A 72089-nucleotide genomic window follows, 5' to 3' on the forward strand; every position below is an offset into this window, starting at 1 on the left:
ATCTCATCTTGGGTCCAGTCTCCTATATATTTGTTGTTCTGGAGGGACAAACAAGAGGAAGAAATAGCTATTTCCTCCCAATCATTAACAACTGGCTGCACAGTGTAAGGAGAGGGGCGTGGGCCTCCCAACTGGACAGAAGCAGTTGGGGATCCTCGGTCTCCTGCTCCCTGAGTGTGCAACTTGCACACGTGACTTCCCCCACCCCCCTGCTAAGTTCAGCTGCACCCTCTGTAGAGCAGATAATAATCCCTACCTCTGGGCTGTGTAGTGATGGAGTGAGGGCGTGTGTGGGGAGGCACTGGGGCAGGCTTGGATAGGTCCTGGACCAACTCCCTGCTTCCTTCCACAGCATCACAGCATTAAAGAGAATGCCCAAACCCTGGAAACAGCAGGGAATTGGACAAATAAAATAGATACCTGCAGGTAATGGCATGTGAAGTGAAAGTGAAAGTCATTCAGTCATGTACAACTCTTTGCGACCCCATAGATATACAGTCCATGGAATTCTCCAGGCAAGAACACTGGAGTGGGTAGTCGTTCCTTCTCCAAGGTGTCTTTCCAACCCATGGATTGAACCCAAGTCTCCTACATTGCAGTCGGATTCTTCATCAGCTGAGCCAACAGGGAAACCCGAGAATACTGGAGTGGGTAGCCTATCCCTTCTCCAGCGTATCTTTCCTACCCAAGAATAGAACCGGGTCTCCTGCATTGTAGGTGGATTCTTTACCAGCTGAGCTACAAGGGAAGCCCTTGCATGAATGGCATGTTATGCAACCATTAAAACAGCTTTACAGCACATATGCATACACATAGGTGTGCATGTATTTGTATATATATATGTTTATATTCAAAATAAATATATAAAGTAGACTTATTGAAGAACATTTACTAATAATAAATTGACCCTTTTTGTATATAGTTCTTGGACTGCTGACAAACTCGCATATCCATGTGACCATCAGCAGAACCCAGAGTATAGGAGAGTCACTCACCCCTAAATTTCCCCAATGCCCCATTGTTGTCAGCCAGCCCCTCACCCCCAGCTCCACACCTCAGCTCCTGTGATCTCTTTTCTCTCCCTATAGCTTTGCCTTTTCTAGAATGTCATAGAAATGGAATCATACAGTAGCTTGCTTTTTGTGTCTGGGTTCTTTAACTTAGCAGAATGCTGACTTAATGAATGTCTGACATTCATTTATGTTGTAGCATAAATAAACTTTGTTCCTTGTTACTGCTGAGTGGTATATTGTTTTATGCATGTCCCAGCATTTGCTTATTCACCATCTGAAGGACATTTTTGTGACTTTTGGTATTTGATTGCCAGGAGAATATCAATAACCTCAGATATGCAGATGACACCACCCTTATGACAAAAAGCGAAGAAGAACTGAAGAGCCTCTTGATGAAAGTGAAAGAGGAGTGAAAAAGTTGGCTTAAACTCAACATTCAGAAAACTAAGATCATGGCATCTGGTCCCATCACTTCATGGCAAATAGATGGGGAAACAGTGGAAACAGTGACAGACTTTATTTTGAGGGGCTCCAAAATCCCTGCAGATGGTGACTGCAGCCATGAAATTAAAAGACGCTTGCTCCTTGGAAGCAAAGCAATGACCAACCTAAAGAGCATATTAAAAAGCAGAGACATCATTTAGCCAACAAAACTCAAACCTGTGGTTTTTCCAGTGGTCATGTATGGATGTGAAAGTTGGACTGTGAAGAAAGCTGAGCACCAAAGAATTGATGCTTTTGAACTGTGGTGTTGGAGAAGACTCTTGAGAGTCCGTTGAACTGCAAGGAGATCAAACCAGTCAATCCTAAAGGAAATCAGTCCTGAATATTCATTGGAAGGACTGATGTTGAAGCTGAAACTCCAATACTTTGGTCACCTGATGCAAAAAAACTGACTGGAAAAGACCCTGATGCTGGGAAAGATTGAAGGCGAGAGGAGAAGGGGACGACAGAGGATGAGTTGGTTGGATGGCATCACAGACACGATGGACGTGAGTTTGAGTAGGCTCCAAGGAAGCCTGGGGTGCTGCAATCCATGGGGTCGCAAAGAGTCGGACACGACGGAGCGATTGAACTGAACTGAAGTGAACTGATGGACGTTACCATACAGGTTTGTTTGTATGCATGAAAGTATATTTTTATTTCTTTTGGGCAAACACAAGTAGGGCTGTGGAGTTACCGGTAAGTCAATGGTTAATCTTAAGAAACTGCCTACCCACCCCCTCAAAAAAACGAAACATAATGCTGTTGTTCAAGTTCCCCTCAGCAACATAGGAGAGGGCGCCCTCTACTGGGGAAAGGAAGAAGCCCATCGCGGAGATGCCCAGTCTGGGAGGCAGAAAAAGGAAAATGAACCCAGGAGAGACTCGAGGTTGGGGGATTCTCGGGGGTAGAGACAGAGGAGACAATGTGCTTTTCTCATGAAAAAGAATCAGTTCTTGGCGACGTATATCCGTGCCTATATTAACCTTGTTTCCTCCACCTTCCTCTTCTCGTTGGGATCGGCAACCCTGCCAAAACTTAAGCGCTGCCCATCCCGGTACTGACTCAGCAGAGCCTCTTTCTCTACTTCCATCCCTGCTCCTATAGCTGGAGCGAGCTGGGGCAGGGACTTTTTTAAATGGCGTTTTGAAACAAAATAAAACAGGTGAGCTAAAAACACACACGAGTGAATTTGGAAGCTGGTCATTCGATAACTCGGCTGTTCAGAGACAGACATTCCTCTGCAGTCTTCCGGTGAGCCCCGCTGCGTCCTTGCAGGTCCAGCGGCTCCTCCCTGATGGTTCCAGGCGCATCACTGGGAGATCATTCCGGCTTTCCAACAGGCATGTGCATATCCTGCCACCGCAGCTGAGCCTTTAATGCCAACAGGATATTCTCAAGAGGACTTCAGAAGTATATGTAAATGTCTGATTTTCATACTTGCTCTTCACATTGTGTGCAATCAGACAATAGTGACTTAAGAAACATGGGGAATGCAGAAATGACTGCAGGGCAGCAGTAAATACAGTGCGCTTTTTCGCAATTTAAGTTGGATACATCTTTTCATGCCTGAAACAATTTTTAAAGCTTTTTTGTACTAGAAAATGCAGCCATGTTTCACCAAAGTAGACATACTGTGATTCGAAATCCAATAAATGAAGGCAACGCATGGCTTTCCAATAGAGAAATATTTGAAGACTGAAAAAAAGTGGGTGAGGCCGGCAGCCAGCCTTTATAGGTGAATCAGAGAATTTAGAGCTGGGAGAATGTGCACAAGACCAGGCCCAGTGCTTTCCATTTACACATGATAAAAGCAGGTGAGGGCTTCCCTGGGGGCTCAGTGGTAAAGAATGTGCCTACCAGTGCAGGAGACATGGGTTCAATCCCTGGTCTGGGTAGATCCCACTTGCTGTGGGGCAAATAAGCCCAGGCACCACAACTACTGAGTCTGTGCTATAGAGCCCAGGAGCCGCAGCTACTGAGCCCAGGCGCCCTAGAGCCCGTGTTCTGCAACCAAACAAGCCACCACGATGAGAACCGAGTGCACCACAGCTAGAGGCCAATCCCCACTTTCCACAACGAGAGAAAGGGTTGTGCAGCAACAAAGACCCAGCACAGCCAAAACTAAATAAATACATTAAAAATAATAATAATAAAGGCAGTGAGAAGAGGAGGACTATCTGGAACCACACAGCAAATGAGCCAGGAACCTCAACTGACAGTGGCTGGCATGGAGAGAAAGGCATAAACAAGACAAAATAGCAGTCCGGAACAGAGTTCAATTGTCTTTTTTTTTTTTTTAACTGCATTGAGTCTTAGTTGCAACATACAAAATCTTTTAATGCGGTGCATGGACTCTCTTGTTGGGCTTCCCTTGTAGCTCGGCTGGTAAAGAATCTGTCTGCAATGTGGGAGACCTGGGTTCAATCACCGGGTTGGGAAGATCCCCTGGAGAAGAGAAAGGCTAACCACTCCAGATTTCTCGCCTGGAGAATTCCATGGAGCGTGCAGTCCATGGGATCACAAAAGTCGGACACAACTGAGCGACTTTGACTTTCACTATGGACTCTCCAGTTGCAGCATGCGGGCTCCAGAGAACATGGGCTCAGTAGTTGCCCCACTCAGATTTACTTGCCCCGAGGCATGTGGGATCTTAGTTCCCCACCTAGGGACTGAACCTGTGCCCCTGCTTTGGAAGGCAAATTCTTAACCACTGGACCACCAGGGAAGTCCTCAACCGTGTCTTTAATAGAATCATGCTAGTCTGCATTTCCCCAAATAAAATCTTCCTGTGCTTTTACTTAGTTCCATTAAAATAAGCCTAAATGATCACAAAACAGGGAAATCAATAAACTAAACTCCATGCCTGCTAGCTAAGCAAGATTTCTCTATAGTAACTGGCTGCCTTCATGACAACTCCTTGCACTTACTGCTTTTCCCTCTTGCTTCTGCAGGATGGCAGTGCGGCAGGGGCCGGGCCCACTTCTCCGATGACACCTGCTGTCACGCCTTGTGTCATGAGCACATCAGTGACCTGCAGCAAGAGAAGTGGGGTAACGCTCAATACCAGGGGTCTGACCACGGATACACAGAACACCAAGAACCTTCAGCTCAGGGAAGACCCATCTGGTCTGGTCCCCTTAAAAGCAACCCCAGCAGGAATAAATACAGCCATGAAAGGGGACATCCAGAGAAAGCCAGCCACCCAGGAAGGAGGCGAGAAACTGGCTGGCCAGAGGGGAAAGAGTAAGTGCGAGGAGGAGCCGCAGGTATGAAATGCAGAGAAGGGAGGGATCAAAGGAGGGAAACTCAACGGACCTGTGGGTGTAATACCACTGGAGGGCGTAGGTGCTTAGATGACGTAGATCATGGCTGACCAACTGGGAGCCTGGAAGCTGGTGTGAAGTGGAGGAAACCACCCTGTGGCCTCTCGCTGCCCACAGTTTGTGGGCAGGAAGCTCGCCTGGACGGCCCTGTGTCCCAGGTGCCTGGCCACCTCCAGGCACATAGCAGGCTTGTGATTGACCTGTTGAACAAATGTCTGAACTCTGGGTAGCACTGAGGTTCTGCTTTTATGAAATAATATTGTCTCAGTTGTGTACTGTTGGGGAGAGAAAATTTCCCCCTCTGTGCTTCTTGGGTTACTGTGGCTGAACTAATGATAAAACTAATGATAAAATGAAACAACAAATGGAAACAGTGACAGACTTCATTTGCTTCGGCTCCAAAATCACTGCAGATGGTGACTGCAGCCATGAAATTAAAAGACGCTTGCTTCTTGGAAGAAAAGCTATGACCAAGCTAGACAGCATATTACAAAGCAGACACACTACTGTGCCGACAAAGGTCCGTCTAGTCAAAGCTATGGTTTTTCCAGTAGTCATGTATGGATGTGAGAGTTGGACTACCTAAGAAAGCTGAGCACTGAAGAATTGTTGCTTTTGAACTGTGGTGCTGGAGAAGACTCCTGAGAGTTCCTTGGACTGCAACGAGATCAAATCAGTTCATCCTAAAGGAAATCAGTCCTGAATATTCATTGGAAGGACTGATGCTGAAGCTGAAACTCCAATACTTTGGCCACCTAATGTGAAGAACCAGCTCATTGGAAAAGACCCTGATGCTGAGAAAGACTGAAGGCGGGAGAGGAGAAGGGGATGACAGAGGATGAGATGGTTGGATGGCATCACTGACTCAATGGACATGAGTTTGAGTAGGGTCCGGGAGTTGGTGATGGACAGGGAAGCCTGGCATGCTGCAGTACATGGGGTTGTGACGCATCAGACATGATTGAGTGACTGAACTGAACTGAATGATAAAATCAACTCAAGATAGACTCATCGAGAAAAAGAAAACCATTTTAATGCATACACACAGAGCCTCGTGGAAATGGTCCCTAAGAAGTGCCAAAGCAGGCAGCTTTTAGACATTTTAGACAGAAAACAATGCATGTGTGAGAAATTGACAGGACAAAGAAACTAATGTGTTCTGAGTATGGGGTGGTTTGTTGTTGCTGTTATTGTGGCTGTTTGCCTGTTTGTTTGTTTGGCTGCCCTGGGTCTTCGTTGCAGCGCAAGGGCTCCTGGTTGTAGTGCACAGGTTTTCTCTGACTGAAGGCTTGCTCTGCTTGCAGGCTTTCTTCCATTGCACTGAGCAGGTTTTGTTGCCCTGAGGCATGTGGGATCTTAGTATTCTGACCAAGGATCAAACCCGAGTCCCCTGCATTGGAAGATGGATTCTTAACCACTGGACCACCAGGGAAGTCCCAAAACAGGTATTGAGTGTTCAGTTGTGAGGAATCTAAGCAGAGTTTGCGCTTGGGGTGGTAAACAAAAGAAGTAACGAGGTGTTTATCCAGGCTTCTTCCCCCGGATGCCCTGTCCCTGGCAATAAGGGTGTCCTTCTACCTCCAGGTGCAGCGAGGGCACCTTTCACATGAGGGGTGTATTTCCTGCTTTCAGGGGATCAGAAAGGAGAGTCAGAGCATCCCTCTTGCCTTGGCCATTTCTTAACTTTAATTCAAAATAAACAATGTTCCATTGTAATCTATTTGGGAGTAGTCCACCCCAAGTCCCAACAGTGCTGGTCAGAAAACGGTTCTAGATAAAGACGTGGATACTCGGGAAACACAGAAGGATGCAGTAGACATGTGAGGATGATCCCCGAAGAGCAGTGTACTCAGCCCAGCTCCACTGAGCTCACCGACATGGTAACATGGACAGGGGTGGGCCAGCTGGTAAGATTGGAAGCTGGGCTTCTATACCCAACAGAGACTTGGAGACAGTGGCCCCATCCTTCCTGGGGACCACATTCAAAGGGATGGCTTCAGGTCCTGGCAGCACTGAGCTTTTTCAGGCAGGCCTCTGAGGGGTCATCCTGCAGACACGGCCTCCTGTTGCCAGAAACCCTGCTGGAGTTTGACGGTCCCTTTGGTGCAAAAGTCTGGATGCGTTGTTCTGTGGCTTGAGTTCCACTGTTCTCACAGGCCCACGTTCTTACCTAGAGAGAAGGAGAGAGAGGAGAATCTTTCTAGAAAAACAGTGTGATGAGAAAGAAGGGGTGAGGGGAAGAAAGAAAGGCAAGTTAGTGATTAACCTTTAGTGGAAAGAGTACCATGCCAGGGCCAGGGAAAACAAACAGATGAAGGGACCACACACACCCCCGAGCACCTCCTGGAATCTCGAGGGCCTCTTCCTTCCCCAGTAGAGGGGCGTGCACTCCTATAGTGCTGTGAGGTACTTGGACAACAACTGGGTCATTTCTCATAATAAACATTCACTTACCATTGTTGCTGTTGTTCAGTATCTAAGTACCGTCCAACTCTTTGTGACCCCATGGACGGCAGCATGCCAGGCTTCCTTGTCCTTCATCACTCCTGGAGTTTGTCCAAATTCATGTCCACTGAGTCAGTGATGCTATCTAACCATCTCATTCTCTGCCACCCTCTTCTCCTTTTGCCCTCAATCTTCCCCAGCATCAGAGTCTTTTCCAATGAGTTGGCTCTTCGCATCAGGTGGCCAAAGTATTGGAGCTTCTGCTTCAGCATCAGTCCTTCCAATGAATAGTCATTGGAATGTTCATTGATTTCCTTTAGGATTGACTGGTTTGATCTCCTTTGCAGCCCAAGGGACTCTCAAGTGTCTTCTCTAGCACCACAGTTAAAAAGCATCAATTCTTCAGCACTCAGCCTTCTTTATGGTTTGACGCTCACATCCGTACATGACACTGGAAAAACCATAGCCTTGACTATATGGACCTTGGTCAGCAAAGTGATGTCTTTGCTTTGTAATATATATATTGTCTAGGTTGGTCATAGCTTTCCATCCAAGGAGCAAGCGACTTTTAATTTCATGGATGCAGTCACAGTCCACAGGGATTTTGGAGCCCAAGAAATTAAAATCTGCCACTGCTTCCACTTTTTCACCTTCTGTTTGCCATGAAGTGATGGGACTGGATGCCATAATCTTAGTTTATGATTCTGCAATCCTACACCTAGTGTTTACCCAAAAGAAATTAAAATCCATGTTCATGCACACAAACAAATGTGTACGGGAAGGTCTATAGTGGCTGTAATAATTACTGTCAAATATAAAAAAGTTCACAAATGTCCTTCAGCTGGTGAATAAAGAAAGGCTGGCACATGACACCACTCAGCAGTAACAAGGAACAAAGCACATCACGTGCTACAACATAAGTGAACATCAGACACATTCTGCTAGGTTAAAGAACCCAGACACAAAAAGCAAGCTTCTGTATGATTCCATTTCTATGACATTCTAGAAAAGGCAAAGCTATAGGGAGAGAAAAGAGATCACAGGAGCTGAGGTGTGGAGCTGAGGGGAGGGGCTGGCTGACAACAAAGAGGCATGGGGGAGCTTTAGAGGCGAGTGACTCTCCTGTGATCTGCGTTCTCCTGCTGGTCACATGGATATGTGAGTTTGTCAACAGTCAAAGAACTATATATTAAATAGGGTCAATTTACTATTAGTAATTGTTCTTCAATAAGTCTAACTTTTATACTTATTTTGAATATATATATATATATAAACACATAAGCCTGCATGTGTATACGCACATATGCTGTTCATCTGTTTTAAATCTTGAATAACACACCATTAAATGCAGACATCTATTTTATTTGGCCAGTACCTTGAGTGGTTTCAAGGGTTTGGACATTCTTTTTAATGCTTTGATGCTATGGAAGAAAGTAAGGAGTTGGTCCAGGACTTGGCCAAGCCTGCCCCAGTGCCTCCCCACGCATTCCTTCACTCCATCCCTACACAGCAGGAGGTAGGGATTATTATCTGCTCTGCAGGAAGTGCAGCTGAACTCAGCAGGGGGGTGGGGGAAGTCACGTGTGCAAGCTGCACACTCAGGGACAGGAGACCAAGGATCCCCAACTGCTTCGTCCAGTTGGGAGGCCAAAGCTCCTTTCCTTACACTATGCAGCCAGTTGTAAACTATTGAAAGGAAGCAACTGTGTCTTATTCCTGTTCGTCCCTCCAAAACAACTAATATATAGGCGACTGGAACCAAGATGAGATGCTTCCCAAGAACCGGGGGTTGGTTGAAACTGAACCCCACTCTCCAGTGGAATAAAGCCAACAGTCTGCCCATGAACTCACTTCTAATGAAGACGAGCCCTTGGTACACTGTGGGGTGGGGAGCATGATGAAGTCAGCAAATGGCTCTTGAGTGCCTGTTGTGCCAGGCACTGAAGGGAGAACCAGTGCATGTTGGTGCAACTGTTCCCCCTCTCCACCTCAACCCTGGGGCTTAAACAGAGAACCCATCCTTGCTTGAGGGAGCCAGATGGCTCACACAGCCCCTGCTCACGGAGAAGGCCCCGTGTTCACAGCCAGAGGCAGGAATCTCAGTCAGGTCTCCAAGTCTCAGTCTTGGCTTGGCCTGAGACACGAAAACCAGAGACAGGCAGAGGGCAGCCCTGGCAGGGAACAGTCTAGAACCTGACCCTCAAGGAGCCCCAGTCCAGCCTGCAGGCTCCCTCTGTTCATCACCTGCAGTCAACAGTTGGGAGCCCTTCTTGCACTGGGGAGAAGTCCCTCCCTTTACCGGGATGACTGGGCTGGAAAGGCGCTCTTTAGAGGACAAAGGCGAGACGGAGAGGGGGTCCAGAAGGCAGTGTGGGTGGACATGCAGCAGGGCAGTGAGTCAGAGTGATGTACACAAGTTGGGTGTGAGTGCAGTGTATGTGCAGAGTATGTGTGTGTCAGAGAGTGAGCCCTGACTCCCAGGAGGTCTGATATGCCTCCTAAAGGGCCACCCGCCTCCTACCCGGGCATGGGCAGTTTTTGTAAGCATTCCTTTGTGTGTGGTCAGAAAGAATCTGTATCTCACAGTCTATGTGCTCATTGAATCAGCTTGTCAGTACGTTGTCCGAAGTTTCTGTCTTAACTGATTTTTGTGTCCCCTGATTTATCAGATCCTGACAGAGGCGTAGGTCGATCGCCCACTGGGGTGAACTGGTCATTTTCTCCTTACAACAGACCAAAATTTTTAATATCTCTTTTAAGATTTTTATTAGATGCAAACAATTTTAGAATTATTAATATCATACCTTCCTAGTTGAAAGTTTTATCAGAATCTTTGTGGAGTGTTTCTCGACACCAGCAGTCAATTCTCTGAGTTTCCAGACATCAACTGGGTGCTCACTCAATTTGTTCGATTTTGACACTAAACAGACTTCACAGCCTATGTGCGCAGTCCCCTAAGACTGTCTTCCTTCACATCAGATGTCCTTCACCACTTACCTGTACTTTTGTCAAAACCCCTCCTATGTTTCAGTAGTTTTCCAGAAAGGCTCACAGAACTCAGAAAGGCACCTTAAATGTTTACCAGTTTATTGGGATGGATACAATTCAGAAGCAACCAAATGCAAGAGAGGTGGAGGGCAAGGCGTGGGGACAGAGGAGGCAAGGAGCTTCCCTGTCCTCTTCAGGCAGCCACTCTTCGGATACCTTGGTATGTTCACCACCCAGGAAGTTCATCAAGTCTCCTCGCTGAACAGTTTTTATAGAGCTTAATCTTCAGCACCCCCTCCCACATTCCCTTCTTAGAGATCAGTAGCCTGAAATTTCCAACCCTCTAATCACTGGGGCTTTCTGATGACCAGCCCCATCCTAAGACTATCTAAGGGTCTAAGTCACCCCATTAGTACAAACTCAGGTTGATCAAAGGGGTCTCCTTAGAAATAGAAAAACATAAAGCCTATCAACAAGGAAATTCTGAGGGTTTTAGGAGCTCTGCCCAAGAACCAAGGACAAAGACCAAGTGTATTTCTTATTATGCCACACTTTTCATCCTTTCTGTCTAGTAATCATTTTTGGTTTAAAGCTTATATTTTCTGACATCAATATAGTTATGCCAGCTTTCAGTTAATTCATATCAATGAATTCACCAGTTTTTACTTAGTAGTTGCCTAGTATATCTTTTTATTAAAAATATTACTATAAAATTTATTGAAATTATTTTGAAAGTTTATTTTGTTTAAATTTTCAAGTTTCAGCTATTTATAAGGTATTTACTACTGAAATGTTTTAATATACAAAAGTAGTAGTAAAATGGCCGCTCATATACCTAATGCATGGGTTAAAATCTGATTGTCATTTTGCTTTATCTGCATCTATTTTTTATGCCATGTGTTTTACATAAGCCTCATACCTTTATCACACTTAATAAGATTCATGATTCCTTAATAGTCTTCATTATCCAGTTCACATTCAAATTTCCCCAGTAAACCCAAATTGCTTCCATAGTCCTTTCTCACATTTAGTTACTTTGTCTCCAACATGCCTTTCAGTCTAGGACAGTTTATACATACCCTCAATGTTTTTCCTTGATAACATTAATGTTTTCAAGACGTCAAACGACTTGTCACATAAACTGTCCATCTTATTAACTTCAGTCTTTATGTCCTTATATTTCAATTGAATCTGCTGTAAACAGTATTCCCTGCATTCGTTTTCTAATCCAGTATAATGTTTGTCTTTTACTTGGCAAGTTTAGTGCATTTATATTTATGGTCACTATCAATATATTTGGAATTAGTTCTTCCATCTTATCTGATCATTTCCACAAATCTCACTTTTTATATGTAATGTTTCATTATTTTGTAATTGAACGGGGTGCTTTTGCTTTCTTATGTTTAGTCCACCTCATTCCGTTTTATTCCATGATTAATTTAGAGATCTGTACTCCATGGGTCCACATCACATTCTGCCCAATGTGAGAGAAGGGCCTTCAAAGACTCCCCTTTAATTTTGGCCTGTGCCCCTTGAGCTTGGCAAACTTGAAAACAGGCATGAGATGTTATATCAATAGAGCTAAGATAAAACTAAAAGGAACTAACTGGGAGAAAACTATATGTCAACACTGGGGAAAGAATGAGCATAAGCTTTTCCTAGACCAGGTATGGTCCAAGCAGGAGGGAACGAGAAAGGAGCCGTTTACAAGTCCTGTCCGGGATTCCACAGACAGAAGGTCCCCAGACAACCAGGCTGCCCAGAGAAACATTGGCAACCAGATGGAGGAGATGACTTGCCTTGTGGAGGGAAGGACAATTGGCCCCAGAAGGGAGCTTCCGAGGAGCCCACAAAAGCCCGTTTCAGGAAACTGGTCACTTTGAACATCTGCCAAGCCCAGCTAGTAACAGAGGCAGACCCCAAGGGACCAATCACGAATGGTCAGACCTCCTTCCCTAAGCCCTCCCCAGAGGCCTCAGCAGCAGGCAGGTCAGGTATAAGACCATCCACACCCACACTCCATAAGGTCTGAGGCAGCCTTTGTACCAGGTGACCTGGCTGCACTGGGCAGAGCTCATTGGTCTAGTGGGCCAATGCTATCAACCAACCAGTAGACAGCTCAGTGTGGTGACTGAGCCAATCAGATTCTCTCTCAGGACCTTGTGCTAGGAGCGCCTCGCAGGCCACGGGGAGGGATGAAGCTGAATGAATATGGGAAGAGAAGCCACAGAAGTGGGTGTGGGGTCAGAGACTTGGGGATCATAACAAGCCCCAAGAGGAGAGGACGCAGGATCACTGCAGGGTGGAAGGGATAAGGCAGAGAAAAGCTGTGGACAGCAGGGGAGGTTTTAAACAAGATTGGCCAGAGCATGTAATTTTCATTTTGGCTGCGATTCGGTTTGGTTTGAGCCCCACTGAACATCTACAGACTCCAGCTGCTGACTCCTGGAAGCCAGCCTGGGTCTAGTTCCAGGTCAAGGGTCCTGGTTTCCCTTGGTTCCTGTTCTTACATATCAGTCAGGTTTGTCTGTCTCTCTTGCTGCCCACCTGTACCTACACGCCTGGAAACACCCATTATGGAGATAACCAGAGCTGGACTTTGTTTCCTGCAGGTAAAGAACACAGCCCACAAATCAAAAGTGAGAGAAAATCACCTAAGAGCCAGAGCACAGGCTGGCATCAGCAGGAACAGAGCCTCGCTGCACCCTGAACAGACTTCATGCCAGGCACTTCTTGATGCATTAATCCCAATTAAATCTTTCCTTACTGGGCTTCATTTTATTCTTGTGAAAATAAACCTTATTGTAAAATAGAATGAAAACTACAATCCAAAGCAGAAACCCACTAGGCAAACAAGACCCGCTCAATGTATAAAGTCACTGCAGACAGGACTGTATAAAGTCACTGCTTTTGTTTCTTGTTTCTTGAGAACATGACTCCAATGAGGCCCATGGCTGCAAGGCCCACTCCCGCGATGCCAACTGCCATGATGGCATCTCTGACCTGCAAGAGAGAGCACAGTGAGTCAGACTCTGTGTCAGGAAGCTGAGAACAGACTGTACATTCAACAAGGACATCCAGCTCAGGGAGCTGGACATGCCCCTTAGCTTCCCTGACAAACTCAGGAGTCAACAAATATTGGCAGGGAAATGGGGAGAGAAGGGCAGGATGGGAAAGCAATTGGTGGATGGGGCCAGCTGCCAACAAAGTACACAGGCATAAAGAGGGAAACTGCTTTGACCCTGTGAGTTTTTAAAGCAGACAGAGCCCCAGAGGGTGGCTGCAGAAAGGACGAGGGAGACGAAGCCAGATGGTTGAAATCCTGGCTGGCCAACAGGGAGCTCTTGAAGTAAGTGTAAAGTTGAAGAGGAATTGCTATTGAATCCTCAATAAACTCTGACCTCTGTCCTTCAAATCCCTCACTTATCTTCACCCTTGCTGAATCCCCAGAGCGCAGTCCAGCCAACCATTGACCTTTGCATGTTCTTAAATATATGACTCAACTATGAAAAAGACTAGTGATGTTATAAACTATTAAGATATCTGATTTGTATTGCTTATAATAGAAAAAAAAAAAAAACACAGGCAAAAGTAAGAGTAAGTTCCATGGTAAAAATTGAGCATATGTCAAATTTCACTCTTTCCTGAACTCCAACTAAAAATAAACTAAGTCATTAGTTTTAGGCATAATTTCACTAGGACTTAGAGAACACTCACTGCAATGAAGGCACGATGCCCCAATCAGCAAAACTGTACTTCTCCCAACTAAAAGAGCATCATAAACATGGATCAAGATATCTCCCCTGAAACCAAACCAAGCATTTAAGCAGAATCAAGATTCCAAAAGGAAAAGATTTTCTTAATGGTTTGATGCCAAGAAATCCAATGAGACAACCTATCAGAAATCTCAATAATATAAAGGGTGAAAATGTGGACCTGGAACCCAAAATCCACATCCTTACATGACCTGCCAACTCTGCCCTTGGTACTCAAAGCACAAAGCTTGTCTAGGCTGTATATTTTGTGGCTGCAATACTCACACATGCCCAACATGAAGAACAATTTGGAAAGCTTCAGTGGTTAAAAAATATGTATCTTGGCCCTGTCCAGGCTTATCTGAGTGATAAATGTGTCCAGCAAAGCTATATGAAATTCCAGGAAATATACCAGTGTAACTAACATCACAAGGTACCCAGAACTGGCATACTTGGCAGCAGAACACATGAGGACAGAAGTTTGAATGAAGCAACTGACCTAACTTCCACTGTCCGTCCGGAGAAGGCAATGGCACCCCACTCCAGTACTCTTGCCTGGAGAATCCCATGGGCGGAGGAGCCTGGTGGGCTGCAGTCCATGGGGTTGTGAAGAGTCGTACACGACTGAGCAACTTCCCTTTCACTTTTCACTTTCATGCATTGGAGAAGGAAATGGCAACCCACTCCAATGTTCTTGCCTGGAGAATCCCAGGGACGGGGGAGCTGGTGGGCTGCCGTCTATGGGGTCGCACAGAGTCAGACACGACTGAAGTGACTTAGCAGCAGCAGTCCGTCAGTCTTTAGAGCTTCCTGTGAAAGGTAATTAGGCTGGCTTCATGGCACTCGTGGCTCTGTTTCGTTCTTGCTAGGGAACCTGCATATAACCACTTGTATCCAGTGTTTTCCTTGCTAAGCTAGGCATTAGGATGGGAGAAATGGTTTGCAGATAGTGGAGTAAGAACAATAAGCCCCCAGTTCTTTACAGAACCTCATAGTGTGAGAAGAAATGCTGATGGAGCCAGTTCATACAAAAGGTACTTGGTCAAAGAAAACAACAATAGCCTCATTGTTTGTGCTCATGCTTGTACAAAGTATGTCATTAAATACAAAAGTAGTAAATAGTTAGTTCTAAGGGTGCAAATTTTACAGAAAGAATAATCTTCCTGGGAGAAACAGTGCTCCCTTCAGATGCCATTGATGATTTTCTTGTTGCAAGGCTGCTGGGTCCAGCCCAGCCACTGCGCTGAAATTGCAGGAGTTCTGAACATGAAAATAGGCTACATGGTGTGCATCAGAGGTCTTCAATCAGAATAGTATGAAAGAGAAAAATTCTCCTTCATTATCTTTTTTGTCAAAGTGGGCAAACTGTAATTCTATCAGATTGCAGACAACTAGCTGCTTATGCTGAAACGTCCACTCTGAGTTAAGCCCTGGAATTGTTTCTAGGAAAAAGACAGTTTGAATGTGCTTTCTTTACTTTCAGCAATGTTGTAAGTAGATATAAGAAGGGTAATATTACTCAGAGAGCAATTGAATTTAGGCTATGAGTGGTTACAAACTAAGAATGTTTATAAAATATTTGACAGCAAGTTGGCTTTAATATTTACAGTAATTTTTAACTAATGCCCTGCAATTTATCCAGGTTTATGAAATATACATATTACCATTGGCCATATCTTCAGTTTCTACTTATCTTAAAATTTTATCTGACACAGAATAGACTTCAGCCTGAGTGTGTAGCTCCTAGCTGCCTCTTTTAAAATGTACTATTCAATGTGAAGGCTTATTTACAAAAGCTTACTAAGTATACATGTCTTGAAACCTGAGTATTTTTAGGTAGGCAGATGGAAAATAGGAGAATCTGTTTTAGAATACTCGGGCATGGAAAGCACAGACTACGTTTTAGGTTTAATCCATTGCTTCCCTTTCTAACTGGAAAGTTAGACGAGTCACATGTAGTCTGTTGAAGGAAAATCTAGTCTGCTTTAAAGAGCTGAACACAAATAAACATAATGACCAATCAGATTCTTTTAACACAAACACAAATGTCCTCATGAGTTCAATGAAAGAGAGTTGCTGCTTTGACAGCGATTACAAAGAAAACTACTGCTGGACATTGTCCAGCACCCACTACTTCCACCCTCTCTGGTGAGACGGCACAAGTGCGGAAGCTGCATTTTAATTTGGCCACACCATGTATTATGATCGTTGCTTGCCTTGGCCAGTGATTCTCAAGGACGGGACGGGCTTGGCCTCTGGGAGATATTTGTCAACATCTATAGCCATTCTGGCTCTTACACCTGGGGGTGGGAAGGCTACTGGCATCTAGAGGGTAGAAGCCACAGATGCTGCTAAACATCCTGCAATGCACAGAGCAAGTCAGGACAAGGAAGGCTTCACTTCATCGTGTCAATGGCCCAAAACGTTAACAGTGCTGAGGCTGAGAAACCCTCATCTAGGCCAAGAAGTGAAAGAGGAAAATCTTTGGGAACAGTTCACATGCCACCTCCTCTTGCTCTGGATCCTGCTTTCGTGTTCTCTGAAGGGGGTCCAGGAGAACTGCTGATGCTTTTTGCCTTTTTCAGGTGTGTAAGTGGTGCATCAGGCTAAAGGCTCGGGAAGAGAAATGGCGTGTGTCTAGTTAGTGTTGCTTCATTTTTCAGGAAGATGTTTGTAGAAAGAATGAACAATAAACAAATATTTCTTGGTTCTTTTACTATCTCAAGATTTGGAATTGTATTTAAATGCTCTAAATATTATTTTTGTGTACTGACAAATGTATTTTACTAGATTATGTAACAATACTGTGTTGAAATCAAATGTTCTACTTGTATGAACTTATGAATTTGTCCTTCAGTCTATTAATAACCACTAAAGGAAACTAAAAATGACATAATTAAGAGATATTTTATAAATCTACCAAATCTTCCTAATACAACACCCTTAATTTATTATTTCCCAAATGTGTACAGTAATCTCTTTTTTTATTTTATTGCTGCATAGGAGGGTGGACATTTATCTGAAGTTGAAGCCCAGGTCTAACTGGGACCTCAATTGTTATGTAGTACCACAAATTATGAAATCAGATTTATTTTGGCGTAAGTTTCTCTTTATTCTGACATCATCACTGCTACTTTTAAAATACTTCTATTATACTAAATATACCAGTAAATGTTAGTTTTCTCATTTAAAAAGATAAATAATTGGAAAACAGGAGAGAGAAGATTAGGAAATCAGAGGAGGACTTCCCTGTTGGCTCAATAACAAAGAATCTGCCTGCCAGTACAGGCGATCTGGGTCCCGTTCCTGACCTGGGAAGATCCCACCTGCCAAGAGCAACTAAGCCCGTGCACCACAGCTATTGAGCCTGTGCTGCGAGCCCGGGAGCCGCAGCTGCTGAGCCCCTCTGCAGCAGCTACTCAAGTCCACGTGCCCGAGAGCCATGCTCCACAACAAGAGAAGCCACCACAATCAGAAGCCCACACAGCAGTGAAGACCCAGCACAGTCAGAAATGAATAAATAAAAATTCTAAAAACGAAAAACAGAGGAGCATTCTAGGGATACAACCTCTGGAATTAAAAAAAAAGGGAAAATGGAAAACTTCCCAGAACTGAAGAATTGGGGTTTCCAGACTGAAAAGAGTCATCAAGTTCCCAATACAATTCATAAACACAGATCTATGCAAGGTTTATCATAGATAATTTTCAGAACACTGAAGATAAGGAGAAGAGTCTATAAGCTTCCAGAAAGATAAAACTGGTCACATACAAAGGCTCAAAAATCACAACGAATTCAGACTTCTCAACAAGAATAGCTTAAATGACATAACAATGGAGCAATACCTTCAAATTTGGGGCAACATTTTTTTCAGCCTAAAATTGCATCCCCAAACTATCAATCAAATGGATAAAATGAAGATATTTTCAGGCACACACAGTCTTTTTAAAATATGCTCTTTTTCAGAACCTATTCAAAGTGGTATTCCACCAAAACTAGAGAGTAATCTAAGAATGGGAAAGATGTGAGCTACAGAGGGTAAAAGCATTAATACAGGAGAAAACTGAAGGGTGTCTCTAAAGGCTGCTAGTAAAGACAGATACTAGGATGACAGTATGCATCAAATGTGGCTCAGGACAAAGGTTGCGAGGGTCATTTTCCCCAACAGACACCTGTGCTGATGCCATAATCCCCCAGATCCCTTCTGTTTGCATCACCTTTGTAACCTAATGAGGTTCCCCTCATGGACCTGCCCAGTGACTTTCCCAGAAGGAGGCTCTTATAAACTGTCAGAGAAGTTGACACCAGACTGTGACCCAGAGATTCTGGAACTCTTCACCAAACATTGGCAGTATTACCCTATCCATACCTAGGTAGGGGTGTACTTGATATTCCTCGATTTTTATATGAATCGCCTTTCCCATTCACATATACATACTTATATATTTATTGTATATATGTACATATATAGGGATGAACTAATCAGCATGCAGGTCAGTGTAGTAAACACCACTAGTTATCAGCAGTATGAGGAAGAAGGCTGAGCATGATCCTTGCTGGTGAATGCCTCCTAAGGATGTCACTGTGGCCCAGACAGGCCAGTGGACAAGACACTGGGTGAACCAAGAGAAAGAATGAAAATGAGGGCCATTATGACTACTTCAACTGCCACGATTTATTAAGAGAATTTTCTTAGTTGCCACTATGCTAAGCATAAGGATGCTCTTACCTAATTCACACAGTAGCCCTCCGAGATCAATATCATCACTTGTACTTTACCAAATGGTGACCCACTCGAGTATTCTTGCCTGGAAAATCCCATCAACAGAGGAGCCTAGTGGGCTACAGCCCATGCGGTCACAAGAGTCTGACACGACTGAGAGGCTAAACCGCCAAGAGTGGTATTTAACCTGAGAGAACTTCAATCAATCCCCAAGGTCATAAAGCTGACAAAAGGCAGAGCTCACATCCAGCCCGGGTCTGCCTGACTCCAGAAAGCCGCACTCTCGACCACCACACGCCCATGAAGAGACCAAATCTCAAAATGTTATAAAGTAATGAATATCAACAACCTGATGGATCTTAACCTCACCTTTCCTCAAAAGAACAAGAAAAATCATACTCTTTTCCATCAACTGATATCTGACCCAATGACAGTCAACCAATCGGTAGACAGCTCAGTGTAGTGAGTGAGCCAATCAGATTCTCTCTCAGGAGCTTGTGCTAGGAGCTCCTCTCAGACCAGGGGTAAGGCTGGAGCTGAGCAGATATGGGAAGAGACACTACAGGAGTGGGTGTGGGATCAGAGACTTGGGGGCCGTGACAAGTCCCAAGAAGAGAGGACGCAGGATCACTGCAGGGTGGAAGTGATAAGGCAGAGAAAAGCTGTGGAGAGCAGGGGAGGTTTTAAACAAGACTGGCCAGAGCATATAATTTTCATTTTGGCTGTGGTTTTGTTTGGTTTCAGCCCCACTGGACATCTACAGACTACGGCTGCTGACTCCTAGAAGCTGGCCTGGGTTTAGTTCCAGGTCCAAGGGTCCTGATTGCCCTTGGTTCCTGTTCTTGCATATCAGTCAGGTTTGTCTGTCTCTCTTGCTGCCCACCTGTACCGACACGACTGGAAACACCCATTACTTCAGATAACCAGAGCTGGACTTTGTTTCCTGCAGGCAAAGAACACTGCCCACAAACCGAAAGTGAGAGAAAATCACCAAAGACCCAGACAGCCTGACATCAGCAGGAACAGAGCTTCACTGCAATCTCAACAGACTCCAGCCAGGCAGTTCTTGATGCATGTCCCCCAGTAAAATCCTCCCTTATTGGGTTTTATTTTTATTATTATAAGAAAAAATGAAATCCACAAACCATACCAGAAACTGATAGCTTATGATGTTTGGTGTCGAATCTGTGGTCTTCAAAGGAGATTTAACTCCAGGACCAAAGATGCAGTCTCAGTCACTCAGAGCTTTGTGCAGCAAAGATTTTTATTTAACATAAAAGGACAGAGAAAGCTTCTGACATAGATGTCAGAAGGGGGTAGAAAGAGTACCCACCTCACTAGTTTAAGCAGGGCATTATATACTTTTCAACTGGCTGCTGAGAATAGATAAAAACAATGTCTCAAGACTGAGAAAGTTTTATCCAGACCCTCTCCCACAGCATACATCTTGAGATAACATTGGCCCAAGACTAGTCTGGTAAAATGGGTTTCAAGCACTCTGTCCCTGGGAGAGATGTGTTATGGTTGTGTAAGCAGTGAGGAAACAGGTTCCCAGGCACCATTTGGTACAGTTATAATGACTGACATGGAGACCTAGAGTCTGAGAAAAGCATACCCAGGAGTAAGATATGTTATGCTTAAAAGGCCAGTTTTCAAATGAAATAGACTGTTGCAAAATGAACACAGAGCTTTTAAAAATAGCCCATCCTTGGAAAGATATATCATAGCTCACAGGGCCTACGAGACTAAGGCAAAAGAATAAGAAAAAGAAGGAAAGTTTACTTCCTCCTTAAAGGGGCCTTGGACTGCCTATCAACCTGCCTGTTAACTCTCTCAAAACTGTCTAGCAAAACAAGACGCCCCTCAATGTCTAAAGCCACTGCTGACAAGACACTCCCTTCAGGTCATTGATTTTGCTTCTTGTTTCTTGAGAACATGGCTCCAGCAAATAGGGCTATCAGGCCCACTCCAGAGATGGTAGCTGCTGTGACAGCATCTCTGACCTGCAAGAGAGAGGAGAGTGAGTCAGATTCTGTGTCAGTAAGCTGAGTACAGACTGTACATTCAACAAGGATGTCCAGCTCATGGAGCTTCATGTGCCTCATAGCCTCCTTGACAAACTCAGGAGTCAACAAATATTGGCAGGGAAATGCAGAGAGGAGGGCAGCAGGAGGAAGGAATTTGTGAATGCGGCAGCTGGCCAATGACATACACAGGCCTGAAGAGGGAAATTCCCTTCAGCCTGCGGGTTTTTAAAGCAGACAGATCCCCAGAGGGTGACTGTGGACAGGACAGGGAGATGAGGCCAGATGGTTGAAATCCTGGCTGATCAACAGGGAGCTCTTGAGATACGTGTAAATTTGAACAGGAATTTCTATTGAATCCTCAGTGAACTCTGACCTGGGTCCTAACAGAACCCTCACTTGTCTTCATCTTTGCTGTATGTCCAGTGCCCAGACCTGCCAGGCGCCAAGTGCTCTCTGCACGTTCTTCAATAAATGACTCAACTATGAAAAAGAGTGGTGATGTTATACTTTAAATTATTAAGATATCTTACTTATATTGCTTGTTCTAGAAAAAAAGAAACCTGCAAAAGAAAGAGTAAGTTTCAGGGTAAAAACAGAACACGTATCAAATTTCACTCCGTCCTGAACTCCAAACAAAAATAAAGTAAGACATTAGTTTTAGGCATAATTCCACTAGGACTCAGAGAACACTAAAGGCTAAGGCAGCTGTGGAAAAAGCTGAATATTAATCCTAAATACAGTAAGTCCCCTACATACTAACCTGGTCAGTTCTGAGAGCACGTTCTTAAGTCCCATTTGTTTGTAAGTCCAACAAAGTTAGCTTAGGTCCCCAAGTAACACAATCAACTATACAGCACTGTACTGTAAAAGATTTATAGTACTTTTCATACAAAAAATACATAAAAAACAAAAAGAATAAAGAACACATTCTTTTTTTACTTCAACTTAAATTCTTTATTATCACACTCAAAGATACTTATTGAAAGTGAAAGCATTAAGTGATCAGTTGTGTCTGATTCTTTGCGACCTCATGGACTTCAGCCTGCCAGGCTTCTCTGTCCATGGAATTCTCCAGGCAAGAATACTGGAGTAGGTTGCCACTCCCTTCTCAAGGGAGACTTTCTAACCCAGGGATTGAACGTCAGTGTCTAGCATTGAATGCAGATTCTTTACCATCTGAGCCATCCTTTTAATAGGGTTCTCATATATTTTTTTTAAAAAAGATTTACTCATTGATTTTTGGCTCACTGGGTCTTCACTGCTGTGTTCAGCCTTTCTTGAGTTGCAGGAAGTGGGGGCTCCCTTTGTTGTGGAGCATAGGCTCTAGAACTTGGACTCAGTAGTTTTGGGCTCAGCAGTTGTGGCACAAGGGCTTAGTTACCTCACCTCAAGTGGGATCCTCTTGGACCAGGTTTTGAACCTGTGTCCCTTGCATTGGCAGGTGTATTCTTTACTGCTGGAACCACCAGGGATGTCCCTCTCATATATTTTTAATCTCACAGTATAGTACTTTGAAAAGTACAGTGGTGAAGAACAACAGCTGGCATCCAGGGGCTGGTGTCACGTGAACAGGCAAGAAGAGTTACTGACTGGAGGAGGGAGAGGAGGTGGGAGATGGTGGAACGGAAGGATCATCAGCAATAGGAGATGGAGGGCAAGCTTCAATGTCACTCCTTCCTGACTTTGCTGGAACACAAGTTCGCATTTTGAAAGTTCCAAACTCAAATGTTTATATGTCAGGGGCTAACAGTGTACATCACTTCATGGGAAATAGATGGGAAAACAGTAGAAACAGTGTCAGACTTTATTTTTTGGGCCCCAAAATCACTGCAGATGGTGACTGCAGCCATGAAATTAAAAGACACTTACTCCTTGGAAGGAAAGTTATGACCAACCTAGATGGCATATTAAAAAACAGGGACATTACTTAGCTAACAAGGGTCCATCTAGTGAAGACTATGGTTTTTCCAGTAGTCGTGTATGGATGTGAATTGGACTGTGGAGAAATCTGAGCACCAAAGAATTGATGGTTTTGAACTGTGGTGTTGGAGAAGACTCTTGAGAGTCCCTTGGACTGCAGGGAGATCCAACCAGTCCATCCTAAAGGAGATCAGCCCTGGGATTTCTTTGGAAAGAATGATGCTAAAGCTGAAAGTCCAGTACTTTGGCCACCTCATGCGAAGAGTTGACTCATTGGAAAAGACTCTGATGCTGGGAGGGACTGGGGGCAGGGGGAGAAGGGGACGACAGAGGATGAGATGGCTGGATGGCATCACGGACTCGATGGACGTGAGTTTGAGTGAACTCCGGGAGTTGGTCATGGACAGGGAGGCCTGGCGTGCTGCGATTCATGGGGTCACCAAGAGTCGGACACGACTGAGCAACTGAACTGAACTGAACTGAACTGTATACAACAGAATCCCTGAAAAATATCACATATTGACATCACCAGGTTCTTCTGGAAGTAGGTGAAAGAGAGAGAGAGCTGAGGCCCCTCCCTAACTGCAATGAAAATCAGAAGATTTGGGGGTCTGAAAACAAAAGCGCAAGTGACGGTGTGGGTATCATACCTCCAAAAAGGGATTGAGAGGCCATACATATGCGAAATGGAGGCTCGTGGCCTTCCCGTCCCCTCTGCTCCCAGTACTTTACCCTCTGCATAAGAGTCAGGAAAACTCTTCTGGGGAATCGGACTGGCCCAAGTGGAAACAATGAAAGGTACCAATATGAGGGTTCCCCCTCTACTCTGAAGTGAACCTCAAAGTCAACAAGCCACTGCCCTCTCTGAGCTCACTCCTCAAGCCCCGTACTCTTAATCATGAGCCCACAATCCAGATGTACCAGACATCTAGCTGTTGCTGCTACTGCTGCTACTGCTAAGTCACTTCAGTCGTGTCCAACTCTGTACGACTCCATAGACGGAAGCTCGCCAGGCTCCGCCATCCCTGGGATGCTCCAGGCAAGAACACTGGAGTGGGTTGCCATTACCTTCTCCAAGGCATGAAAGTGAAAATGAAAGTGAAGTCGCTCAGTCATGTCCAACGCTTTGCGACCCCATGGACTGCAGCTTACCAGGCTCCTCTGCCCATGGGATTTTCCAGGCAAGAGTACTGGAATGGAGTGCCATTGCCTTCTCCAAGACATCTAGAAGACCTTTGAAATAGGAGACAGAGAGCAAAACAAAAAGGAAAAAGCAATCTGGAGAAAGAAAAGATAACATCTTTTTAAAAACTGTTTTTAGAGAATAGAATGTATACAGTAAAGAAGAGGGACTTCCTGGTGGCCCAGTGGTAAAGAATCCACCTGGCAATTCAGGATCCCTAGGTTGGGAAGATCCACTGGAGAAGGCACTCCAGGATTCTTGCCTGGGAAATCCCACGGACAGAGGCACCTGGTGGGCTATGGCTCATGGGGCTGCAAAAGAATCAAATATGACTTAGTGACTAAACAACACCATATATAAAGAAGAACACAGTGCTATTAAAAATAACGGAATGTTGAGAGAAAAAAGCAATTCTCAGAAAATAAAAATATGCTGGAAATTACAAACTCAATAGACATTTTAGAGATAAAGTTGGGAAATCTCTCAGAAGGAACAGCAGAAAAGATGAAGCTATAGAAAACAGCTTCCAAAGGTAAAAATGAAGGAATAATCCAGTCAGTATAACATTTGAATAATAAACTTTCCAGAAAGAGGGATTAGAGGAAACTCAGAGGGGAAGCAAGCGTGAAATAACTCATGAAAATTTACTAGGACCAAAGGGTATATGTTTTCAGATTGAAATGGTGCTTTGAGGATAAAAGCAGACCTATGCCAAGGCACGTTAGTGTGAGATTTTAGAACACTGGGTAAAGACAAGACATTACATCTTCTAGAGCAGGAGAGAAAAACAGGAAACCGAGAAAAGATCAGGAATCAGAATCACTCTACATTTCATCATAGCAATGCTGGAAGCAAGAAGACAACGGAATAATGCCCTCAAACTCTTACAGTAAAACAATTTCTAACCTAGAATTACATACCTATGTGCTTAGTGGTTCAGTCATGTCCAACTCTTTGCAACCGTATGGACTATAGCCCACCAGGCTCCTCTGTCCATGGAGAATCTCCAAGCAAGAATACTAGAGTGGGTTGCCATGCCCTTCTCCTCCAGGGGATCTTCCCAACCTAGGGATTGAACCCAGGCTTCCCACATTGCAGGCAGATTCTTTCCTGTCTGAGCCACCAGGGAAGCCCAAGAATACTACAGTAGGTAGTCTTATCCCTTTTCCAGAGGATCTTCCTGACCCAGGAATCAAACCAGGATCTCCTGCATTTCAGGAGGATTCTTTACTAGTTGAGCTACCAGGGAAGCCCTGGAATTCTATACCTATACAGACTATTATTTCAAGTGGGAGGGTGAATTGAAAAATAATTCGGACATATAGGATCTCAAAAAAAATTCTCCTTCCATGCATCCTTTTTTAAGAAGCTGCTGAAGGAGTTTCCACCACAAGAAATGTGTAAACCAAGACAGGGCTTCCCAGGTGACTCATTGGTAAAGAATCCACCTGCCAAAGCAGGAGACATGGGTTTGGTCCCTAGATTGGGAAGATCCTCTGGAGAAGGAAATGGAACCCCCTCCAGTATTCTTGCCTGGGAAATCTCATGGGCAGAGGGGCCTGGAGGGCTGAAGTCCATGGTGTTGGAAAAGCTATTCAATATGGTGTTGGTGTTTAGCTATTCAACAATAACAGCAAACAAAGAGAGAGGACATGAGATATGGAAGATGGTGCTCTGGTACAGGAGACAATAGAGGGAAATCTTTCTAGAATAACAGCAGGAGGAGCTCCCAGGGCATTAACTGTACCCAGGGTAAAGAGTAACTGGTAGGCAGAAAAATAGCCCCCAAGGAGGTCTAGGTCTTAATCCCATAATATGTCCTCATTCCTAATACTTGTAAATACATTATGCTACATGGAGAGAGAGGATTGAGATTGCAGATAGAATTAAGGTTGCTAATCAATTTACCTTAGAATAGGAAGGTTATTCTGGATTTCCAGATAAGCCCAATATAATCACAAAGTTTCTGATGGAAGCAGGAAGGAGTAGAGTCAGTATCACAGTGAAACAATGGGAGAGAGACTCAACCAGCCATTTCTAACTTTGGAGATGAAAGGGAGCCACAAGCCAAGGAATGCAGGCAGCCTCTTGAAGCTGGAAAAGACTAGAAAACAGGTTCCCTGTGAGAGCCTCTAGAAAAGAACACAGCCTTGTTGACACCTTGATTTTAGCTCAGTGAGACCTGTTTCAGACTTCTGACCTCCAGAACTATAAGACAATACATTTGTGTTGTGTTAAGCCACTGAATTTCTGGCCATGTGTTACAGCAGCCACAGGTACTCATAAAGCAATCAATTCAAGTTCAAGCCTGGCATGTAGAGTGAACTGTTGTCACCATTATCCTACATATCTTAAGGCAACTTCTGGGGGATGTGGCCTGGCTGAGTAAGAGAAACAGCAGAGAAATAAGAAACTCAGAGACCACGGAGCTAGGGACACACCGAGGACCCACCTGGTCGCTGCGGGGGACCCCGTAGCACGGCTCATTGATGAAATGCTCGCAGTTCTGGCTGGTCAGGCTGTAGCACAACTCCCAGCCCACCAGCTTCTCCACCCGCTGGATGATTTTGCTGGGAGGAAATGGCTTGTACTTGTCATCATGCTTGTTGTTGACCCTGTACGGATCTCCCCCAACCACATCACACAGCCGCTTCTTGTTTACTATGGCCCTATCAGCCAGTGAAGACATGATACTGGACCCACCAGCTCCTGAGATTCTGCCTGTGGATACAGGATGAGGAACATGATTGGTCCTGGGCTGGCCCCCAGCCTAGCATCCACCACATCCACAAGGGGATGAGCAGATGAGTCAGGGTCAGACCTATGTGACTTTGGATAAGACCCTTGTGGTCTCTGGTCCACGGTCTTATCTGAAATGAGGAATGAAGTTCCATAATTTGTTGTGATATTTTTAACCTAGAGAAGTTGGCCTTGCACATCCTGTGACACCCCAGTGGCCCTCTTGATTGTGCAAATACAGGCTCTGAGCACACCCACCTCCCTGGGAGAATAGAGTGTGAGTTTTTTGTGATCCCGCCAAGACTCCACTTCCCTGACATACGCAAAGCTGATTGCTGCAGAAAAGGTGGATGGCTTTGGGGAACGGATCCCATTCTTGATGTGTCAAGGTATCTCATTGTGGTTTAATTTGTATTTGCCTAGGCAGCTAAAGATGTTGAGCATCTTTTCATGTGCTAATTTTCCATCTGTTTGTTCTCTCAGAAGTGCTGTCCCCTTCTCTATTTTCTGGAATTTTATAAAAATTGGGACTCTTTCTTTAAACTGTTCATGAAATTTGCTGGGGAAGCAATCTTACCTGGATATTTCCATTTGGAAGATTTTTTAATTAAAAATTCAATTCCCCTAACTGGACATAGAAATAGACCGTGTATCTATTTTATCTTGGGTTGCTTTTGAGAGTTTGTGTTTTTCAAAACATTGGTCCATTTAATCTGGATTTCATATATATGCACAACTGTGCTATATTTGTTTTGCTCTTTCTGACTACCTTACTCTGTAAAACAGGTTCTAGGTTCATCCACCTCACTACAACTGACTCAAATTCGTTCCTTTCTATGGCTGTATAATCTTCCATTGTACCTATGAACCCTATCTTCTTCATCCATTCATCTATCGATGAATATCTAGGTTGCTTCCATATCCTGGCTATTATAAATAGTGCTGCAATGAACACTGGGGTGCATGTATCGTCTTGAATTGTGGTTTTCTCAGAGCATATGCCCAGTAGTGGGGTTGTTGGGTCATATGGTAATTTTATTCCTAATTTGTTAAGGAATCTTCATACTGTTCTCCATAGTGGCTGTACCAATCTACATTTAATCTTAGTCATCAAATGTAATACATACATAGAGTGCATAATATGATTTTCTTATCTCTTCAATGTCTGTGGGGTCTTTAGTGAAAACCCTTCTTTCATTTCTGATATTGGTCATTTGAATCTTTTTCCCTTTTTTTCTTTGTCAGTCTCACTAGAGTTTTACCCATTTAATTGGTATTTTCAGAAAAACATTTTTGACCCTATTGATTTTCTCTGCTGTTTTCTGTTTCCAGCTTTATAGATTTCTGCCCTTATGTTTTTTAATTCCTTCTTTTTACTTGCTTTGGTTTATTTTGCACTTTTTTTCTAATTTCTTCAGTTGAAAGCTCAGAGAACTGATTTTAAACTTTTCTTCCTTTCTAGTATAAGCATTTAAGACAATACATTTTTGTCTCAGCACTTTACCTATACCACACAAAATTTGATATTTTATGTTTGCATTTTTGTTCCTTTTAAAATATTTGCTAATGTCCATTGAGACTTCCTGCCAGAAGAGCCTAGCAGGCTATAGGACACGGGATCGGAAAGAGTCAGACACGACCAAGAGTTGGACAGGACTGACATTTAGACAGAAAATCCTTCCTTGCTTTCAGGGACCAGATGGACTGCATTCTTGTCTAATAGCCACTTTGAAAACATCTCAGCCAGATCTCCAGGTATAGCGTTTGGCCTGCCTGCTCTAGAAAAACCAGATGAACATGAACCTAAGCCATCTGTCTCGCATAGAGTGGCTTCTTTGGGGAGAGGGGGTGATGCTTAATCCTCATCACGTGATGGGCAACCGGGACGGTGCAAGCACTTGTCTTGGGCACCAGCCCCCACCCCTGCTGAGACACGGGAAAAGAGGGAGGGTCCTGGGACTGTGTTGGCTGAGTCCGTGTTCACTCAGGTGTACCTTCGTATGCCTGGGGCTGTGCAGATGTGTTTCTGCACGTGTGTACTCATGACACAGCATGCACAGCATCTCCCCAACATGTCCCAGCACCAGGCCCACCCAGGGCAATGCTGGGCAGTCAGTATGTGGACAGACCCTCAAGCCCACCACCCTGTGCTCATGGTGTCCGTGGCCTCACTGAGCCCCATCTTTGGGCCCCTCCTGCCCTCAGGATGCCCTTCTCTCATAGCTGATGTCTTGAGAGATGCAAGGTGGAGAGATCTTAATGTGACCCAACAGGTAGTTCAGCCAGGGACCAGAACCTTGTGGGATCACAAAGCTGTCAGCAATGGGGTGGACACATGCTACGTGGCCCTTCCGCCCACACAACAACCTGACAAGGGAGCATCATCCCATCGTGGAGACGCAGGAACCAGGGTTCCCAGAGGGCGATGCCCTGCTCAAGGTCACTTGTGCCAAGAAGCCAAGCCGGGCCTTTGCCCACATCTCCCACTAGGCACCCCACAGTCCTGCCTGACTCCCTTTCCGCACCCCATTCCTCATGGTCTGTGTTCCACCCCGGGGCACCCCAGCTGCAAAAATGAATCATTTTTCTGTTCCCACTACATTCCTGATCTGGGGAATGATGTCCCCTGTTCCAACCCCTCTTCCAGCTTTCCTAGTCCCCAGAGAGGGCCACCCTAAGTCCTCCAGCTCCCTAACACATCCTTTCCTTCTCCCCTACCCTCACCCCCACCCCTGCCACATGCATCCAACCACAAAGTCCAGTCACTGATGAGAAACATCTTCCTTTAGTGCATTTGGACATCACCAGGAAATAATGTGCCCCTTGAGGCTGCTGCAGCCATGGTGACCAGGCAGGCTGTCACTGGGGACACAGCACCAGCACGATGGAAAACCCTAGGTCCTTAGTGGCCTCAACGAGCTACTGAAATGGATCTGAGTCGCTGGCCTCTGTCTTCCTGTTACAGAGTCAGTGACTGTCCAGGCTGTCAAAACCTGTTTTAGTTAAGTTCTGCCTCTTGCAGCCAAACACATCCTACAGGGGCATCGAGGTCCTGGGTCCCACATGCCATGAGGCACCCACCTCCTGAAGGCTTGTCCCATGCAGTGCAACACCCCTACTGGCCCACCCCATGGCTTCTGTCCCAGTATTTCCTAGAGTCATTACAATGGCCTAGAAGGTGTACTAGGGGGTTGGCACCTCTGAGCCTCTAAATAACCCTCTTCCTGGAGTAGGAACAGTCGTCCAGGATTTTGTTGGAAGAGACCTTGGATTTCTCAAGCAAGGCCAGATGATAGCATCGGCCTCCTACTCTACTTCCAGGAGGCTTTAAAGTCCCCGCGATTTTACGTTTTGAGGTAGGTAATCATTGACCTTTCCACTTAAAGGAAATCATAGTCTCCCTTTAAAAAGAAAAAGCTTACACCTTCGTACTTTTTTTAGAAGAAAAGCGAAAGTGAAATTCTTAGCTTTGATATAAAAGCTGGTGTGAGAGCAGCAAGATTGCAGTACTGCTCTGGCTTGCGATGGCTTCGGTAAGTCCCCTGAAACTCCCCACCACTGACTCCAAATGAGAGGGCAGCTCCCCTCCTGTAAAGGCCGGGTCTTGCTCTTCCCAGAGCCTGTCTGGAGAAGGCTTTCATAGGAAAATATATTGGTTGTTTAAAACTCCCTTTTCCTGCTGGAACCGCGAGGTCTTGGGGCAGAGTGAGATTCCTGACTGCACCCAGCGCAGTGGGGGGTAGGGACTTCCATGGGAAGGAGTGGTGGATTGTTCTGGGGGCCGTGGGGAGGAAGCTGGGGTGGCAGCGGAGGGGGCAACCCTGGGACAAGGGAGATGAGTGCATCCCACCTCCTCTGCCTCCTCCGTCACCCAAGGCATCAGTCCTGCTGCAGAGAATGCACTTGCATTTCAGCGATCTGTTCCTGAAAAGCTCTCTCCCAAGCAGCCAGAGTTTCTGAATGAGAGAAGTTTCAGTGGTGGGGCAGGCTCCTTTCCTAGTGTGCAGCTGGAAAGGAACAAGCCAGATTCCTGCCATTACTGAAAATCAACCAGTTCTGGGAAGAGGTGTCATATTTCTCAAGAGAGGAGGCAACGCCTCACGCTGAGCTACTCCGTGCCTGGCTCCTATCCCATTTCCTTTCCAAGTAGAGACACAGCTTATGTTCTGCCTTTTCCCTGTCTGCTGTTGCCAGTACCCCGGCCGTGGTCTTAGACATCTGAGATTACTTAGGGATGGAGTGAACAGTCCATCTATATGTTTGCCAGATGGAGACAGGAAGTGGGCTGGGGGTGGGTGTTCAAGGGTCAGAGGGAGTCACAGAAGCAGGAATGGGGCTGCCCCGGACAAAGTCAGTTGATGGGAGATGAGGAGGCGCTGAATTCAGAGACAAATTTTAGGGTCAGCCTTTTCAGTTGGACATGAACTTGAGAAAGAAAGGGGAGGTGAGATGAGTCCAAGTAGCTCTGTAGATAATTTTGCTGCTGGGTATATATATATATATATATTTGCAAGCTTGTTTCTCTGTATAGTTCTCTTTTCATTGGTTATTCAGAAATGTGTTGTTCAGCCTCCATATGTTGGAATTTTTAATAGTTTTTCTCCTGTAATTGAGACCTAATCTTCATGCATTGTGGTCAGAAAAGATGCTTGGAATGATTTCGATTTTTTTGAATTTGTCAAGGTCACCCATCCCCTTTTATTGGTATTTGCCTGGGACACAGTGAACTCCTCGAGTCTGTGTACCTAGTGGCTGCTTATTATTTGACTACATAGTTCACTTCAATTCAGTTCAGTCGCTCAGTCATGTCCGACTCTTTGCGACCCCATGAATCGCAGCACGCCAGGCCTCCATGACCATCACCAACTCCTGGAGTCCACTCAAACTCAAGTCCATCAAGTCTGTGATGCCATCCAGCCATCTCATTCTCTGTCGTCCCCTTCTCCCCTTGCCCCCAGTCACTCCCAGCATCAGAGTCTTTTCCAATGAGTCAGCTCTTCACATGAGGTGGCCAAAGTACTGTAGTTTCAGCTTTAGCACCATTCCTTCCAAAGAACACCCAGGGCTGATCTCCTTCAGAATGGACTGGTTGGATCTCCTTGCAGTCCAAGGGACCCTCAAGAGTCTTCTCCAACACCACAGTTCAAAAGCATCAATTCTTCGGTGCTTAGCTGTCTTCACAGTCCAACTCTCACATCCATACATGACTACTGGAAAAAACATAGCCTTGACTAGACGGACCTTTGTTGGCAAAGTAATCTCTGCTTTTTAGATGCTATCGAAGTTGGTCATAACTTTCCTTCCAGGAATATGTGTCTTTTAATTTCATGGCTGCAATCACCATCTGCAGTGATTTGGGAGCCCAAAAAAATAAAGTCTGACACTGTTTCCACTGTTTCCCCATCTGTTTGACATGAAGTGATGGGACCGGATGCCATGATCTTCATATTCTGAATGTTGAGCTTTAAGCCAACTTTTTCACTCTCCTCTTTCACTTTCATCAAGAGGCTCTTTAGTTCCTCTTCACTTTCTGCCGTAAGGGTGATGTCATCTGCATATCTGAGGTGATTGATATTTCTCCCGGCAATCTTGATTCCAGTTTGTGCTTCTTCCAACCCAGAGTGTCTCATGATGTACTCTGCATATAGGTTAAGCAGGGTGATAATATACAGCCTTGATGTACTCCTTTTCCTATTTGGAACCAGTCTGTTGTTCCATGTCCAGTTCTAACTATTGCTTCCTGACCTGCATATAGGTTTCTCAAGAAGCAGGTCAGGTGCTCTGGTATTCCCATCTCTTTCAGAATTTTCCACAGTTTATTGTGACTCACACAGTCAACAGCTTTGGCATAGTCAATAAAGCCGAAATAGATGTTTTTCTGGAACTCTCTTGCTTTTTCCATGATCCAGCGGATGTTGGCAATTTGATCTCTGGTTCCTCTGCCTTTTCTAAAACCAGCTTGAACATCTGGAACTTCACGGTTCACATATTGCTGAAGCCTGGTGTAGAGAATTTTCAGCATTACTTTACTAGCATGTGAGATGAGTGCAATTGTGCAGTAGTTTGAGGATTCTTTGTCAGTGTCTTTCTTTGGGATTGGAATGAAAACTGACCTGTTCCAGTCCTGTGGCCACTGCTGAGTTTTCCAAATTTGCTGGCATACTGAGTGCAGCACTTTCACAGCATCATCTTTCAGGATTTGAAATAGCTCAACTAGAATTCCATCACCTCCATTAGCTTTGTACTTACTGTTTCCCAAAACGTCTCTTTTCTAATCCATAAACTCCTTGAGGGCTGGGTCTCTGCCTTGCCTTTACATCCTGGATTATTCATGGAAAAGCCCAGTTAAATTCCCCTTTGGGGATCCGTGTGCTCAGTCGCTCAGTTCTGTCTGACTCTTTGCAACCCGATGAGCAGTAGCCTGTCAGACTCCTCTGTCCATAGGATTCTCCAGGCAAAAATAACTGGAGTGAGTTGCCACTTCCTTCTCCACTGGGGATCCCTGACAACCTCCTAACTCTCATCCAACAATTAATGTACTTTTTTTTTTCTTCTATTCTGGAAAACAAATGAGATTCATAAATTGTGACCATTGTCCAGTGTTCTGAAATCGGTTCTCAGTAAGGTCGGGTGACTTCTTGTAGGAAGATAAATTATACTTACTGCAGTAAGACAGCATGATTTGCCTGTAAAGTTCCAGCAAAAGAAGATATTTTTCCTGCCACATGGGATGCTTCTTGGCAGTTTTAGTGCTTCTATAAATAGAAATGAACTGCCCTTGACCCTGCTTCACAGCCACTGTAGAGTGGTGATGGGCTATTCCCACTGCCCATCATTGCTATCCTAGGGGAGTCCACACTCCCGACTCATCTTTGATGGAATCTCTCAGTCAGGCCAGAGTTTGGAGGTGGGATGTGGGCAGGCCCCTATCGGTCTGTCCCCGAACAGCAAGGGGTCAGTGGGAAAAGACAGAGGGCTGGAACAACCTTTGAGGAGCTCTGTCTCCAGGTGTCCCAGAGAGATTTATGATTGGTTTGGATGAGGGAAGTCCACATCGGAGTGCCCCCACCTGCAGCACTTAGCACAGTGTCTGGTACTGGGACCTCAGTACATTGAATAACGGTGATCTTGAAGCTCTCCTGAGTGCTCTCAGGCTCTGGGCCACTGCTCTCATCACAGGGTGGGGCTCTGAGAAGCGTTTCAGCATCCTTCCCACCTTCCCCTGCGCAGGCACGCACACTCTCACTCCCACACACTCCCACTGCGATGTAATGAGAAATGCATATTTAGTCTTGGTCCCAGGTTCCTGCCACAGAGTTTCTAAAACCTGAATAATTCCTGAGCAGTGGGGGAGGGAGGAACGTATTTCATCATTCAGAAGAAGCCCCTTTCAACCAACCGGGTGATCAAAGAGCTGGAAGTAGCATTAATCTGAACCCATATAATAAAGCCTCCATAAAACTGCTAAGCTGGGGTGTTGGTGAGAGCATGGAGGTGCTGGAGAGCAGAGTTCCTTGGAGTGGGCAAGGATGCTCTGAATCCCCACCCCATCCCCACCGCCTCACAGCTTGCCCCCTGAATTCCTGAGTTGCATATTTTCTAGTAAACGGGTGTTCTAGCAAGTAAACTGTTTTCCTGAGTTCTATGAGCTGTTCCAGCAATCCACTGAACCCAAGGAAGGGGTCTGTGGAAACCGTCAATTAATAGCCAGTTGTTCAGAGCGCAGGTATCAACTTCAACTTGCACCTGGCATCTGAAGCTCAGTCTCTCGGAGTAAGCCTGTGGGGTCTGCGCTGTCTCTGGGCCATCAGTGTCAGAACTGAGTTAAACTGTGGGACACCCAGTCAGTGTGCACCGAGGACTGAACTGCTTAGTGTGGGAAACCCACACGTCCAGTGTCAGAAGTAGAGGAGTGAGCACAGTGCAGAGAGAGTTTTCTTTGCTTGTCACACATGCACGCATGCAGTCTCACCCTCCCGACGAGCAGCCAGGGGGACATTACTGCCAGAGGCTGACTCCGTCTGTCTGCCAGGTCTGGGTCAGGGAGGGGAGTGTCTGTGGAATACCGCGCCCCCCGCCCCCAAATTTGGCGGCCTCTGCAGGTCTCCCAGGTGGGCAGCTCTAGTCAGATAACCCATGTGCTTACCTGACTCCTGGGAGCCACCACGGGAGATCCCACCCATGACAAAGGTCATGCGGAGAAGACCTGACAGGCAAAGGCAGATCAGGATTCGAGGGACTCCTTGGACCTGCTCGAGCATCTACCCCAAAACCAGAATCTGTCTGTCTTACTATTTTGTGCCTTTCACTAACTCTTCTGACATTAACAGGGGGCTATCCCCGACCACCTTTCTCTGGAAAAAATCAACTTAGGGCTAGTTGATAAGTCTCTTGGGCGTGAGCGGAATATTTCAAATCAAACCCCTCTGATGGCTCTCTAGCTTCTCTGACAGGTTTATCCAGATTCTTGCAGCTACGCATGTGATTATTCACAGCCTCCCAACTGTGAGAGGCACGGAAAGCCTAAAACATTCTAAAAATATAGAGCCATTCAAAGAGTTAAAAACTATTAGAATAGTGCTGGTGTAGGATTTCATTGTTGAAAAGAACGCATTGTTCCAATGCTTGCTGCTAAGTTCCCCTATCTCTTATCTACTGTGCACCTGGGAGTGCATTAGTTAACATAGTTGGAATGTAAGAAAAACAAGAAGTAGCCTTGGTATTAACCACATCAGACCTTTGAGCTAATTGGTTCTTTCTTTGTTGTAACTCGCTGCATCTTTGCTCTGTGAGAATGTAACTCTGTTTAATACTTTCTGAGGCTGACATAGATTAGAAATATAAAGAAAAAACACTTCAAGGGAAAATAAGTTTTCTGGTTGAGCAGCCTTTGTCAAAAGAGGGTCATAAAATGTCCACAGGCCTCCAAGGCCAGAAGATAATGTACACAACATTGTTTATGGGAAAGGTATGCATAAAAAATCCTGGTTTCAATAAGGACAAAACAGATGTAATGTTTGGGCTGACTCTGTATGACTTTGCATCTTTCATTTCCCTCTATGCACAAGTCAAGGTACAAAAGTTCCTTTTGAAAATAAAGTTATGAGCCTCGCTCACCAAATCTTGGTCAGCGTGTCAATCATTCTTTCTCCCTTTCTCCTTCTCCCACCCTCTCCTTTTCAGGCTGATCCCTGGAGCACAGAGGCTCTCTGCATTCACTTTCTTGTCCGGGCTTCTAAGACCCGATCAAGAAGGCATTCTGCATCTTCATTGCAACTAGAGGGGCTCTGCGTCTTCACTCCAGCGAAAGGAGTGAAGCCTCCATGAACAGAGCAAGTCCCTTGTCTGGGGCTTTATTGGCTTTCTGTGTAAACCAAGGAATATCAGCTTCTATTTTTTCCTCTCTCATTCATTCATTCGCCAACACTGTCTCACCTGATGGTACCCCTGGATCCTGCGGGGGCTGGATCCTGGCACCTGACGGTCACTGTGTTGATCAAGATGATGGACTGGGAATCAAGCGGCCTAGCACTGAGTCCTGCTCACATCACTCAGGGGCTGTGCAGTTTTGCAAAATCTCGTTTCCATCTCTGAGCCTTGATTTCTTCTTTCAACACATGGCCTTTGCAACAGTGCCCACCTCATAGGCGGGTTGTGTGAATTTATTGAACTATTCCTGTAAAACTGGTCAGCAGAGTCCTTGGCTCAGAGTAAGCATTCAGTAAATAATATACTAGAAAGAGTAATAATAAGGTAGAAGTCCCAGCAAGGTGTGCACTTTTCAAGTATTGATGACAGGTGGGCAGGCCCATAGTGCCTGGCAGACATGTCAAGTGGGCTGGACACCAGCATGACCAGGTGGGATTGGGAAGACGTCGAGGAGAGCTGTGAGATGAAGGCTGATGAGCTGCTCCCGCTGGGCTGAGACCCACCCTTGGTTCCCAGCTCTCCCATCACCTCTAACAGCCTTCTTCTTGGTTTTGCAGCCTGAACCCCAGCTTGGAGACCTGATTGAGATTCCCCGGCCACCCATCACTCACTGGGCTATCTACGTTGGCAGCGGATATGTGGTCCACCTGGTACCCTCAGGTAAGGGCACCATTGGCCTCCACCGTGCTGAGGCTGGAAGCAGAGGGGATGGGGGAGCTGTGGGTAACCAGGGACCCCAACATTCTTCTTGCTCCACAACTGGCAGTTAGTTCCTGAGTGCTACAGAAGACATCTTGGTGTAGGGCCATGGTTTTCAAACTCTGCTCTTTGGAACCCAAGGGGTATGCAGAGAGATTGAGGTGGGATTCCAACGGGGCAGTTCTACTATAATGCATTTTATATATTATGACCTTGAATCAAATGCATTCAACTTTTAAGTTGAATCTTAATTAAATAAATCACTTGGAAAGTGCACAGGTGTTTGGGCAGCAGAGGTGACTGTGGATCATGTTTCATTCTCCAACCTCAGTTTCCTCATCTGTAAACTGAGGCTGAGAATTCTTAACTTGGGGTATTGTTGTGAGGAATCCCACTCCCTTTTCCTAAATTATTTAACTGTGGACAAACCTAAATGCAGCAAAGTGCACAATATAGTCAAGTGTATCAGTTCACTTCAGTTCAGTTGCTCAGTCGTGCCTGACTCTTTGCATCCCCATGAATTGCAGCATGCCAGGCCTCCCTGTCCATCACCATCTCCCAGAGTTCACTCAAACGCACGCCCATTGAGTCAGTGATGCCATCCAGCCATCTCATCGTCTGTCATCCCCTTCTCCTCCTGCCCCCTTCCCTCCCAGCATCAGAGTCTTTTCCAATCAAGTGTAGAGTCAATGAATTTTTTAAAACGTATCCATCCATGTGACAATGAACAGATCAAGGCCTAGAACATTTCCACGGCCCTTAAGAGCCCCTCATGCCTCTTCAGGACCCTCTCTCCCTCCTGAGAGGCAGCCACTCCTCTAGGTCCTCCTGCTTTCTTTGCCTATTCTAGAACTTCAGGGCAACTCTTGTCTCCAGCTCTTTCAATGGCCCTGTGAAGTCACCCATGCTGTTCTTATTTCTCCATTGCTGTGTATCCTCAGACAATGGGAATCCCTCAATTTGTTAACCACTCTTCTGCTGATTGGCATTGGATGTTTCCAGGTGTAAGCTGCTCTGTGTGCAGCTGCTGTGGACATTCTTGGGTGTGTTTTCTGCTGACCTAGGATGGTAGCAAAATCAGTGACCTCATGCTGCATTTATAGAGAAATCAAAGTAACCAGGGTAGAAGTCACTGTCCCCACCCTGATCAACCAAACCACCAATCTCAACATCCACAGAATCTGCCTTTGCCCTTATTTATAAAGCCAGCCCCTGGGTTGGACTAGGGCCCTGGACTCCTCCTCTTACTTTCATAAGCATTTTACCCTCAGATTTCCCCCTGCCTTCTGTGTTGTTCCTCTTGGCTTTGAAACCCCTGGAATATCTTCCACTGTTAAACAAAGACTCCCTTGACCACACATTCTCTATAACTACCTTCCCATGGGGTAGATCTCTTGTCTGCCATGACCATTGCTGGCTCCTTACTTCCCATTCTCTCTTCTGTTCCACCAGGGGCTATTTACACCCCTCATGGAACAGCTCTTATCAAGGCTTCATCAATATCCTTGTTCCAGCCTCCTTGCTTCTCTGCAGCATTTCGTACGAGTGACCTCTCTCTATGCTTCCCCTGGCACTGCCTTTCTTCCTTTCCCACTAGGCCCTTCCTTGTGGCCTCCTGTGGGAGGGGGCTGGGGGGCTTCCTCCTCTCTCCCATATCTCTCATTTTCACTCCTCCCTCACCTCTGCCCTGGATTCTAATACCTTCTACTTGTCGATGTCTCCCTAAGACCACAACCTTAACTTAGGCTTGATCCTGCTCAGCTTCAGGCTTGTATACCCTCTTGACTACTTGGCATCTTCACTTAGGTGTCTAACTGCATGTTGAACTTGACACTCCTCAGATGGAGGGCTCCAGATGACAACACCATTCAGTTGCTTAGACCAAAGTCTACACATCATCCTTGATCCTTTTCACCCTCTATCTAATCCATCAGGAAATCCTATTGGCTTTACCTCCAAAGCAGACCCACAACCTGATCATTTCTCAGCATCTCCACTGCTGTGCCTGGGGTAAGACACCGTGCTCTCTCCCCTGATGCTACTGCAGTTCTGCTTGGTCTCTCTGCCCCTTGTCCACGATTGTCAATCCTTCCTTCACTGGGCAGCCAGCATGATCATTCTAAAATATAAATCTGGTTATGTCACTCCTCTCCTTAAAATTTCAACTGGCATTTCCGTCACGTATAGAAAAAGTTTCAAATCTGTGCTGTGGCCTCTGAGCCTGGCATGGTCTGGCCCAGACTGCCTATCTGATCTTCCTCTTCTTCTTCTCTCTTGGGTCTCCGGACCTCACTGGCCTCCTTGCAGCCTTCCTTCCTGAGGTCCTTGCTTTTGTCTCCCCTCTGCTTGTGATGCTCTTTCCTGGCTCTCAGCACAGCTGCCTCCCTTTCAGCATTCAAGTCTCAACTCAAATGGCCATTCCTGGGTGTGGCCCTCCACAGCCTGAGCGAGGGCAGCCTTCCCTGGTCATCCTCTCCTATGTGACTTCACTTAATCTTCCCCATAGCCTTTGCAAAACCTGAAAGTATCTTATTTTTTTTATTTGTACACTGTCAGTGTCCATTCACTAGAGTGTATACTAATTGAGGGCAGGTACGCTGTCAAGTTCATGGAGGGCTTCAGCACCTTAGACAAGGCCTGGCACATAGTAGGGCCTCAGTATTGACTGACTGTGCTGAGTGGGTGTAACTGTTGGACAGGAGACAGGGAAGGCATGACAGGGATCCGGGTGGATAGTGTGACACCCATCACTGGGTGAGCAATGCTCCTTAAAGGGAAAAGATGCTTCTATCTGCATCTTCTCATTGGAGCTTCACAGGAATCTTGTGAAATAGGTGAGGCAAGGGGGACTGACCTCATACTACTGAGAAAGTGGTGGAAGTCAGAGCTGGAAGGAAACTTAGAGAACAACCCAGTACTACTGAGAGCAAACACTTGCTGGGCTCTAACCCTGTTCCAGGCACTGGGGGAGGCACCTTACCTAACCGGTTTCTTAAATCCTTGCAGCTCCTCGTCCACAGATGTAGGCACAGGTGGAAATTATTGGACCTGTTCTACAAGGAACTGGGGACTCAGAGAAGTTAAGCAACCTGTCCACAGTCATATAGCAGAAAGTCGCAGTGGTGGGACTCAAACCCTGGCTCTGACTCTATCACCTGCCTTTAAACCTGATGCTCTGCTGTGAAGTCTGAGGTTCCCCAAATTTCAGTCATTGGTTATTAGCCATATTCATCTGCCCTTTCTCCAAATGTTTAATGGTATTTTCTTTAATGTTGTTGTTCAGTTGCTCAGTCATGTCCAACTCATTGTGACCCCATGGACTGCAGCATACAAGGCTTCCCTGTCCTTCACCATCTCCCAGAGTTGGCTCTAACTTATGTCCATTGTGTCCATGATACCATCCATCCGTCTCATCCTCTGTCATCCCCTTCTCCTGCCTTCAGTCTTCCCCAGCATCAGGGTCTTTTCCAATGAGTCAGATCTTTGAGCCAGGTGGCCAAAATGTTGGAGCTTCAGCTTTAACATCAGTCCTTCCAGTGAATATTCAGGATTGATTTCCTTTAGGATTGACTGGTTTCATCTCCTTGCAGTCCAGGGAATTCTCAAGGGTCTTCTCCAACACCAAGTGTGAAAGCATCAATTCTTTGGCACTCAGCCTTTCTTATTGTCCAGCTCTCACATCCATACAGGACTACGTGGATCTTTGTCAGTAAAGTAATGTCTCTGCTTTTTAATATGCTGTCTAGGTTTGTCATAGCTTTTCTTCCAAAGAGCAACTGTCTTTTAATTTCATGGCTGCAGTCACCATCCACAGTGATTTGGAGCCCAGGAAAACAGTCTCTCACGACTAACTTTAAAAACAAAAATAATTCCTTTAAAACGAGCCTTAAATTCCTAACTTGATGTGTGTTCATGAATCCATCTTAGCTTGTCTTTGTGGATTCCCAGCATTGGCTCAGCTAAGTTAAGTGACATGTGAAGACCATGCAGTGATGGAACCCGAATCAGCACCCATTGCTTCTGCCTCTGAGCCTGTGCTCACTCTCACTAGGGTGGCACCCAGCGTGTGGAGTATGAGGAAGCCCTCACTGTTGGGTGTTGACTCTGAACTTGCACCTCTGGAGCTGGAACCTCCTGAAATTCTGTGCCCCAGGCACCTTGCTTGCCTCTCCCCAGTCCCAGCCTCCTACCTGCCTGTCGAGGGGCTGAAGGTGGATGAGTCTCCAGAGCTCCCCTGACCCAGTCCCCACGCTGACCCTTTCAATAGACTCGGGGCTCAAACACAGCATCATCTTCTATTTACCTCACTGAATCCGTTAAGCACCTCCTGCCCTACTAGGAGGAAATCTGAATTCCATGATTTCTAAACCTGAGAGTTGTTCTCAGGGCAGAGGGGTTCAGTCCTCTTTAGAAAGCCAAGCAGAACAGGACCTTCACTCTGATCAGACCCTCTGACCATTGCTTGTTGCTGTCATGTGGCATCACAGTGCAATATGGGTCCTGCCCCGTGTAATGGGATGCTTCCGCTACTGGGAGAGACCTTGGGGTTCTTGATCATGGCAAGGCCACAGAGGCTCTCTGGGGGACATGAGTCTCCTCTGTGATGTTCCCTGGGGCCCACCCTTTTAATGCAAGCCCAGTTTTCAGTCATCATACCCACCTTACATGATATAAGCTGGTGACCTCAAGAGAGATCTCTGTGTGGGCACCAGCTTTTGCTCCACATCATCCTGTCCCCTGTATTGGCCCCAAATCCCTTTCTTCAAGGCAGTTTCACTCCTGGAAATCTGTTGCACAATCCAGCCCCTCAGCATTGACCAGGGCTGTGCGAATATGCCCTTCCTTGACCTCCCTGGTGTCACTCCTCTGGGAACAGCTGTGGGGTTTTGGTCCCTTTGTTCCCAGAAAGATGGAATCCCCTTCTGCAAACCCATTCAACTTTTCTGCAGTAATCAGCTTTGTGTGTGTCAGGGAAGTGGAGCCTCGGCAGGATCACAAAAAAATTCACACTCTATTCCCCTAGGGAAGTGGGTGTGCTCAGGGCCCATATTGCACAATCAAGAGGGCCACTGAAGTGTCACAGGGTGTACAAGGCCAGCTTCTCTATTTTAAAGAAAAAAATCACAGCAAATAATAGGATTTTACTCCTCCTTATTTCAGATAAGAAAACCAGGGACCAGAGACCACAAGGGTCTTATCCAAAGCTACATAGCTCTGACGCTGACTCATCTGCTCATCCCCTTGTGGATGTGGTGGATGCTAGGCTGGGGGCGGGCCCAGGACCAATCATGTTCCTCATCCTGAATCCACAGGCGGAATCTCGGGAGCTGGTGGATCCGGTATCATGAATGCAGTGGCCAACAGGGCCATAGTAAAGAAAGAGCGGCTGTGTGACGTGGTTGGGAAAGATGGATACAAGGTCAACAACAAGCACGATAACAAGTACAAGCCACTCCCTCCCAGCAAAATCGTCCAGGAGGCAGAGAAGCTGGTGGGCCAGGTGATGTGCTACAGTGTGACCAGCCAGAACTGCGAGCATTTCGTCAATGAGCTGCGCTACGGGGTCCCCCGCAGCGACCAGGTGGGTCCTCGGTGTGTCCCTAGCTCCATGGTCTCTTAGTTTCTTATTTCTCTGCTGTTTCTCTTACTCAGCTAGGCCACAACCCCCAGAAGTTTCCTTAAGATATGTAGGATAATGGTGACAACAGTTCACTCTACATGCCAGGCTCGAGCTTGAATTGATTGCTGTATGAGTTTCTGTAGCTGCTGTAACAAATGGCCAGAAATTCAGTGGCTTAACACAACACAAATGTATTATCCTATAGTTCTGGAGGTCAGAAGTCTGAAACAGGTCTCACTGGGCTAAAATCAAGGTGTCAACAAGGCTGTGTTCTCTTCTAGAGGCTCTCACAGAGAACCTGTTTTCTAGTCTTTTCCAGCTTCAAGAGGCTGCCTGCATTCCTTGGCTTGTGGCTCCCCTTCATCTCCAAAGTTGGAAATGGCTGGTTGAGTCTCTCTCCCATTGCATTACTATGATACTGACTCTACTCCTTCCTGCTTCCATCAGAAACTTTGTGATTCTATTGGGCTTACCTAGATATCCAGAATAATCTTTCTATTCTAAAGTAAATTGATTAGCAACCTTAATTCTATCTGCAATTTTAATTCTCTCTCTCCATGAAGCATAATGTATTTACAAGTATTAGGAATGAGGACATATTATGGGATTAAGACCTAGACATCTTTGGGGACTATTTTTCTGCCTACCAGTTACTCTTTACACTGGGTACAGTTAATGTCTTGGGAGCTCCTCTTGCTGTTATTCTAGAAAGATTTCCCTCTATTGTCTCCTGCATCAGAGCACCATCTTCCATATCTCATGTCCTCTTTCTTGGTTTGTTGTTATTGTTGAATAATTAAATTGTGTCTGACACTTTTCCGACACCATGGACTTTAGCCCTCCAGGCTCCTCTGCCCATGAGATTTCCCAGGCAAGAATACTGGAGGGGGGCTTCCATTTCCTTCTCCAGAGGATCTTCCCAATCTAAGGACCAAACCCATGTCTCCTGCTTTGGTAGGTGGATTCTTTACCAATGAATAACCTGGGAAGCCCTGTCTTGGTTTACACATTTCTTGTGGTGGAAACTCCTTCAGCAGCTTCCTAAAAAAGGATGCATGGAAAAAGATATTTTTTGAGATCCCGTATGTCTGAATTATTTTTCAATTTACCCTCCCACTTGATTTATTTTTTAATATAAATTTATTTAATTGGAAGATAATTACTTTACAATATTGTATTGGTTTTGTCATACATCAACATGAATCAACCATGGGTACACACGTGTTCCCCATCCTGAATCCCCCTCCCACCTCCCTGCCCGTACCGTCCCTCTGGGTCGTCTCAGTGCATCAACCCCAAGCATCCAGTATCATGCATTGAACCTGGACTGGCAATTCGTGTCATATACGATATTTAATATGTTTCAATGCCATTCTCCCAAATCATCCCACCCTCTCCCTCTCCCACAGAGTCCAAAAGACTGTTCTGTACATTTGTGTCTCTTTTGCTGTCTCGCATAGAGGGTTATCGTTACCATCTTTCTGAAATCCATATATATGCGTTAGTGTACTGTATTGGTGTTTTTCTTTCTGGCTTACTTCACTCTGTATAATAGGCTCCAGTTTCATCCACCTCATTACAACTGATTCAAATGTATTCTTTTTAATGGCTGAGTAATACTCCATTGTGTATATGTACCACTGCTTTCTTATCCATTCATCTGCTGATGGACATCTAGGTTGCTTCCGTGTCCTGGCTATTATAAACAGTGCTGCAATGAACATTGGGGTACACATGTCTCTTTCAATTCTGGCTTCCTCAGTGTGTATGCCCAGCAGTGCGATTGCTGGGTCGTATGGCAGTTCTATTTCCAATTTTCTATGGAATCTCCACACTGTTCTCCATAGTGGCTGTACTAGTTTGCATTCCCACCAACAGGGTAAGAGGGTTCCCTTTCCTCCACACCCTCTCCAGCATTTATTGCTTGTAGACTTTTGGATCGCAGCCATTCTGACTGGCGTGAAATGGCACCTCATTGTGGTTTTGATTTGCCTTTCTCTGATAATGAGTGATGTTGAGCATCTTTTCATGTGTTTGTTAGCCATCTGTATGTCTTCTTTGGAGAAATGTCTATTTAGTAGTTTGGCCCATTTTTTGATTGGGTCGTTTATTTTTCTGGAATTGAGCTGCAGGAGTTGCTTGTATATTTTTGAGATTACTTGTTTGTCAGTTGCTTCGTTTGCTATTATTTTCTCCCATTCTGAAGGCTGTCTTTTCACCTTGCTTATAGTTTCCTCTGTTGCCCAGAAGCTTTTAATTTTAATTAGGTCCCATTTATTTATTTTTGCTTTTATTTCCAGTATTCTGGGAGGTGGGTCATAGAGGATCCTGCTGTGATGTATGTTGGAGAGTGTTTTGCCTGTTCTCCTCTAGGAGTTTTATAGTTTCTGGTCTTACATTGAGATCTTTAATCCATTTTGAGTTTATTTTTGTGTATGGTGTTAGTGTTCTAGTTGCATTCTTTTATTGTTTGCATTCTTCGCATTGTTTTCCCAGCACCACTTGTTAAAGAGATTGTCTTTAATCCATTGTATATTCTTGCCTCCTTTGTCAAAGATAAGGTGTCCACAGGTGCGTGGATTTACCTCTGGGCTTTCTATTGTGTTCCATTGTGTTCAAGCTGGTTTTAGAAAGGCAGAGAAACCAGAGATCAAATTGCCAACATCTGCTGGATCATCGAAAAAGCAAGAGAGTTCCAGAAAAACATCTATTTCGGCTTTATTGACTATGCCAAAACGTTTGGCTGTGTGGATCACAATAAACTGTGGAAAATTCTGACAGAGATGGGAATACCAGACCACCTGGCCTGCCTCTGGAGAAATCTCTATGAAGGTCAGGAAGATACAGTTAGAAATGGACATGAAACTACAGACTCGTTCCAAATAGGAAAAGCAGTACGTCAAGGCTGTATATTGTCACCCTGCTTATTTAACTTATATGCAGAGTACATCATGAAAATGCTGGGCTGGAAGAAGCACAAGCTGGAATCAAGATGGCCGGGAGAAATATCAATAATCTCAGATATGCAGATGACATCACCTTTATGGCAGAAAGTGAAGAGGAACTAAAAAGCCTCTTGATGAAAGTGAAAGAGGAGAGTGAAAAATGGGCTTAAAGCTCAATATTCGAAAAACGAAGGTCATGGCATCTGCTCCCATCACTTCATGGGAAATAGATGGGGAAACAGTGGAAACAGTGTCGGACTTTATTTTTGGGGGCTCCAAAATTACTGCAGATGGTGACTGCAGCCATGAAATTAAAAGACGCTTACTCCTTGGAAGGAAAGTGATGACCAACCTAGAGAGCATATTCAGAAGCAGATACATTACTTTGCCAACAAAGGTCCGTCTAGTCAAGGCTATCATTTTTCCAGTGCCATGTATGAATTTGAGTATTGGACTGTGAAGACAGCTGAGCGCCAAAGAAATGATGCTTTTGAACTGTGGTGTTGGAGAAGACTCTTGAGAGTCCCTTGGACTGCAAGGAGATCCAGCCAGTACATTCTGAAGATCAGCCCTGGGATTTCTTTGGAGGGAATGATGCTGAAGCTGCAACTCCCATACTTTGGCCACCTCATGTGAAGAGCGGACTCATTTTAAAAGACTCTGATGCTAGGAGAGATTCAGGTCAGGGGAAGGGGATGACAGAGGATGAGACGGCTGGATGGCATCACTGACTCAATGGACATGAGTCTGAGTGAACTCCGTGAGTTGGTGATGGACAGGGAGGCCTGGCGTGCTGCTATTCATGGGATCGCGAAGAGTCGGACACGACTGAGCCACTGAATTGAACTGAACTGAACTGAACTGATCTATATTTCTGTCTTTGTGCCAGTACCATACTGTCTTGATGACTGTGGCTTTGTAGTAGAGCCTGAAGTCAGGCAGGTTGATTCCTCCAGTTCCATTCTCCTTTCTCAAGATTGCTTTGGCTATTCAAGGTTTTTTGTATTTCCATATCAATTGTGAAAGTATTTGTTCTAGCTCTGTGAAAAAATATCGCTGGTAGCTTGATAGGGATTGCATTGAATCTGTAGATTGCTTTGGGTAGTATACTCATGTTCACTATATTGATTCTTCTGATCCATGAACGTGGTATATTTCTCCATCTATTAGTGTCTTCTTTGATTTCTTTCACCAGTGTTTTATAGTTTTCTATATATAGGTCTTTAGTTTCTTTAGGTAGATATATTCCTAAGTATTTTATTCTTTTCGCTGCAATGGTGAATGGAATTGTTTCCTTAACTTCTCTTTCTATTTCCTCATTACTAGTGTATAGGAATGCAAGGGATTTCTGTGTGTTGATTTTATATCCTGCAACCTTACTATATTCATTGATTAGCTCTACTAAGTTCCTGGTGGAGTCTTTAGGCTTTTCTATGTAGAGGATCATGTCATCTGCAAACAGTGAGAGTTTTACTTCTTCTTTTCCAATTTGGATTCCTTTTATTTCTTTTTCTGCTCTGATTGCTGTGGCCAAAACTTCCAAAACTATGTTGAATAGTAGTGATGAAAGTGGGCACCCTTGTCTTGTTCCTGACTTTAGGGGAAATGCTTTCAATTTTTCATCATTGAGGATAACGTTTGCTGTGGTTTGTCATATATAGCTATTATTATGTTGAGGTATGTTCCTTCTAGTCCTGCTTTCTGGGGAGCTTTTATCATAAATGGATGTTGAATTTTGTCAAAGGCTTTCTCTGCATCTATTGAGATAATCATATGATTTTATTTTTCAATTTGTTAATGTGGTGTATTACATTGATTGATTTGCAGATGTTGAAGAATCCTTGCATCCCTGGGATAAAGCCCACTTGGTCATGATCTATGATCTTTTTAATGTGTTGTTGGATTCTGATTGCTAGAATTTTGTTAAGGATTTTTGCGTCTATGTTCATCAGTGATATTGGCCTGTAGTTTTCTTTTTTTGTGGCATCTTAGTCAGGTTTTGGTATTGGGGTGATGGTGGAGCCTCATAGAATGAGTTTGGAAGTTTACCTTCCTCTGCAATTTTCTGGAAGAGTTTGAGTAGGATAGGTGTTAGCTCTTCTCGAAATTTTGGGTAGAATTCAGCTGTGAAGCCGTCTGGACCTGGGCTTTTGTTTGCTGGGAGATTTGATTACAGTTTCAATTTCCATGCTTGTGATGCGTCTGTTAAGATTTTCTATTTCTTCCTGGTTCAGTTTTGGAAAATTGTACTTTTCTAAGAATTTGTCCATTTCTTCCACGTTGTCCCTTTTATTGGCATATAGGTGCTGATAGTATTCTCTTATGACCCTTTGTATTTCTGTGTCGTCTGTTGTGATCTCTCCATTCTCATTTCTAATTTTATTGATTTGATTTTTCTCCCTTTGTTTCTTCATGAGTCTGGCTAATGGTTTGTCCATTTTATTTATCCTGTCAAAGAATCAGCTTTTGGCTTTGTTGATTTTTGCTATGGTCTCTTTTGTTTCTTTTGTATTTATTTCTGCCTTAATTTTACAGATTTCTTTCCTTCTACTAACCTGGGGTCCTCCATTTCTTCCTTTTCTAGTTGCTTTAGGTGTAGACTTAGGTTATTTATTTGACTTTTTTCTTGTTTCTTGAGGTATGCCTCTATTGCTACGAACCTTCCCCTTAGCACTGCTTTTACAGTGTCTCACAGGTTTTGGGTTGTTTGTGTTTTCATTTTCACTCGTTTCTATGCATATTTTGATTTATTCTTTCATTTCTTCTGTGATTTGTTGGTTATTCAGCAGCGTGTTGTTCAGCCTTCAATGTTGGAATTTTTAATAGTTTTTCTCCTGTAATTGAGATCTAATCTTACTGCATGGTGGACAGAAAAGATGCTTGGAATGATTTCAATTGTTTTGAATTTACCAAGGCTAGATTTATGGCCCAGGATGTGATCTATCCTGGAGAAAGTTCCGTGTGCGCTTGAGAAAAAGGTGAAATTCATTGTTTTGGGGTGAAATGTCCTATAGATATGAATTAGCTCTAACTGGCCTATTGTATCATTTAAAATTTGTGTTTCCTTGTTAATTTTCTGTTTAGTTGATCTATCTATAGGTGTGAGTGGGGTATTAAAGTCTCCCACTATTATTGTGTTATTGTTAATTTCCCCTTTCAGACTTGTTAGCATTTGTCTTACGTATTGCAGTGCTCCAATGTTGGGTGCAAATATATTTATAATTGGTATATCTTCTTCTTGGATTGATCCTTTGATCATTATGTAGTGTCCTTCTTTGTCTCTTTTCACAGCCTTTGTTTTAAAGTCTATTTTATCTGATATGAGTATGGCTACTCCTTCTTTCTTTTGATCTCTATTTGTGTGGAATATCTTTTTCCAGCCCTTCAGTTTCAGTCTGTATGTGTCCCCTGTTTTGAGTGGGTCTCTTGTAGACAACACATATAAGGGTCTTGTTTTTGTATCCATTCAGCCAGTCTTTGTCTTTTGGTTGGGGCATTCAACCCATTTATGTTTAAGGTAATTGTACACCCTTTTTGTGTTTCCTGTCTAGAGAAGATCCTTTAGCATCTGTTGGAGAGCTGGTTTGGTGGTGCTGAATTCTCTCAGCTTTTGCTTGTCTGTAAAGCTTTTGTTTTCTCCTTCATAGTTGAATGAGATCCTTGCTGGTTACAGTAATCTGGGCTGTAGGTTATTTTCTTTCATCACTTTAAGTATGTCCTGCCATTCCCTCCTGGCCTGAAGAGTTTCTATTGCTAGATCAGCTGTTATCCTTATGGGAATTCCCTTGTGTGTTATTTGTTGTTTTTCCCTTGCTGCTTTTAATATTTGTTCTTTGTGTTTGATCTTTGTTAATTTGATTAATGTGTGTCTTGGGGTGTTTCACCTTGGGTTTATCCTGTTTGGGACTCTCTGGGTTTCTTGGACTTGGGTGATTATTTCCTGCCCCATTTTAGGGAAGTTTTCAATTATTATGTCCTCAAGTGTTTTCTCATGGTCTTTCTTTTTGTCTTCTTCTGGGACTCTTATGATTCGAATGTTGGGGCCTTTAACACTGTCCTGGAGGTCTCTGAGATTGTCCTCATTTCTTTTAATTCGTTTTTCTTTTTTCCTCTCTGATTCATTTATTTCTACCATTCTATCTTCTACTTCACTAATCCTATCTTCTGCCTCCATTATTCTACTATTTGTTGCCTCCAGAGTGTTTTTGATCTCATTTATTGTGTTATATATTGACTCTTTTTTATTTCTTCTAGGTCCTTGTTAAACCTTTCTTGCATCTTCTTAATCCTTGTCTTCAGGCTATTTATCTGTGATTCCCTTTTGATTTCAAGATTTTGGATCATTTTCACTATCATTATTTGGAATTCTTTATCAGGTAGATTCCCTATATCTTCCTCTTTTGTTTGGTTTGGTGGGCATTTATCCTATTCGTTTACCTGCTGGGTATTCCTCTGTCTCTTCGTCTTGTTTATATTGCTGAGTTTGGGGTGGCCTTTCTATATTCTGGCAGTTTGTGGAGTTCTCTTTATTGTGGAGTTTCCTCACTGTGAGTGGGGTCATATGGGTGGCTTGTCGAGGTTTCTTGTTTAGGGAATCTTGTGTCGCAGTTCTGCTGGGTGGAGCTGCATTTCTTCTCTCTGGAGTGCAATGAAGTGTCCAGTAATGAGTTATGAGATGTCAATGGTTTTGGAGTAACTTTGCGCAGCCTGTATATTGAACCTCAGGGCTGTGTTCCTGTGTTGCTGGAGAATTTGCGTGATATGTCTTGCTCTGGAACGTGTTTGTCCTTGTGTGGTGCTTGGTTTCAGTGTAGGTATGGAAGCGTTTGATGAGCTCCTGTCAATTAATGTTCCCTGGAGTCAGGAGTTCTCTGGTGTTCTCAGGATTTGGACTTAAGCCTCCTGCTTCTGGTTTTCAGTCTTATTTTTACAGTAGTCTCAAGACTTCTCCTTCTATACAGCACCGTTGATAAAACATCGAGGTTAAAGAGGAAAAGTTTCTCCACAGTGAGGGACACCCAGAGAGGATCACAGAGTTACATGGAGAAGAGAAGAGGGAGGAGGGAGTTAGAGGTGACCCGAATGAGATGAGGTGGAATCAAAAGAGGAGAGAGCAAGCTAGCCAGTAATCACTTCCTTATGTGCACTCCACAACTGGGCCGCTCAGAGATGTTCACAGAGTTATACAGAGAAGAGAAGAGAGAGGAAGGAGACAGAGGTGGCCAGGAGGATAAAAGGGGGGACTCAAAAGGAGAGAGACAGATCCAGCCAGTAATCAGTTCCCTAAGTGTTCCCCACCGTCTGGAACACACAGAGATTCACAGAGTTGGGTAGAGAAGAGAAGGGGGAGGGAGGAGACAGAGGTGACCTGGTAGAGAAAAAGGAGACTCCAAAGGGGGAGAGAGCAGTCAAGCCAGTAATCTCGCTCCCAAGTGAAAATGGGTACTGAAGATTGGGTTCTTAAAGGTACAAAATTGATAACAAATACCAAAAAGCAAAGATTAAAAATCTAGAGTAGAGGTTGGAATTTCAAAAATACAATATTAAAGAAAAGAAGAAAAAGTGACAAAAATTATAAAATATATATATATATGAAGTTTGCTTTTAAAAATAGGGTTTCTTTTTTTTTTGCAAAGTAATAGTAGGTTATAAAAGTGAAAATTAAAGGAGTAATAGAGGACTTAATTTTTTTAATTTAAAAAAAGGAATGATCTTAAAAATAGTAAAAATATATCTAGGACTTTCTCTGGTGTTGTTGTGGGTATGTGGGGTCAGTTCATTTTCGGATAGTTCCTTGGTCCGGCTTATATTTCTCAAGATCTATAGGCCCCTTCTTATGTAGACAGTACTAACGGCAGGGTTTTAATCTATTGCACCTGTCACTTGCAAGGCGATTCCTTCTGTTTTAGCTTCTTCTGTTTGCTGGTCTCTTCAGTGTCTGATTTCTGCCCTGACACAAAAGGGGCAGTGGTGGACACTTTTTTTTTAGGCTCATTTGTTCAGTCGCACTGTTGGGGGGAGGGACACTGCAAACAAATAACACTGGCGTGTGCTTGCAGTGTCTCAGCCACACTGGGTCTGCCCCCACTCACGGCGCATGTACCCTCCCTGCCCACACTGCTCAGGCTCTAGGTTGCTCCACTGGGAACCGTCCGAGGCCAGCCCTGGTCTGCATGCACCATCCAGGTCTAAGCCGCCCAGATTCAGTCACTCAGGTAGTACTCAGAGGCGCAGACTCGGTTGGGCCTGCGTTCTGTGCCCTTCCCAGCTCAGGTGATGAGATGTTTGGAGACTGCGGTCACTGACTTATTGCCTCCCCATCCCTGCCGTTCAGTTTTCTGGGTGTACAACCGGCGCACCTTCTCTTCTGGACAGGCAGATGTTGACTGTCCAGAACCCCAAGAAGTCTTAGTTAGCAATGAAGCCTGCTTGAAGTTTGGTAGATAATGTCTCTCTGGGGCTGCGATTGCCCCCTCTGGCTCTGGCTGCCTGTCACCGGAGGGGGATGGTCTGTAGCCGGCTAGTTCTGTTCAGTCTTTTGTTCTGTGCGCGGGCCTGGAAGTGTCTTAGGTTAGGGCTTTGTGCGTGGTAGCTGTCCCACAGCCTGGTTTGCTAGCCCAAGTTAGTTCGCTCAGATTTCCCTTGGGGCATTCAGGCCCGGTCCTTACTCTAATCAATGCAGCCCGCGCCTCCCTGCCCAGCCCCTGCCTCCCTGCCCAGCAGGTGCTAGTGGCAGGTGCAGGCGTCTACGCTGCTCCTCTGCTAGGGGGTTACCGTTGGGCTCGTAATCTGTAGGTTTTAATTATTTATTTTTCCTCCCTGTTATGTTACCTTCTGTGCTTCCAAGGCTTGCCACAGACTCAGCAGTGAGAGTGTTTCCTGGTGTTTGGAAACTTCTCTCTTTTTAAGACTCCCTTCCCAGGACGAAGCTCTGTCCCTACCATTTTGTCTCTTTTTTTAATATATATATTTTTTTCCTACCTCCTTTCAAAGACAATGGGCTGCTTTTCTGGGTGCCTGATGTCCTCTCCCGGCATTCAAAAGTTGTTCTGTGGAATTTACTCAGCGTTGAAATGTTCTTTTGATGAATTTGTAGGGGCGAAAGTGGTCTCCCTGTCCTATTCCTCCGCCGTCATAGGACAGTCCCTCCCACTTAATTTAATAGTCTGTATAGGAGTAGACTGAGAACCCTCATATTGGCACCTTTCATTGTTTCCACTTGGGCCAGTCAGATTCCCCAGAAGAGTTTTCCTGACTTTTATGTAGAGGGTAAAATACTAGGAGGAGAGGGGACAGGAAGGCCAAGAGTCTCCTTTTCACATATGTATGGCCCCTCAATCCCTTTTTGGAGGTATGATACCCACACCCTCACATGTGCTTCTGTTTACAGACCCCAAATCTTCTGATTTTCATTGCAGTTAAGGAGGGGCTTGGGCTCTCTCTCTTTCACCCACTTCCAGAAGTACCTGGTGATGTCAATATGTGTCTTTTTCAGGGATTCTGTTGTACACAGTTAGCCCCCAACATATAAATATTCAAGTTTTGAACTTTCAAAGATGCGAACTTGTGTTCCAGCAAAGTCAGGATAGAGTGACACTGAAGCTTGCCCTCCAACTCCTATTGCTGACGATCCTTCAGTTCCACCATCTCCCACCTCCTCTCCCTCCTCCAGTCAGTAACTCTTCTTGCTTATTCACATGACACCAGGCCCTGGACACCAGCTGCTGTTCTTCACTACTGTACTTTTCAAAGTACTATACTGTAAGATTAAAAATATATCAGAGGGACATCCCTGGTGGTCCCAGCAGTAAAGAATACACCTGCCCATGCAGGGGACAGAGGTTCGATCCCTGGTCCAGGAGCAACCCGTGTGCCACAACTGCTGAGCCCAAAACTACTGAGCCCAAGCTTAGAGCCTATGCTCCACGACAGAGAGGAGCCCCCACTACCTGCAACTCGAGAAAGTCTGAACAGAGCAATGATGACCCAGTGCAGCCAAAAATCAATGAATAAATCTTTTTTTTTTTAATGTATGAGAACCCTATTAAAAAGATGGCTCAGATGGTAAAGAATCTGCGTTCAATTCAGAACACTGGGGTACAATCCCTGGGTTAGGAAATCTCCCTTGAGAAGGGAGTGGCAACCTACTCCAGTATTCTTGCCTGGAGAATTCCATGGACAGAGAAGCCTGGCAGGCTGCAGTCCATGAGGTCACAAAGAATCAGACACAACTGAACAGCTAATGCTTTCCCTTTCAATAAGTATCTTTGAGTATGATAATAAAGAATTTAAGTTGAAGTAAAGGAAAAAATGTATTCTTTATTCTTTGTTTTTGTTTTTTAGTATTTTTTGTATGAAAACTATTATAAATCTTTTACAGTACAGTACTGTATAGTTGATTGTATTACTTGGGTACCCAAGCTAACTTTGTTGAACTTACAAACAAACTGGACTTAAGAACGTGCTCTCAGAACTGACCAGGTTAGTATGTAGGGGACTTACTGTCTTTAGGATTAATATTCAGCTTTTTCTACAGCTGCCTTAGCCTTTACTGTTCTCTGAGTCCTAGTGGAATTATGCCTAAAACTAATGTCTTACTTTATTTTTATTTGGAGTTTAGGAAGCAGTGAAATTTGATACATGTTCTGTTTTTACCCTGAAATTTACTTTTACTTTTGCAGGTTTCTTTTTTTTCTAGTACAAGCAATATAAGTAAGATATCTTAATAATTTAAAGTATAACATCACCACTCTTTTTCATAGTTGAGTCATTTATTGAAGAACATGCAGAGAGCACTTGGCGCCTGGCAGGTCTGGGCACAGGGGATACAGGAAAGATGAAGACAAGTGAGGGTTCTGTTAGGACCCAGGTCAGAGTTCACTGAGGATTCAATAGCAATTCCTCATCAACTTTATATGTATCTCAAGAGCTCCCTGTTCATCAGCCAGGATTTCAACCATCTGGCTTCATCTCCCTGTCCTTTCCACAGTCACCCTTTAGGGATATGTCTGCTTTAAAAACCCACAGGCTGAAGGGAATTTCCCTCTTCAGGCCTGTGTATGTCATTGGCCAGCTGCCCCATTCACAAATTCCTTCCCCATGCTGCCCTCCTCTCTGCATTTCGCTGCCAATATTTGTTGACTCCTGAGTTTGTCAAAGAGGCTATGAGGCACATGAAGCACCCTGAGCTGGACATCCTTGTTGAATGTACAGTCTTTACTCAGCTTACTGACACAGAGTCTGACTCACTCTTGTCTCTCTTGCAGGCCAGAGGTTTTGCAGCAATCACCATGGCACTGGGTGTGCTGGTCGTACTTGCTGGAGCCGTGTTCTCAAGAAACTAGCAAAATCAATGACCCGAAGGGAATGTCTTGTCAGCAGTGGCATTAGACATTCAGGGGAGTCTTGTTTTGCTAGACAGTTTTGAGAGAATTAATAGGTAGGTTGATAGGCAGTCCAAGGCCCCTTTAAGGAGGAAGTAAACTTTCCTTCTTTTTCATATTCTTTTGCCTTAGTCTCATAGGCCCTGTGAGCTATGATATGTCTTGCTCAAGGACATGCTTATTTTAAAGTTCTGTGTTAATTTGCAACAATCTATTTCATTTCAAAACTGGCCTTTTTAGCATAATATATCTTACTCCTGGGTATGGTTTTCTCAGATTCTGTGTCTCTATGTTAGTCATTATAATTGTAACAAATGTTGCCTGGGAGCCTGTTTTCTCACTGCTTACACAACAATAATACATCTCTGCCAGGGACAGAGTGCTTGAAACCCATTCTTCCACACTAGCCTTGGGCCAATGTTATCTCAAGATGTATGTTGCAGGAAAGGGGGTGGATAAAACTTTCTCAGTCTTGAGGTTTTCTTTTTATCTATTCTCAGCAGCCAGTTGAAAAATATATAATGCCTTGCTTAAGTTAGTAAGATGGGCCCTCTTTCTACCCCCTTCCGATATCTATGTCAGAAGCTTTCTCTATCCTTTTACATTAAATTAAAATCTTTGCTGCACAAAGCTTTGAGTGACTGAGACTGCATCTTTGGTCCTGGAGTTAAATCTTCTTCTTTGCAGACCACAAATTCGACACCAAACACCATAAGCTATCAGTTTCTGGTATGGTTTGTAGATTTCATTTTTCCTTACAATAATAAAAACAAAACCCAATAAGGGAAGATTTTATAGAGGACATGCATCAAGATCTGCCTGGCATGAAGTCTGTTGAGATTGCAGCGAGGCTCTGTTCCTGCTGATGCCAGGCTGTGCTCTGGTTCTTCGGTGATTTTCTCTCACTTTTTTTTGTGGGCAGTGTTCTTTACCTGTAGGAAACAAAGTCCAGCACTGGTTATCTCAAGTAATGGGTGTTTCCAGTTGTGTAGGTACTGGTCACCAGCAAGGAAAACAGACAAACCTGACTGATATGCAAGAACAAGAACCAAGGGCAATCAGGACCCTTGACCTGGAACTAGACCCAGGCCGGCTTCTAGGAGTCAGCAGCTGGAGTCTGTAGATGTCCAGTGGGGTTCAAACCAAACCAAACCACAGCCAAAATGAAAATTATATGCTCTGGCCAGTCTTGTTTAAAACCTCCCCTGCTCTCCACAGCTTTTCTCTGCCTTATCACTTCCACCCTGCAGTGATCCTGCGTCCTCTCTTCTTGGGACTTGTCACGGCCCCCAAGTCTCTGATCCCACACCCACTCCTGTGGTGTCTCTTCCCATATCTGCTCAGCTCCAGCCTTACCCCTGGCCTGAGAGGAGCTCCTAGCACAAGCTCCTGAGAGAGAATCTGATTGGCTCATTCACCACACTGAGCTGTCTACCAATTGGTTGACTGCCATTGGGTCAGGTGGCCCCACTAGGCCAATCATCTCTGGCCAGTGAAGCCAGGTCACATGGTACAAGGCTGCTTCAGACGTTATGGAGTGTGGGTGTGGATGGTCCTATACCTGACCTGCCTGCTGCTGAGGCCTCTGGAGAGGGCTTAGGGAAGGAGGTATGACCATTCCTGGTTGGACCCTTGAGATTTGCTGCTATCACTCACTGGGCTTGGCAGATGTTCAAAGTGACCATTTTCCTGAAAAAAGCTTTCGTGCATTCCTCAGAAGCACCCTGATGGGGCAAATTTGTCCTTCAGTCCACAGGACAAGTCTTCTCCTACATCTAGTGCCAGTGTTTCCTTGATCAGCTCCGGTTGTATGGGGACCATCTGTCTGTGGAATCCTGGACAGAACTTATAAACGGCTCCTTGCCAGCTCCCTCCTGCTTGGACCATATCTGGCCTAGGATAAGCTTGTGCCCTTTTATGCCCCAGTGTTGATAAAGGATAATTTTCTCCCAGTGTAGTTTTTTTTTCTCTCTCTCTCTTTCGGTTCAGCCCTATTGATGTAACATGTCATGCCAGCTCTCAAGCTCCCCAAACCTAAGAGACACAGGCCAAACATAGAAGGGTGTGTATCTTAGAGCCCCTTCTCTTACATGGGGCAGAATGTGATGTGGACAGATAGACTATAAACCTCCAAACTAACTATATGGGAAAAAAAGAATGAGAAAAATAAACACAAGAAAGCAAATCAAAACACCCAGTTCAGAAAGAAAGAAAAATACAAAAAGTGTGCTGTGTAGAAACAACCAGATAAGATGGAAGAACTAATTCCAAATGTATTAGTAATGACCATAAATAGAAATGAACTAAACTTGCCAAGTAAAAGCAACCATTACACTGGATTAGAAAACTAACCCAGGAATACTGCTTACAGCAGATAAAGTGAATTATAAGAATACAAACACATGTTCAAATGATGGACATTTTACATGACAACTCATCTGGTTTCTTTAAAATGTTAATGTTATCAAGAAGAAAAATTGTATAAATTGTTTTAGACTGAAAAACATGTTGGAGGCAAAACAATTAAATGAGAAAAATGATTATAAAAGCAATCTGGAATAACTGGGAAATTTTAAATATAGAAAGTATTTTACAAAACTAAGAAATTATGAATTTTATTAAATGTGATAGGCATGAAATTTTATGTAAAGCACATGATCCAGTTTAAAAATAGATGCAGATAAAGCAAATATGACCAATATAAATTTTTAATCTATACACTGGGTATATGAATGGTCATTGTACTAGTCTTTCTAGTACTTTTTGTATATTAAAGTTTTCACATAAAACATCTTAAATTTTTCTGAAATTTGAACTTAATAATTTAAATAAAATAAAACTTTCAAAATTGTTTCTATAAATTATATAATTATTTTTAATTAAAAGAAGATATCCTAGGCCAGTGCTAACTAAAAATTGGTTAATTAGTAGTACTAATTAACTAAAAGCTTGTATAGCATTCTCATATTCTATAATATAGGCTTTACAGCAAAAATGTTTACAAGACAGAAAGAAGATAAAAAGTGGGGCATAATAAGAAATACACTTGGTCTTTGTCCTTGGTTCTGGGCCAGAGCACCTAAAATCCTCAGAATTTCCCAAGTGATATGCTTGTCTTTGCTATTTTTAAGGAACCCCTTTGATCAACCTCAGTTTGGGTTAATGGGGTGACTTAGACCCTAAGATAGCCTTAGGATGGGTCTGGTCATCGGAAAGACTCAATGATTAGAGGGTTGGAAATTTCAGGCTACAGATCTCTAAGAAGAGAACATGGGAGAGGTTGCTGAAGATTAAGCTCTATAAAAACTGTTCAGGAGGAGACTTGAACTTCCTGGTGGTGAACATACCAAGGTATCCAGAGAGTGGCTGCCTGAAGAGGACAGGGAAGCTCCTTGCCTCCTCTGCCACCACGCCTTGCTCTATGCATCTCTTCCACCTAGCGGTTCCTGAGTTGTATCCATTACAATAAATCACTAAACATAATTCAAGTGCTTTCCTGAGTTCTGTGAGCTTCTCTAGCAAATTATTGAACCATCAGAGGGGTTGTGGGAACCTGTGATTTTTAATCCATTGACAGAAATACACGTGGCCTGGGACTTGCAAGTGGTGAACAGCATCTGAAGGTGAAGGAGGGCAGTCAGGGTGCTGAGCACTGACGTTGCAACGTCTGTGCTTAGTATCAAAATCGAACTGACTTGTTGACCAACCAGTTGGTGTCTGGAACTTGGGGAATTAGTGGCTGGTGTTAAAAAATACTCCACAACAATTCTGATAAAAGTTGCAACTCAGTAGGAAACTATGATAATTCTAAAATTGTTTGCATCTCATAAAAGTCCTCTAATAGGTACTGAAAATGTTAGCTTGTTGCAAGGGGAAACTAACAAATTGACCATGACAGTGGGAGATCTACAGACACCTCTCTCAGGAACTGATAAATTAAGGGTACACAAAAACCAGTAAAGATACAGAAGCTTTGAAGAAGTTACCTACAAGCTGGTTTAATGAACACATACAGTACAATTGTGGAATACAGATTCTTTTTCACCACACACAAAGGAATGCTTATGAAACTGACCATGTCCTTGACCTTGAAGCAAGTCTGGACAAATTTCAAGGGACTGGTAAGACAAACATCATTTTTTCTAAACGTAATGCAGTTAAGTTAGAAATCAATAACAAAGAGATAGCTAGAAAAATCCTATACTTTAAGACATTTTAGAACACACTATTCGATAAATTATGAGTCAGAGAAGGAAACCCAATGGAAACTAGACAATATTTAGAACTAGACAATTACAAAAATATTAAGATATCAGTATTTGAGTCATTCCACTAAAGACATACCTAGAGAGGAATTTATACTATGAATTCTTACATTAAGAAAGAAAAAGGTGCAAATTAATGAGTTAATCAATGTAAAGAAATAGAGGGAAGCAATACAACAGGAAAGACTAGAGATCTCTTCAAGAAAATTAGAGATACCAAGGAAATATTTCATGCAAAGATGAGCTCAATAAAGGACAGACGTGGTATAGACCTAACAGAAGCAGATGTTAAGAAGAGGTGGCAAGAATACACAGAAGGACTGTACAAAAAAGATCTTCATGACCCAGATAACCACGATGGTGTGATCACTCACCTAGAGCCAGACATCCTGGAATGTGAAGTCAAGTGGGCCTTAGAAAGCATCACTACAAACAAAGCTAGCGGAGGTGATGGAATTCTAGTTGAGCTATTCCAGATCCTGAAAGATGATGCTCTGAAACTGCTGCACTCATATGCCAGCAAATTTGGAAAACTCAGCAGTGGCCACAGGACTGGAAAAGGTCAGTTTTCATTCCAGTTCCAAAGAAAGGCAATGCCAAAGAATCCTCAAATTACCACACAATTGCACTCATCTCACACGATAGTAAAGTATTGCTCAAAATACTCGAAGCCAGGCTTCAGCAATACGTGAACTGTGAACTTCCAGATGTTCAAGCTGAAAGTTAGAGAAGGCAGAGGAACCAGAGATCAAATTGCCAACATCTGTTCGATCATAGAAAAGGCAAGAGAATAACAGAAAACAATCTATTTTTGCTTTATTGACTATGCCAAAGGCTTCGACTGTGTGGATCACAATACACTGAAAAATTCTGAAAGAGATGGGAATACCAGACCACATGACCTGCCTCTTGAGAAATCTGTATGCAGGTCAGGAAGCCACAGTTAGAACTGGACATGGAACAGCAGACTGGTTCAAAATAGGAAAAGGACGTCAAGGCTGTATATTGTCACCCTGCCTATTTAACTTATATGCAGAGTACATCATGAGACAATGGGCTGGAGGAGGCAAAAGCTGGAATCAAGATTGCCAGGAGAAATATCAATAACCTCATATATGCAGATGACACCATGCTTATGGCAGAAGGTGAAGAGGAACTAAAGAGCCTCTTGATGAAAGTGAAAGAGGAGAGTAAAAAGTTGGCTTAAAGCTCAACATTCAGAAAACGAAGATCATGGCATCTGGTCCCAATACTTCATGGCAAATAGATGGCGAAACATTGGAAACAGTGGCTGATTTATTTTTCTGAGCTCCAAAATCACTGCAGATGGTAACTGAAGCCATGAAATTAAAAGACGCTTACTCCTTGGAAGGAAAATTACAATCAATCTAGACAGCATATTAAAAACCAGAGACATTACTTTGCCAACTAAGGTCCGTCTAGTCAAGGCTATGGTTTTTCCAGTGGTCATGTATGGATGTGAGAGTTGGACTATAAAGAAAGCTGAGCACTGAAGAACTGATGCTTTGGAACTGTGGTATTGGAGAAGACTCTTGAGAGTCCCTTGGACCGCAAGGAGATCCAACCAATCCATCCCAAAGGAGATCAGTCCTGGGTGTTCATTGGAAGGACTGATGTTGAAGCTGAAACTCCAATATTTTGGCCACCTGATGTGAAGAGCTGACTCATTGGAAAAGACTCTGACGCTGGGAAAGTTTGAGGGCAGGAGGAAAGGGGACGACAGAGGATAAAATGGTTGTATGGCATCACCAACTTGATGGACATGAGTTTGGGTGGACTCTGGGAGTTGGTGATGGACAGGGAGGCCTGGCGTGCTGTGGTTCATGGGGTCTCAAAGAGTCGGATACGATTGAGCGACTGAACTGAACTGAACTGAATGAGTTAATCATCTAATTTAAGAAGATATTAACAGAAAGAATCATATAGATGGCCAGTGAAGAGAAGGGAAACGAAAATCATTCAGTCATGTCCCACTCTTTGTGACCCTATGGACTATACAGTTCAAGGAATTCTCCAGGCCAGAATACTGGAGTGGGTAGCCTTTCCCTTCTCCAGGGGATCTTCCTAACCCAGGGATCGTACCCAGGTCTCCTGCACTGGGCAGATTCTTTACCAGCTGAGCCACAAGGGAAGCCCAGATGGCCAATAGGTAAATGAAAAAATGCTTAACAGTAATAATCATCAGGGAAATGCAAATCAAATCTACAATGAGATATCAGTTCATGGCTGTTATCATAAAGGCAAGAAATAACAAATGTTCGTGAGAATGTGGAGAAAAGACAAGCCCTGTCCCCTGTTGGAGGGAATGTAAATGGGTGGAACCACTATGGAAAACAGTAAGAAGGTTCTTCAAACAATTAAAAATAGAACTACCATATGATCCAGGAATCCCCCATCCAGGTATTTATCCAAAGAAAAGAAAAAATTTAATTTGAAAAGATATGCGCACTCCCATGTTTGTCCCAGCATTATTCACAACATCCAAGATACAGAAAAAACCCAAGTGTCCATCAATCGATAAGTGGATGAAGAAACTGTAGTATACAAAATGTTTTTGGCACTTAAAAAAAAATTTTTTTAATTGTAAAAAGGTGCTGATTCACTGCCAACTAAAAAATGAAAAAAATTGTGGTATATACTTATGGAACAGGACAGTATTCAGCCATAAGAAAGAATGAAATCTTGCCACTTGTAACAGTATAAATTGACCTTGAGGGCATTATGCTAAAGTGAAATAAGTCAGATAAATGCAAATACTGTATGATCTTACTTATATATTGGATCTTTAAAAAGACTCATGCTTATTGACACAAAGACCAGACGGTGGTTGGCAGAGGTGGGGCTTGGGGGGTGGTCAAAGTGGGTGAGGGAGGTCAAAATGTACAAACTTACAGTTATAAGATAAATAAGTTATGAGGATGTAATTTACCACATGGTTCAGTTCAGTTCAGTTCAGTCGCTCAGTCCTGTCCGACTCTTTGCGACCCCATGAATCACAGCACACCAGGCCTCCCTGTCCATCACCAACTCCCGGAGTTCACTCAAACTCACGTCCATCGAGTCGGTGATGCCATCCAGCCATCTCATCCTCTGTCGTCCCCTTCTCCTCCTGCCTGCAATCCCTCCCGGCATCAGAGTCTTTTCCAATAAGTCAACTCTTCGCATGAGGTGGCCAAAGTATTGGAGTTTCAGCTTTAGCATCAGTCCTTCCAAAGAACACCCAGGGCTGATCTCCATCAGAATGGACTGGTTGGATCTCCTTGCAGTCCAAGGGACTCTCAAGAGTCTTCTCCAACACCACAGTTCAAAAGCATCAATTCTTCTGCACTCAGCCTTCTTTACAATCCAACTCTCACATCCATATATAACTACTGGAAAAACCATAGCCTTGACTAGATGGACCTTAGTTGGCAAAGTAATGTCACTGCTTTTGAATAAGCTATCTAGGTTGGTCATAACTTTTCTCCCAAGGAGTAAGCGTCTTTTAAATTCATGGCTGCAGTCACCATCTGCAGTGATTTTGGAGCCCAAAAAAATAAAGTCTGACACTGTTTCCACTGTTTCCCCATCTATTTCCAGGAAGTGATGGGACCAGATGCCATGATCTTCGTTTTCTGAATGTTGAGCTTGAAGCCAACTTTTTCACTCTCCTCTTTCACTTTCATCAAGAGGCTTTTTAGTTCCTCTTCACTTTCTGCCATAAGGGTGGTGTCATCTGCATATCTGAGGTTATTGATATTTCTCCCGGCAATCTTGATTCCAGCTTGTGCTTCTTCCAGCCCAGCGTTTCTCATGATGTACTCTGCATATGAGTTAAATAAGCAGGGTGACAACATACAGCCTTGACGGACTCCTTTTCCTATTTGGAACCAGTCTGTTGTTCCATGTCCAGTTCTAACTTTTGCTTCCTGACCTGCATACAGGTTTCTCAAGAGGCAGGTCAGGTGCTCTGGTATTTCCATCTCTCTCAGAATTTTCCACAGTTTATTGTGATCCACACAGTCAAAGGCTTTGGTATAGTCGATAAAGCAGAAATAGATTTTTTTCTGGAACTCTCTTGCTTTTTCCATGATCCAGCAGATGTTGGCAATTTGATCTCTGGTTCCTCTGCCTTTTCTAAAACCAGCTTGAACATCAGGAAGTTCATGGTTCACGTATTGCTGAAGCCTGGCTTGGAGAATTTTGAGCATTACTTTCCTAGCATGTGAGACGAGTGCAATTGTGTGGTAGTTTGAGCATTCTTTGGCATTGCCTTTCTTTGGAATTGCAATGAAAACTGACCTTTTCCAGTCCTGTGGCCACTGCTGAGTTTTCCAAATTTGCTGGCATATTGAGTGCAGCACTTTCATGCTGGGGTCCAGCCCTGGTGGATCCAAGGAGTTCGAAGGTGGGGACGGCATTGGCGTCTTGGGAAATAACTTACTTAATTACAGATAGAGAGGGATTAGAAGATTAGCAGAGAAAAAGAGGCTGAATAACTTGGTTCACATGGAATACCAATCACCACCTATGCAGGCCGCAGGCGTCTTCCCATTCTCCCGAAGGAGAGGAGGCACTGAGGACCCCCCCGCTCCGATCTTAGAAGCCCAGGCAAAATTAACAGGCTTTGTGGGTACCCATGCACCAGATGGGAATTCAGCCAGAAAATAGTAGGAGAGAAAAAGGGGCTGAATAACTTGGTTTACGTGGGATACCAATAAAATTCCAAGACAAGGAATTTGCACCATCTACGTTGGGCCACCGGTGCCACTTGAATATCGGAAGGTGCCCCTCCTTGGCCTCCTTCTCACGTGGGCTTGAAAACTGGGGCAAATGAGTAGACTTGGAGGGCACCCACACTCCAGATGGGAATTCAGCCAGAAAAACGGGGAGCAGAAAAGAACAACATGAGGGAATCAGTCTTTCCGGAAACTGATCTGATTTCTTTATTTTGGGGTTTGCTTATATACCTTTTGCTACACATAGGGATGAATACAGAGTCACGTGGGGGTTAGCAGTCCTGACCTTTAGCAAAATCAGGTGCTTCACATAAATGTATAAAAAAAAGGTCTTAGGAATATTACATCCTCTTCTGGCCACGAGACCCGCTGACATTTTATGATCCTTTTTTTCTGATAACCAAAAAACTTATTTCTTCCAAGAGTGTTTTTTCTCAAACCAGGCACCACCCTCCAAATAAAGTTACATTCCTATAGGGTGAGGGTGTAGTGAGTTACAATCAAGAAAGGAATTTATTTAACCCAAGATTAACATGATTAATCTTAAAGGTTAATGCTTATTTCTCCTATATGCTTAAAGGTTAATACTTACTTCTTCCTATATGCTAGTTATATTCATTATAAGGGTAGGGAACATGGAGATTTAGTAGCAAACATCAGCCCAACAAATGAAAATCCTTTCACCAATGCTCCCCTTAAGATCTATTTAGTCTTAAGATAGCAATTAAGTTACATTTTTACATAGCAAGGACACAGTGATTTATAACAAAGTACAGTGATCTATTACAAAAGAGAAAATTCATTAACTCAAAAAGTCTAGTATTGTTAACCTTAAAAACTACTATATTTCCTTTTCTATAGTCCAAATACATTGATTAATATATTCCCAGGTGCCTAAGGATATGGAGGCCTGGTGGCAATCATTGACTCAACAAGAAGAAAAAGCCCTATGCTAATTAAGACTCTCAGAATACTCCAAAACTCTCTGTGCTGCTTATGGTTGAGAGGTAGTAAACAATCATGTGCAGGAGTGTGGATAATCCTGTCACACAAGCGAGTCTATCGGCAGAGAGGTTTGACCTGAAACATCCTTGTCCCAACCAGGGGAAGGAATTAGCAGCAATTATTGACACAACAAATGAAAAACCCTTCACCAATATAATTCCTAACCAATCCACTATACTAATAATTTCCAACTCCCCAAAAGAATTTGCCTTTAGTAAGTCTAAATCATCTCGTGCCTGTCAGGTTGGGAGGCTGTAAACATCACATGTGGCCAGATGAACCTATACAGGTGGGCTAGATAACCTTCAGAGGAGTCTGTAAGCTGAAACACTCTTGTCACGCCCAGGAATTTTTGTTGCCTTGGAGCTGCACGTTTACTCCTTCTCTGAGAGAAACGGTTATGGGGGAGAGCCCCCCGTAAAGTCAGAGATGTAGGTGAGAGCATAAAACAGACTCTGGTTTTGGGGTTAGATGCTCGGGAACAGGGGGTTTCCTGAGGCTTGATTACGCCTTTGCGTATGCCAAGCCTCCTTCCTCATGACCTTTGCCATGGGCGGAGTTCCTCACGCTGGCCCCTGGCACTTTCACAGCATCATCTTTCAGAATTTGAAATAGCTCAACTGGAATTCCATCACCTCCACTAGCTTTGTTCATACTGATGCTTTCTAAGGCCCACTTGACTTCACATTCCAGGATGTCTGGCTCTAGATGAGTGATCACAGCATCATGATTATCTGGGTCGTGAAGATCTTTTTTGTACAGTTCTTCTGTGTATTCTTGCACCTCTTCTTAATATCTTCTGCTTCTGTTAGGTCCATACCATTTCTGTCCTTTATCGAGCCCATCTTTGCATGAAATGTTCCCTTGGTATCTCTAATTTTCCTGAAGAGATCTCTAGTCTTTCCCATTCTGTTGTTTTCCTCTATTTCTTTGCATTGATTGCTGAAGAAGGCTTTCTTATCTCTTCTTGCTATTCTTTGGAACTCTGCATTCAGATGCTTATATCTTTCCTCTTCTCCTTTGTTTTCACTTCTCTTCTTTTCGCAGCTATTTGTAAGGCTTCCCCAGACAGCCATTTTGCTTTTTTGCATTTCTTTTCCATGGGGATGGTCTTGATCCCTGTCTGCTGCACAATGTCATAAACCTGCATCCATAGTTCATCAGGCACTCTATCTATCAGATCTAGGCCCTTAAATCTATTTCTCACTTCCACTGTAAAATCATAAGGGATTTGATTTAGGTCATACCTGAATGGTCTAGCGGTTTTCCCTACTTTCTTCCATTTAAGACTGAATTTGGTAATAAGCAGTTCATGATGAATTTGGTAATAAGCAGTTCATGATCTGAGCCACAGTCAGCTCCTGGTCTTGTTTTTGTTGACTGTATAGAGCTTCTCCATCTTTGGCTGCAAAGAATATAATCACTCTGATTTCAGTGTTGACCATCCGGTGATGTCCATGTGTAGTCTTCTCTTGTGTTGTTGGAAGAGGGTGTTTGCTATGACCAGTGCATTTTCTTGGCAAAACTCTATTAACCTTTGCCCTGCTTCATTCCACATTCCAAGGCCAAATTTGCCTGTTACTCCAGGTGTTTCTTGACTTCCTACTTTTGCCTTCCAGTCCCCTATAATGAAAAGGACATCTTTTTGAGGTGTTAGTTGTAAAAGGTCTTGTAGGTCTCCATAGAACCATTCAACTTCAGCTTCTTCAGCATTACTGGTTGGGGCATAGACTTGGATTACTGTGATATTGAATGGTTTGCCTTGGAAATGAACAGAGATCATTCTGTCGTTTTTGAGATCGCATCCAAGTACTGCATTTTGGACTCTTTTGTTGATTATGATGGCTACTCCATTTCTTCTGAGGGATTCCTGCCCACAGTAGTAGATAAAATGGTCATGTGAGTTAAATTCACCCATTCCGGTCCATTTTAGTTCGCTGATTCCTAGAATGTCGACACAGTGGTGACTATAGCTAAAATACTGCGTTGCATATTTGAAAGTTTCTAGGAGAGTACCTCTTAAAAGTGCTCATCACAAGAAAAAGAAAAGTTTGTAACTGTGTATGATGACAGATGTTAACCAGATTTGTTGTAGTGATCATTTGCAATATATCCAAATATCAAATCATTATGTTGTGCTCCTGAAACTAAGGTAAACTAAGACAATGTTGTATGTTAATTATACCTTTTAAAGACTGAAAAAAAAAGAAGATAGAAAGAGGCAGAAGGGAAAAATAGAAAGAAAGTAAAAAGATATGAACCAAAAGAAATGAATCAAAATAAGCAACAAAAGAGAATGCACAAGTTAATGTTTTAGGGGAAAATGGAGATATAACTACAGATGCTAAGGAGATCAAACAACAAGAAATCAATAAATAACATGAAGACAATAAATTAGTAAATTTGGATGTAATTAATACATTCTAAGGAAAAGGAAAGGAAAGTGAAGTCACTCAGTAGTGTCTGACTCTTTGCGACCCAATGGACTGAAGCCTACCAGGTTTCTCCATCCAAGGGATTTTCCAGGCAAGAATACTGGAGTGGGTTGCCATTTTTTTCCCCAGATCTTCCCGACCCAGGGATTGAAACTGGGTCTCCCGCATTGTAGGCAGATGCTTTACCATCTGAGCCACCATTCTAAGGAAAACATGTTATCAAAATTGAATCCAAGATGAATCCAAATAAAAAAATCTAATCATCTCTATTACCATTAAAGGAATTAAATCAGTAGTTAAAAATTGTCCCACAAAAAAAGGCAGACCTGGATTGTTTTACAGATGAGTCTTACCAAACATTCAAGCAATATATGGATGACATCTCTGTGGAAAAAGTATTTAAGGATATCAAAGGAAATCTAGTGATTGGAGAGAGATACAGTATTCATGGATAGGAAACCTCAATATCATAAATGTCAGTTTTTCTCCAAGTTTCATCTCTAGATTCAGTGCAATTCCAAACCAAATTCCAACAGGGTCTTTGCTGAAATTTGCTGCCAGATTCTCAAGTGGACCTCCAAAAAGTAAAAAACCAAGATTAGCTTTTTCATTGCCAAGAAGAAATACCAGACAGGGAGACTTGCACTATCAAATACCAAGATTTATTATAAATTATTGTTGTGATCAAAACAGAGCAGGGGTATATAGATAGATGCAAGAAAAGGCTTATTATAGGAATTGGTTCACATGGCTACAAAGGCTGAGAAGTCCCACGATCCACCATCTGCAAGCAGAGAACAGAAAGCTAGTGTTATAACAGAGTCCAAGCCCAAAGGCCTGAGATCCAAGGGAGCTGATGGTCCAAGTCCCAGTTCCTGGCCTGAGAACTTGCAGCGTGGGGTGCTAGGGTAAGCTCTGGAGTCTAAAGGTCAGAGAACCAGGAAATCTGAGATCAGAAAGCTGGAAAAGATTGACCTCCCATCTCAAGAAGAGAGAGAGTTCTTCCTTCACCTTCTTTGTTCTATTTGGGCCGTCAGTAGATGGGATGATGCTCATTGTCAACCTAAATAAACCTGACTCTTTGCGACTCCATGGACTGTAGCCTGCCAGGCTCCTCTGTCCATAGAATTTCCTGGGAAGAATACTGGAGTGGGTTGTCATTTCCTTCTCCAGGGGATCTTCCCAGCTCAGGGATCAAACACAGGTCTCCTGCATCGCAGGCAGATTCTTTACCATCTGAACCACCACGGAAGCCTAGAAGGCGATAATGAGGTAGAAAGCTCTTATTTGGGATCAAAAAACTACGATGCAGAGCACACAGATGTGAGTAGCAACCTAAACTGTGTCCTACTAGGGAGTAACAGTCATGGGCTTTTAAAGACAAAGAAGGGAGGCTTGTATGGCAAAGAATTTTAATTGGTGCCAGATGCAGAAGCCAGTCCTGGCTGAACAGGATTACTAAAGCTATGACTAGAGCAAGGTGAAAACCTGTTGCTATGACAAGTTTTGGGGATTACCCAGGTGGCACAGTGGTAAAGAATAGGCTTGCCAGTGCAGGAGACACAAGAGACATGGGTTCAGTCCCTGGGTAAGGAAGATCTCCTGGAGAAGGAAATGGCAACCCACCTCAATATTCTTGCCTGGAGAACTGAGCACACACACACGCCAAGTTTTAGGTGTTTTTTCAGAGTCCTCGGGATTTGTGGTTTCACGCAGTCCAAAAGTTGAGGTTCCATCCAAGTAGCATGTGGGAAAGGTCCACCTATTTAATGGCCTTCTGGTTCCATTAAAAAAAAACTTGACCTTTGTGATTCCATTTTGTTTCACATTTCTCCTTGCCCACAGGTGAGAGCAGATCTTCACTTAGTCGACTAATTCAAACACTTAATCTCACCTGGAAACACCCTTACAGATAGACCCAGAAATAATGTTTCATCAGCTACCAGAGCATACCTTGGCCCAGTCATGTTGACTCAAAGTTAACCATCACAGGCAAAAGTATAAAATTTTTAGAAGAAAATGCAGAACATCTTTATGACCCTTCCGTAATTCTGTAGCACAAAATAATACAGAAAATATAATAAAGCAGAAAAAGGTAAATTTGATTCCATCAAATAAGAATAATAAAGTAAATGAAAAGATAAGCAACATCTGGGAGAAGATATTTGTAACACAAAAACTGACAAAGGATTGGTATATTCAGTATGCATAAAGAAATCAATAACAGAAAGACAACCCAACAGAAAAGTGGACAAATACATTAATGGGCTTTTCACAGAGGAATGAATACAAACGTCTCACAAACACATGACAAAATGAAGCACTTCATAAGCAATTATAGAAATGTTAATTGAAAGACCCTGTATGCTGCAGCTACCGTGCTGGCAAATATTTAAATACTGAGCCGTTACACCTCTGGTATTCTGCCAGTGAAAAGCTTCATCTTCCATTCTTTTTCTAACAAGGCCAAAGTTCATACCCTACAATCCAGCAACTCTGGTTTGTGACCCTTTGGCAAGTGATAACTTTTTTTATTATAAATTTTTTTATTTTAATTGGGGATTAATTACTTCACAATACTGTATTGCTTCTGCCATACATCAACATGAATCCACCACAGGTATACACATGTTCCCTATTCTGAACCCCCTTCCTTCCCCCCTCCCCATACCACCCCTCTGGGTCATCCCAGTGCACCAGCCCCAAGCATCCAGTATCATGCATTGAACCTGGACTGGTGATTTGCTTCATATATGATATTATACATCTTTCAGTGCCATTCTCCCAAATCATCCCACCCTCTCCCTCTCCCACAGAGCCCAAAAGACTGTTCTGTACATCTGTGTCTCTTTTGCTGTCTCGCATACAGCATTATCATTACCATCTTTCTAAATTCCATATATATGCATTAGTATACTGTATTGGTGTTTTTCTTTCTGGCTTACTTCACTCTGTATAATAGGCTCCAGTTTCATCCACCTCATTACAACTGATTCAAATGTATTCTTTTTAATGGCTGAGTAATACTCCATTGTGTATATGTACCACTGCTTTCTTATCCATTCATCTGCTGATGGACATCTAGGTTGCTTCCATGTCCTGGCTATTATAAACAGTGCTGTGATGAACACTGGGGTACATGTGTCTCTTTCAGTGCTGGTTTCCTCAGTGTGTATGCCCAGCAGTGGGATTGCTGGGTCATAAGGCAATTCTATTTCCAGTTTTCTAAGGAATCTCCACACTGTTCTCCATAGTGGCTGTACTAGTTTGCATTCCCACCAACAGTGTAAGAGGGTTCCCATTTCTGCACACACTCTCCAGCATTTATTGCTTGTAGACTTTTGGATCGCAGCCATTCTGACTGGTGTGAAATGGTACCTCATTGTGGTTTTGATTTGCCTTTCTCTGATAATGAGTGATGTTGAGCATCTTTTCATGTGTTTGTTAGCCATCTGTATGTCTTCTTTGGAGAAATGTCTATTTAGTAGTTTGGCCCATTTTTTGATTGGGTCGTTTATTTTTCTGGAATTGAGCTGCAGGAGTTGCTTGTATATTTTTGAGATTACTTGTTTGTCAGTTGCTTCATTTGCTATTATTCTCTCCCATTCTGAAGGCTGTCTTTTCACCTTGCTTATAGTTTCCTTTGTTGTGCAGAAGCTTTTAAGTTTAATTAGGTCCCATTTGTTTATTTTTGCTTTTATTTCCAATATTCTGGGAGAGGGGTCATAGAGGATCCTGCTGCGATGTATGTCGGAGAGTGTTTTCCCTCTGTTCTCCTCTAGTTTTATAGTTTCTGGTCTTACATTTAGATCTTTAATCCATTTTGAGTTTATTTTTGTGTATGGTGTTAGAAAGTGTTCTAGTTTCATTCTTCTACAAGTGGTGGACCAGTTTTCCCAGCATCACTTGTTAAAGAGATTGTCTTTAATCCATTGTATTGGATTAAAGTGATAGCTCTTATTTAGTGGGTCAGTCAGTATTTTAAAAATCATTCAATAAAGCAGAATGTTCAGCTCAAGTTCAACTCAGTCACTCAGTCGTGTCCAACTTTTGCGACCCCATGGACCACAACAGGCCTCCCTGTCCATCACCAACTCTTCCCCTCTCCTCTCTGCCCTAAAACTTGGTGAGTGTTGACCATGACCTTGACCTCACCAGCTCCTTCTGAACCTACATCTCAAACTCTGATGGCTTTTCTTCAGGGCCTTCTTGTCTACCCAGCACGTAGCCTGGCTCCGCTTAAAGACAAAGCAATTCTCATGTGAAATCTGACTCACGTTTCTAAAGACTTGTATGCCTGGGCAGAGTCAGAGGAAAAACCAAACTCTTAAAATGATAAAGGCTGGACGTCCAGGCAACAAAACAGACAGACATCATCTTGACAAAAAGATGGCCTTGGTCAGTCTAAACTGCAGATAAGCTTTTATTTAAAAAAAAAAAAAAAACTCTGTTGGTGGTGATTTCCTTGTTGGTCTGCAGCTCTGGCTCAGAGGGGCACAGGTACAAGCTGAGACCTGAGGGTCCAGGTTGGGTGGCAAGCACTCCTGCGGGCAGTCCTCAGAAGGCAGGAATGGAGGGCTCGGGGAGCCCAGCCCCACCTCCTCAGTCACGCTGTCCATATCAGTGGGACCAGGAGTGTGGTTCACAGAAGTGGGCCTGGGTGGGCTGTCAGAAAGCATCCTTGTCCCCCCTCATCTTCCATCGCAGCAGCCCCTCTGCTTTCCCTCCATCCCTTTATCCTCCTCCACGTGTTCCTCCCTTCTGGCTCAAAAATATCCACACTCTCTGAGTGCTCACCACAGCCTGCCGTATGAGAAAGGCTTTTATTTAGCTTTTGAAACAACCCTGTGATGTAGGAATGGGTGCGTGCATGCTCAGTTGCTCAGTAGTGACAACTCTGCAACCTGAGGGACTGTAGCCCACCAGACTCCTCTGTACATGGGATTCTCCAGGCAAGAATACTGGAATG

The 72089-nt window shown here is 43.9% G+C and overlaps 2 protein-coding genes across 2 annotated transcripts; one reads left to right on the forward strand and one right to left on the reverse strand.

Annotated features, from left to right (window-relative positions):
* Nucleotides 1-10339: 10339 nt before the first annotated feature.
* LOC128068582 (phospholipase A and acyltransferase 3-like) lies at nt 10340-28782 on the reverse strand. The gene is made up of 3 exons (XM_052661692.1): nt 28773-28782; nt 26314-26582; nt 10340-13258 (listed from the first exon to the last, which is right to left on the reverse strand). The coding sequence occupies exons 1-3, from the start codon at nt 28780-28782 to the stop codon at nt 13157-13159; spliced, it is 381 nt and encodes a 126-aa protein (XP_052517652.1). The 3' UTR covers nt 10340-13156.
* A 1135-nt stretch (nt 28783-29917) lies between these two features.
* LOC128068778 (phospholipase A and acyltransferase 3-like) lies at nt 29918-55255 on the forward strand. Its single transcript, XM_052661986.1, has 5 exons — nt 29918-29956; nt 30042-30133; nt 36587-36689; nt 42041-42309; nt 54560-55255. The coding sequence occupies exons 2-5, from the start codon at nt 30125-30127 to the stop codon at nt 54635-54637; spliced, it is 459 nt and encodes a 152-aa protein (XP_052517946.1). The 5' UTR covers nt 29918-29956; nt 30042-30124; the 3' UTR covers nt 54638-55255.
* Nucleotides 55256-72089: the final 16834 nt, after the last annotated feature.

Source organism: Budorcas taxicolor, chromosome 25 (genome assembly GCF_023091745.1).
Source record: "Budorcas taxicolor isolate Tak-1 chromosome 25, Takin1.1, whole genome shotgun sequence".
Classification (NCBI taxonomy): Eukaryota; Metazoa; Chordata; class Mammalia; order Artiodactyla; family Bovidae; genus Budorcas; species Budorcas taxicolor.

Coding starts and splice junctions, on each gene's coding strand:
- LOC128068582 (XM_052661692.1), bottom strand. Junction 13,259..26,313: donor GGGTCCCCCGCAGCGACCAG/GTGGGTCCTCGG, acceptor TCTCTCTTGCAG/GTCAGAGATGCCATCATGGC.
- LOC128068778 (XM_052661986.1), top strand. Junction 36,690..42,040: donor GGTCCACCTGGTACCCTCAG/GTAAGGGCACCA, acceptor CTGAATCCACAG/GCGGAATCTCGGGAGCTGGT. Junction 42,310..54,559: donor GGGTCCCCCGCAGCGACCAG/GTGGGTCCTCGG, acceptor TCTCTCTTGCAG/GCCAGAGGTTTTGCAGCAAT.